Source organism: Centrocercus urophasianus, unplaced genomic scaffold (genome assembly GCF_019232065.1).
Source record: "Centrocercus urophasianus isolate 14NV4802_14NV808 unplaced genomic scaffold, USGS_Curo_1.0 seq_13, whole genome shotgun sequence".
Taxonomy (NCBI): Eukaryota; Metazoa; Chordata; class Aves; order Galliformes; family Phasianidae; genus Centrocercus; species Centrocercus urophasianus.
This window is the reverse complement of record NW_024884475.1, coordinates 22667152-22739240: the sequence shown is the minus strand read 5'-3', so window position 1 is coordinate 22739240 and position 72089 is coordinate 22667152. Positions and strand designations below refer to the sequence as shown.

The following is a 72089-nucleotide window of genomic DNA, read 5'->3' as shown; positions in this document are numbered from 1 at the left end:
TGAAGCACTGTGATAGGCAATTGTCTAGCATAATCTGACATTATTTCAGGAAGATTTTTCCTTCTGGTTTGGAAGTAATGTGTAGGATGAAAATTACATATTTCTTAAAGGATGTGCTTTTTTTTTTTAACTATTTCAAATATGTACATTTTGTTCATGCTCTATAATAGATGAATGTAGAAGTCTTTTTCGCTTGTTTGAAATTCATGGAAAAAGTCTATACTATTTCCTCTGATAACATAAAGAAATTATGCCCCAGAAATATATTGAAAAGTGACATGTAATAGATTCTGTTGTAAAAGAGAAATAATAGATATATCCCAGTTGAGTTCCTGGACTCTATTAATTTTCATTTACTTTCATCTGTTCAATCTTTTGCAGTGCTCTGTGGCATCTCATATAATACATCAGGGAAATTACAGCTGATTTCTAAAGCCTATTTAAAGAAAATGTTGAATGAAATTAAAAGACTCAGCACAGAAGTTATAGGGAGAGATGGCTTTCCTGCTCCCACAAATTTAAGGGATGTACTGAAAATCACTGTAAAGATCGAGGGAGGTGATCCTGCCCCTCTGCTCTTCACTGGCAAGGCCTCACCTGCAGTACTATGTCCAAATGTGGAATTCTCAGTACAGAGAGACATAGACCTGTTGGAGAGCATCCAGAGGATGGCCACAGAAATAATCCAAGGGAACACCTCTTATGAGGCCAGGCTGAAAGAGCTGGGGCTGCTTAGCCTGAAGAAGAAGAAATGGCTCCGAGGTGAACTGATAGTGACCTTCTAATATCAAAAAGGGAGCTCTGGGAAAGAAGGGAACAGACTCTTTAGAAGGGTCTGTGGTGATAGAACTAGGGGAAATAGCTTCATGATTAAAGAGAGGAGATTTAGATTGGATATAAGGAAAAACATTAACACTAAGAGTGGTGAGGCACTACAACAGGTTGCCCAGAGATGTGGTAGACAGTTTGTTAGTTCTTGACTAATTTCTGTAGCATAGTTTAACAGATCCTTGCACCACTACTACAGGATTTATGTGCTTAGAAAACAAGAATGAATGCTCCACTTCGTAAGAGAAACAAAATACATACAGTCTGGGGGATAAAATCTCTCTTTTAAGACTTTAACATTTCATATTTTCTCGGTCAGATTAACTGAAGATTGAGGTTTCTCTGGTGACAGTTAATTGATTTCAAAAGTGCAATTGTACAGAATTTTTAGCGTTACTATTTCTTAAAGCAGTAGATTATTAATATAACACCATAAATTGCATAATTTGGCTTATAGGATACAAAGAGCAAAAAAAAGTATTAATATGATCCTTTCCATTGACATGTCTTGAAAGGTCTACCTCTAGTTTCCAGCTTAGATGGTTTCCCATACTTTTTTTTGCATGGATACTGACTTGTCACTGTTTCCAAATTTCTTATTGTTTTTGACAAAATTATTTCAGTCTGGATTAATTTCTCTAACACATAGAAGGGCCAACAAGAATTCCAACTTTTAAACTGATTCCATATTTCATGGGAGTACTGACAGAGATGAACTCGTACACTAAAGAAAAGATTTATCAACAGCAATTTTTTTTTTTTTTTCCCCAGATGATTTGAACCAGGCTTATTTACTTCTATTTTACTTGTTTTTCTCTTCTGAATTTACAGCTACAGCCACAGCTCAAATTCTTAAACTTTTCAATAGCTAAAAATTTTTATTGTAGCTAGGGTCAAGTTATGTTTTCCTTATGATGTTAACAGTTTAAACAATGCAAGAAAATGGTGTTGTCTTCTAATTACTCTATACCAGTAAAACAGTTCTAGATGATTGTTATGACAAGCAAAATACATACCCTGCATGTATCTGTGAAACACATGTCTTAATCCAAAGGGTAGAAACTGAGATCAGAATGTATGAATTATAATTTTGCAGTCAGTATTCAGATTCTCTTCAGTAGAATGGATATTTTCAGCTTTTTTTTTTTTTTTTTTTTAAATCACACTTATGCTTAATAGATTAACTGGAGGAAAAAAAAAAAAAAAGATTGCTTTCCATGGAAAGCTACAGGGCCTTCCTCAAATCTCAGGCAGCAGCAGGCTGTGGTGCTGCTTTTTAACACCATCTGTTCTTTGAGTTTTAAATGTTTCATGGGAATTGAAGTGTTCGGGTTTTCCTGTTGACAGCTCAAGTTTAGCAATATGCTCTCAGGCAGCAATGAAAATCTAAGCAAATACATATCTCAAAATTTTACATGTTTGAAAAGGTTATGCCATACAGTGAATATAGAACATATATCAATAAATCTAGTGAATATCAATATTTATTTATTTTTCAATAAATAAATGAATATAGACGATATATCAATAAATTTCTATTCAACACAGTATATAAATATACTGGGGGGATAAAGCTAGTAGAGTGATTCTGCCCTACTAGTAATTCCAGATACATATTTCAAGTATTTAAGTGCTCTTAAAACAAACAAACAAACAAACAATGTAGCCATTAATGAAAGAACCAAAATAGTTCAATATTAAAAGTATGTCCGCCACTGCAGGAAATCAAATTTTAAAAACATCTGTATGGAGAAAGAATTCAGTGAGTGGAAGAACATGCAAAATGCTTGGAGGATACCATATGCATTTGTAAGAACATCTAGTTTGCAAGAGATAATAATCTGGCATAGGTTGATTCTTTACTTCCCCTGCATTGATAGAAATCTATCTTTCAGTAAAAAAATCCTGTTTATCTTCTGTGGTGGATATTAAATATATACTCCCATTTTACCTCACTGTGAACTTGCTACCAACGAGAGATAATTTTAAACTATGAAGGTCTCTTTTCTTACATTAAAATTCTGAATGCTTATTCAGAGCATACACTCTAATGAGAATGTGTCTCTTCATAACATTTTTTTATATAGTGACAGATGATGTTCCTATTTCCAAAGCACCATCAGATGTAACAGCTTGGTTCCATGTAATCATCTGTGGGATTTTGTTTCATTTCACATGAAACTGTGATAGCATATTGGGGGGGGGGGGGGAAATTGTAAAAGTCTGATCTGATGTACAAGTGAAAAGCAAATATTTACTGAAGAAACACCTGAACATTATACGTAATAATTATATGCAACACTGCTTTTATCGGCCGCCCCATGGATTACTGTTTTCACTTCCTATTTATTGCATTTCCATTTTATCTGGATCTGATGTAGGAGATTGAAAATATAGCAGAAGAATATTTTCTCACCCTCCCCAGTTTAATTCTTCCACAGCTTCCATACTGATCCTTTCTAGATGACTACATAAGACGTATTATTTTATTTCTGGAAAAAATTGTAGTAACAAGAACTTACGGCATAAGGAATAAAATGAATAGAAAAAAAAAAAAAAACCCATGAAATTCCTTTCTTGTTGTGAGGAAATTTAAATGTTAGTATTGAAATATAATCTGCAACATCTTCAAATATTTGGTGCCAACTTTATGCAAACTAGGAATGCAGAAGAGAATCTGCATAACAAGACAGCAATGCAACAATACAGTAAAACTTCAGAAATAAAAGATAGATATGAGGGAATGGGCTTTAGATCTAGTTCTGACTTCAAGCTGGATTTAACATGGTTCATCTCAAATTGCTCAGCTCATTCTGTCAACATTCAAGAAATGCCTGTTTCACTGACATTTCCGGTTGCTGCGATCTAACCACAATAGAAATCAAATAGCAGGTGTTAGGAGTAACAGTGATCTTAAAAGCATACTGCTTAGATACACTGTTACTTATTAAGCTTTCATACATCTTCAACAAACTGTAAGAATAAGGCCTTCAAGAGCTTTAATGTTCTGAGATCAGAATGAGCAAATTGCACTTCATGAAATCAGCATAACAGTTTTCATAAATTACCATCCAAATCAGCTCTACTTGGGTGTGGAACTCAGATGGAGATGCTGCTCAACTGAGTAAACAAAGTACATTTTCTGGAGAGCTTGTGAGAGGACACTAACAAAAAGTAGAATTCCTGGAGTAGAATTCCTGGTCTAAAAATATAATGACTACTGCTTTTATTGTATTTCTTTTAAGAGTCTTAATGTCTAAAACCAGCAAAGCATTTCTGTCAGTAATTTCTGGCTAGTTTTACTTCATGGACAAAGAAGAAATTTGTGATGGATACCTCAATGGTATCCTCATTTATATATTTTTCCTTTTCTCAGTAATAACGAGTTAACTTTGTGTAAGAGCTCCACCAGGACTCTGTCTTACTGGTTTTCTACTTCAGCGAACTCAGATGACTCTCTTTGATTCTAGGAAATAATTTTGCCAGAGAATTGCTTCTCTTAATTCCATTAAGACTGCAAGCTGAACAAGATGCAGATCATAGAATCACCAACAATGTCCCTTAAATACAACATCTATATGTTTACTGAACACCCCCAGCAATGATGACTTAACCATCTCCCCGAGCCGTGCCTGACCGCTCTTTTGGAGAAGAAATTTTTCCTAATATCCATTCCTTTCCAATATGAACTTCCCCTGGAAGCGACTTGAGGCCATTCACTCTAGTCTTATCACTAAATGACCCCTTTCAGAAATGCAAGAAATTTTGTACTACAGAAAAATGCAAAAGGAGAGACTGCCTAAAATCAAAGAACACAGAACTAGGCAAGAGGCAAAATAATTGGGATTCAATGCCAGCAGTAAGAAGTCAGAGCTTAGAAGCACAAACAGCATGACTTTCATGTTCTCTCCCCAGAGGCTGTGGCTGGAACATCAAAATTCTGACCATGAACTGCTAGAATATGAACAAGATGTGTGCTGAACTGTGGGATGGCATGCCAGCATGTCCCAGGGGTTGCTGTGCAGTCAGCTGCCCTTTTAGCTGTTCTGCATTTCAACCTTCATTGCTACACAGTCCTACTTTTTAAAAACAGAAATTAAATTATTCCATTTACCATTTTTTAAATGTAGCAGAAGACTTTCTGCTTTGAGACAAAAGCAGGAAAAAAAAAAAAAATCAGTGGGGAATATTGTTACCTCAACATAAAGAAATGCCAGAGCAGAGCAGAATTCAGGGTTCTGATGTGCACTTAAATCTTAGTGTAATCACTGGCAGTATCTGGCAGTGCTGGCAGCATCTGGAGGGCAGAAAAGGCAGCAAGTGCGATCATATGATCATGACATTGGGCTTTGGTTGTGAGAATGAAAATATGGTTAACGGGCAGGACACAAGATCAAAGGGGAGTTATGTGGTAGAGTTCTCCTTACACAAGCCCAAGCCCCAGTCCTTGATTCCAATGAGGTGAGGGGAATGCGCACTTACCTGTCTAGATGTGATGCCTCTCTGTCTGTATAGGAGTCATTTGCTTTCAAACGCATGAGGAAACATTGACTGTTGGAAAGGTTTATTACAGACATTCACTCTTGCCTGGTGAGTCAATTTCTAAGTGGCCAGCAGACCAGCAACAAGGCATTTGGGTGTCACTAAAATGGGTTTTAAGTTAGAGAACTTGTAGTGACAGCTATTCTCTGTGATATTTGCAGTAGTGATATTTCACTGAACAGGAAATAAACAATATGCTTTGTAAATGGATGTATTTATCCCACATCTAAGATGATGGAATCAGATGAGCAAAAGAGGGATGGGACTTTCCTATGACCTGCTAGAGGGAAGAGATGCCATTCAGAGGGTCCTGGACAGGCTTGAGAAGTGGGCCCATGCCAACCTCATGAAGTTCAGCAAGGCCAAATAAAAGGTACTTCACCTGGGTCCGGGCAATTCCAAGCACAAATACAGTCTGGGTGGTGAATAGCTTGAGAGCAGTAGCCCCAATGAGAAGGATTTGTGGGTGTCACTTGATGAAAGAGTCAACATGAGCCAGTGAAGTGTGCTTGCAGGCCAGAAGGCCAACTAAATGCTGGGTTGCATCAAGAGAAACATGACCAGCAGGTCAAGGGAGGTGATTCTGCCCCTCTACTCTGCTCTCATCAGACCCCACCTGTAATACCACATCCAGTTGTGGAGTCCCAACACAAGAAGGATATTGAGCTATTGGAGTGGATCCAGAGGACAGTCGTGTAAACGCCGGAGGGGTTGGAGGACCTCCCTGTGGGGGCAGGCTGAGAGAGTAGGGTGTCTTCAGACCAGAGAAGACTTCAGGGGGAACCTTACAGCAGCCTTCCAGTACCTGAAGGGGACTTATGGAAAAGCTAGGAAAGCACTTTTTATAAGGAAATGTAGTAATAGGATGAGGGGAAATGGCTTTAAACTGGCAGAGGGTAGATTTAGACTAGAGATTGCAGTGAATTATTATTTTTTTTTTTTCCTGTGAGGACGGTAAGACACTGTAGCACATTGACCAGAGAGGCTGTGGTTGCCACCACCCTAAAAGTTAAGACTGGGCTGGATGCAGCTTTGAGTATCCTGGTCCAGGAGGAGGTATCCTTGCCTATAGCAGGAAGGTAAGAGCTAAATAATCTTAAAGGTCTCTTCCAACCAAAACCACGACTTCTATGACTTACCTCTCTCAAACCCCTGTTATTTCTTTCAATCCATTATGTATGAAAGCTTCCCTCCTGACCAAAAAAAAAAGTGTTCAGCTAACATTTGTGGATGAGTTTTCTCTCATGTAGAGGACTCTGAAGAACTCCTTAGAGGCTTACACTGTTCTAGCTTTATCCTGGGGACTCATTTGAATAGTTATAGCTGAAGTATGTCATTTTACTTAGCATAAAGGAAGAAAAACAAAGAAACAAGATAGAGCTGCATGCATGTCTCACAAGAATGCTCACACACAACTGAAAGATTAATTAAGTTGATAAATATAGAAAGTATAACTTCAATAGTGCATAGATAGTCTAGAGGCCCACAGTCAAAGTATCTAATGACACTTCCCTGGAAACATTTTTATACTGTGGCCAGAAGTAAACCTAGAAGTTCTGCTATACTTTTTCTCTGGGTTCCAATGAGGCAGATAAGATTTTTATTTATTTATTTATTTAAAGATTCACGGAGGAACTCCGTGCACTTGTCTACATTACATACTACACTAATCACAGAGGAGTATTCATCTGATAGAAAGGCATACATCGCCATTCTGTACTCAATGACTAATGATGAGCACCTGCTGCAGATTAATGCAAACCCACAAAGCAAAGCAGGGCTCCTTGTCTTTGGGCTCGTATGCTGACTGCCAAAATCCTGCTCCTCCAGGCAGAGCTGGCCACTGCTACTCACTGTTCAGTTTTCTGGCCATTCCAATACATGTAAACCATTAGCTGGACGGTGAGTTTTGGAAAGACAGTCCATGGCTAATTCTATGTATTCCTGGAGGTTTTTTTGTTTGTTTGTTTTTTGTTTTTGTTTTTGTTTTTTTTACATACAGATTTATGTATGTTTTAGGATCCCAATTATTAATCTGCTCACCCAAGTATTTGCTGAGGTAATGTGACATTGGCTAAGATGGATGTGAAAAAAAAAAAATGCTGCATCAATTAACAGAAGACAGACAATAAGCTTTAAGAAAAACACAGTCTGAGTTGATACAGCACATCTTTGAAGCACTGAATGAAGTCAATAACTTCATTAAGAACAAGTGGGTGAAGAACTTCATTAAGGACAAGTAAGGTAGTAAAGATCAGTATTTCACCATTTCCCTTGGCTTCTCCTACTCAACAGAGCTCTATCTGTTGCCTAGAGTCAGAACTGAAGTAAATAGTAGAGCAGAGATTAGAAACCTGGTTTTCCAGTTCTTAGAACATATTTACTTAATATATTCTGGAAGTACGCTTTACTCTGTCCACAAGACCTGAAGGTCTAAGGAATCAGTAAATCCAGAGAAAAGGTGTCAAAGTAAAGGTTCAAAGTGGGGTGAGTTAAGCTGCTTTTTTCACTGATTTAGATATATTATTTTCCTGCAAAGTGAAATCTGTTTCTGAAAATCTTATCCAGTGTACTACCAAGAAAAACTCAGCCTTTGTATGATGCTTCGAAGGGTAAATATCTTTAGAAATTTAAGAACAGGAATAATAAAAGTTTGATTTTTAATGAAATAGAAGTCTTCTCCATATGTGATCTAAATGTGAAGTGATTTTGAACTTCCAAACATCTGCCTGAAAACACTATGTTCTGCCCTATTTATTCTGTCTCTAACAGCTGCTAACCTATTAAACTAGCTGCTAAGCTATTACACTAAGAACATTTTCTTTGTTAAAGGATGACACATGGGAGGTTTTAAATTATTCCTTATAACAACTTTCACTGAAGTAAATAGAATGGGCTGCAATCATATTTAGCATTGATCACCAATTCTGAAGATATTAAATGAAGTAACTTTGCATTATCTTAGTGAATGTATATAATATCAGAAATGCTGTTAAAACGTTACTGCATCAATTCTACTTATTTCATAGATTCAGTACTATTTTGAAAGCCACATAGCACATACTTAGAGTCAGTAATCCAGGAATATTTATTCATTAACATTTCTATTCTGGTGGTAGTTCAGTGAATGCTGCTTCTTACTCATTTAGTAGCCTAACAGCTGTCACAAAATATTGCCTTTTTTTTTCTTTTCCCCTCCACATGCCAAATGATTTTTTCCTCCCTCCAAAACTATCATTAGTGTTATTCCTATAGGAAATTACTTACAGCTTCAGAATATTTGAAATTTTAGAGCTTTTAATCCAACCTTCACAATCCAATGTTCTAGTGATTTACATATTTCAAACACGATTTATAAAACAAATATATGCTATTCTTATCTGCAGGGAGAACATGTTGCAATTCATTTTTATGCCTTTTTTTTTTTTTTTTTTTTTTTTTCCCCTGACAACCTAAGCCTTGATTACTCAGTATAAATTCTAATTATTAGGGAAAGATGACAGATTCAGGATGGAGAACAGAAGGAAGAGGCCAAAAGCAAAAGGCTATTTCCAGGATAAAGAAGCCATCAAAATGCTAATAAGCCCCATTCCAAAAGGGTAACATTATTTCTTTGTTCAGCTTTATTTATAAACACACAGATCTGCAGCAATGGTTGCAGACTAAAAAGCTCTGTGTCCAAAATGCACGTTGTTCCAGAACCTACAGAGAATAAAAACCCTGCTCAGTTATAAAGTCTTCAGAACAAGCACTGGAATGAAAAATGACAAAACTCTCCAGAAATCTGAAGTTTGATACGAAAGGCCTTCCTTGTACAGAGATTATTCTGAATCAACTAGACAGAAGATAACTGAAAATTTGTTCTCATCTTGGTCTGGTGAGACTCTTCTGAAGGTAAGCAATAACTCAGCACCAGCCTTTACATTCTCCTAGAAGGAAAGAAAACCATCTGACTTATCTGATTACCTGATGAACAGGCTAGGTCATATTTTAAGAAAGTGAAAATTCTATGCAAGTTCTTGACATACCATCACAGCATCTCAAAAATTAGAAGGGAAGCGGGAGAAAAGAAATTGACTGAATGGGAGATGGGGGGAAGAGAGCAGTAGAAAACCAGTAAAAGATTCTATAGAGTACAGAAAAATTGAAAGAGTATTTCTAACTTTTCTTTTTTCTCCCTCTTTTTTTGGGGAGAAGGTCACGCGGGGGGGGGGGAAGGGAAGCCTACATAGGCACATATTTTTAAAAGAATGACTAATGAGAAATGTTTCTTGCACATTTGTGTGCTAGGAAGTTTGTATAGGTGTTCTTAATAAGACAAGAAAAATTCAATATCCCCTTTGCGAAACATGTTTTTTTCCCTCAAATGCTAAGGGCTTTTAAATTTTTCTTTTTTTATCATTTATTTTGGGATAGTTAACTGGAACATACAACCAAAATATTGAGAATAGGCTTAGGCACGCAGGTTTACATATGCATTACACCAATCTTAGGTAAACAGCTTAAAGAATCTTTGAGTCTCCTTGAAAGAGACAGACACTTAGTTGAAGTAAACTAAACATGCAGTAGACATCATGTGCTCTAAAGACTAATTAACACAACAAAATATACAAGCAGATTATTGTTATAGTCAGAAAGATTAGCACAGCGGAAAGGCAATACTGAAGTGGAATAGCAAAAAGACAAACAAAAAAGGAATGCTCACTTGTCTCCAAGGATCCAGGCTCACAAGAAAAAACCCCACAAGGGAGGGACCTCTAATCGGAGATCCTCCCTTAGTGACAGTCAGTCCTTTAATGGGGTCTAAGAGAGGTGCATCTAAGCTCCACCCCTTCTGGTCACACATGTGAATTGCCTTCACCTGTGCTCCCAGGGCTGACTGGATCTTTTTCCCAGGTGATCAATCAGTGGTTCAGGCGATGACTCAACAGTTCCCATACAACTATAAACAAACAACCTGTTTATAACAGTGCTAGTTTGTGTTTGAAAAAGTGTCTGAGGGGGAAGAATGAGAGATTTAACTGCTTAAAGCAGCAGTCCAGGAGTGCTTCAAGAAGCTGATGTTAGCCATGGAAAAAAAAAGGAAAAAACAAAAAGGCAAAGGAAACAATGAACAACAGAATTTTGACCTTACAAAAAAATGCAAGGCTTATCAATACTTCTACCTCTTCCTTTAATTAAAGTCACTAGATCACATCATGTCTTAGATATGCATAAGCACATACATCTCTTTTAATTGTCTTTATATTCACCTGGTATTTCCTTTAAGAGACATTAAAGCTAAATGGGCGAGTTTGATATGTGGTCCTCTATAGGTAAACAATGTTACAGCACAGAACAGGAAACCAGATGAAAATCCTGAAGACACGACAGAAAGAACTGCTAACTGTGTGTATGGCAACTGTTGAGTCACAGCCTGAACCACTGATTGAACACTTAGGCAAAGGACCCAGTCAGCACTGGGAGCACAGGTGAAGGTAATTCAATTGTGTGACCAGAAGGGGTGGAATCTGGCTGCACCTCTCTTAGACCTCATTTAAGGCTGACTGCCAGTGGGGAAGGATCTCTGGTTGGAGATCCTTTTTTTGTGGAGTCTTTCCTGTAAGACTAGATCCTTGGAGGTAGCTGAATACTTTTTCTTTACAACACCATTCCATTTATGCTAGTCTCTTTGTTACTGCACACCTGTGTTGTCCTTTCACCATGTTAATCTTTCTGACTGTAACACAGAGCTGCTGCACCTGCCTCTTGGTCCACATCAGGCCTGGTCTCATCTGCATCCACATGTCATGTCCTGATGCTGGCATGTCACAACACAGAAGAAATACCAGAAGTCTTCTGCATTCATTTTGCACCCCTGTATCCACACCAATCTCAGCCTTGGCCAAAATGAGGAATGCAGATGTGGATTCTGTAGAATTTTATGCAACTCTCACTGTTAGATTGCAGCTACGCTGTTTGGCTTGCACTGCAGAAGTAGTTCCTATGTTAGGACAAAAGGGGAAAACTGAAGTTCTGTCTCCAGGTGCTAATGTGTTATTATCAGAACCATTAGCAATATGGTTATTTCTAATGTGGCATGGTTTGTGTTTGTATGCTGCATGAAGTTCATTGAATCCATACATATACATCAGACTGTCTCAGAATAGTGTTTTGGGAAGACAGATGTTCATTTCACTTTAACATTCACATTTGTGAGGCTACATTGCCTATTACATTTTCTTCACAGTTATTAACTTCAGCCAGTGACAGTAGTAGATACAGAATTCGAACTGAAGTTCTATATTTCAGCAGCCTTCACTTGAAATGGACACAACTAAACTTTCTAGAATATTCTTGGTTGACATAAAAAAAAAAAAAATTAAGAAATTGTCCCCACTAAGCTCCAAATCAGATCACCCTTGAGCACTTCCAAATCAAATTCTGATTCAAAAAATAGAGTTAACATTTCCAAATATCTATCTATACTATCCATCCTAATATCTACTTTATTCAGATTTAAAAAATCACACACAAATAGAAATGTCATTTTTGAACAGTGGAAGCACTTCTTTGTTCCACAAATTTACAGGCGGATTGTTTTCTGCATATTCCTCTCTGTGCTTTTACTGGTGATGCAGTTATTGCACAATGAAAGTTATCCTGAAGTGTTTGATTGCTGCTGCGGATCACATACTGGTGAATGGCAAATCAGTAGCTCACTTGCATGCAATGGTGATTTTTCTTGTTTTTAATACAGAACACTCATTTAAATTAAAAATCTGCTTTTTTTCCTAAGCGTTAAATTAAAATCAAAAGCATGCCAAAAATACTTCCAATTTCTCTTAATGTTCCTGCTCGTTACTGTAGTATTATCAGTGACACCAATTTATAGTCCTATTTCCACCAGTAACAGACTCAGAAAACCAAAGAATTTAATTTTCATTTCACCAGCCTTGAATACATAATCAAAGCTTCTACCTGTGACAACTTTCAGAATACAGAACGAGAAAAGGTTGGCATGGTTCTTTTGAACGATCTACCAGGTAGACAAATACTAAAAAGCTATTTCTCCTGTTGTGGGCTCATACCAGTAGGGAATATTGTTGTCTGGATCCGCCACTTAGCTGGGATTTTCAGCAACTTCTCTGCTTTTGCGCTCCTTTACATGAGGGTTTATGAAGTTATTCTAACGAGGGAAGTGAGAGGCAAATCAGATCAATGCAAAGAGTTAAGTGAAGTAGTTGCTAATACTAGTTGGAAGGAAAGGCCCAATAAGTGAAAAGCATAACTTTACTAGAAAGTTACTAGAAAGTTTAGCCACAGTAAGGAGAAACCCTTTGGAGTATATGCATAGATATCTCTAGAGGAAAAGATATATATATATATGCATAAAATCTGTCCTAAAACTTTTTGCTACAGTTTATTGAAATTCCATTTGCCCGAAGAAAAAAAGCAAATATCCCCAAATCAACAAACACACACAATTGTCTATGTCTAACCAAGAACCTGAACTTTGTTTCCATTCTCATCTGAAGTAGGTACAGAGCAGCTAGAGTGTCCAAGATACTCTGGAACACACATTATTTGTCTCAGGGTTCTCACCTTGTTCTCAGTGCAGTCATAGTATTGAGATTTTCCTTCAGCTTTATCTATAAGTGTGGGTATATTACTTCAGTGTATTGCTCTGCTATGAAGTGCTGACATACAAAGAGCATCACTTGCATGCTTTGCAGGTCCAGAAGTGTGGCAAATCCCAGGTCTTAATAAATTCAGACATATCAGGATGTCCTCCTGCCCATTTTCAGCAAACAACACACCTACCTTTAGTGGCCTTAAGCAAGCATGGGAAGACATTTCTGCCTCTTGCGAGGCATTCTGAAAGCTGCATTGCATTTGGCAGTTGAAAAATAAGTCCCTGGCCTTAGGTGTCTGTGAATCTCTTTGACATGCTGGGATACATTTCTGGTCCTGTCTTGTCTCAAACCCTTCTTATTTTAACCTACAATGTAACAATGTTACATAGAGTTCTAAAGCCAAAGCAACAAAAAAATACTACATGAAATATCAGTCTAGTTCAAGCCTATGTTTCCTTGAGGAGCTGTTCCCATCAACCTAATTTAATCTTGCCATTAACATTTCCACGAGACAGCTTTTCTTTACATCCCTTCTGCTGGAAGGTATCTGCGGAGGTAGCATTTTTATACTGCCTTTAACCTCTCTTCTTCCTCTTCTAAAAACCAAAAAAACCACAACAACAACCAAGCAACTGCTTAAATTAAAAAATAAAAAAAAAAATTAAAAAAAAATTAAAAAAAAAAGAAAACCTATTTAGATACATTTTTAACTATGGTAAGTAAGGAATTCTTTTGTATCACTTTTGCTACAGATGTAAAGAGATTACTTTTTAGTGCTATAGATTTTGGTAATCTGCTAAAGTATGCATGTTCAGCTACCGCACTTTTACAATTGCAGCTTTGTAACTTCAACATTAATAACTTTCATAATTACTTAAAAATCTAATCTAGACAGAGAAAATGAAAATTCAACATTCAATACTCAAAATGAATACAAAATGACCATATTTATTTCAGAGAACATGACTGCACTCAACCAGCCACAGGAACATTATTTCTTCAAAACATTTAAAACAGTGCTGTTTTTCCTATTTCCATCATATGCTGTGTACCTTTCTCCTGCAGTTTGCTTCTCAGTTATATGAGGAACAATATCTATATGCAGGGGCTGTCACACACACAGCTGCTTCTCCTAGCTTAGGAAAATTTCTTACTGTGGCTTGCAATGAAACCAGCAGATCCAACTCAAACCACCTTACATTCTCTAAAGAGCAAGAGCAATGAAATCGACTGCTCTCAAGTATCTTACTTTTGCGCTTTGAGATGTGAAATACATGCTTTTCTTCAAACCACAAATGTTGAGATTCTGGATGACTCTTTAACTTGAAAACTGTTCAGGCCAGAGAGTAGTAATTCAGGATCCTTGAAAAAAAGAGCAGATAAGGCTGACCACAAATATCTCTAGAGTGTAACAGTTCCTCTAACACCTTCATTTTATACACACTATAAAGAACAGACTTTCCCTCCTTATATGCAGAAGTCCTTCCCTGCTGTTATCCAAAGATATTTCTATAAATATCATTTCAGTCAGTTTAATGACATTCAGTTGATCTTTCTTAATAGTAAGCAGTGTAAGTTTTCTTACCCTTTCCCACACCTTCCTAATACCAGTAGCAGATTTAGCATGTCTGTGAGAATGATTCTGGGGAGAAGGCAGTGAACCAATAATAAATAGAAAAAGTTGGGAGAGCCATGTAAGAGTTCCTATTCTCTTTGCTTGTTTGTTTTACATTAAAATTGACTGACGATTTGGGTAGACACAAACTGTTGAACAAGGTCAATCAAGGGTCATATCTCAGAAGTGATGATAGGGAAGATTTTGAAGTTTCTTCAACTTGATTGGCCACTGAAAGAGTAGGAATATGAAACCGCAGTTTCTTTTATCTCTGTAAAAATAAATAGAAACTGCACCTCAGACAAAAGACATGGATAGAACTGAATGTAATTTATATTCATAGGTTTTTATTGTGTCCCTGTAGATGTGTCAGTCACTCACTGATCCCTGTAAATTAAGTTTCAAAGAGCAGTTGGGCATGCAAATAAGATCTCTGAGGGGAGTTAGTAGCACAGCTTACAGATGGCACTAGGTGAAGCAAGAAAAAAGAAAAAGTCACTTTTCAACTGCAGTATTTTCCATCTCTACATATGAAGATAATGTAGATTGTTGTGACTGAGAGCAGCATAACATGGAGAAAAAACTCAATAAGCAACAACTAAAACCATGAAAGGAATAATACTCTGAATAGTTGTCATTTTGAGGTTTCCATGCAGCTGGATGATGTTTTCTTGCTTTTCTGGGGGGAGTATATTCAAGTTGTACTGTGTGTACTACAAAATTAACCTGAATGATCATATTAAAAGAACAAACTAAAATGCATTTATTGCTTTCTAAAGGTAAGCATTACAAATATACTGGAGCAGAATTGCTCTTCTGCATATCACAAAATTCAGCTACCTTAAATTAGGCAGCTGGAGCTGGTTTGAACACATTACTGCTACTGTTAGCACCTGTATGCACTAAGAAGCTCTGATTCATCCAGACTGTATATAACAATGTTTTGTTAAATAACCCTGGTCAAGGAGACTGGTAATATCTCAGAAGTGATGATGGGAAAGAGAAAGCATTATGTCTAATCTGTGATGAACAATTCCTCTGACTTTGCTGTTTTCAGGCTATTATTTTTAGGTAGGCCCAGACTACCGTGAGGTTAACAAAAGAACTCACAAACAAACTTCTGGATGAGGCACAGCAACACCCAGCATGCATTGTAAAAGCAAGAGCTTCACACAGCAATTACTCTAACAGACCTCATTACACAGCAAGTTGCTCTCTAAGGGTCCTTCATAATGCAGAATATTTGTACGCAGCATTCTTGATCAGAATGTGAACGAACAGTGTAGAAATGTAGAATGAGATGTGTTGTACTCTGGTGCCTTGTGTCTGTCTCATAAAAAAATAGAAAGAATGAAATATGAAGAAGAGAACCACAATAATGCTTCAATAATTGTACTGAAGCTTCCAACTAAATAATATGCAATTGGATCTACAATATGGTCTCTTCAGCAGATTAGTGTTAGTTAGCAATGCCTAAAGGAAAGATTATACTGAATGACCATGAACAGTGTTTCTAAATGCTACCTGAACTCAGCAACGAGAACACTTGTCAAGCAAGAAAAGAAGGCCAAACAGCAGCTGTAAGACTTTCTTTTAAGCATCTCACTTGTAATCAGTATTCATTAGTTTAAAAAAAAAAAAATAATAAAAATCATTAATGCTTTGGTACACATAGAACTTTGTAACTTTTTCCTTTCTTGAACCATTCCAAGAACTTCACTAATAAAATGGTAGGATAAACGCACATTGAACTAGAAGTTGATTTAGTGCAGTGCTTTCTGTTCCTATTGTAAGGTCACAATTGGGTTTTATTAGAGACTAAGAATAAAGCTACTGGCATACTGTCATTGTTCTGTTCCTATTTAAACTTTTCAAGAAAAAATAAAAATTAGCATTTAAAATGCTGAGAAGAGTAAATTAGTAGGCACTAGAGATATTCACCCACCAGGACTCCAGACAGGTCAAGCCCTTCAGCTGTACTAGTTTACTCTAGATTACACTGGTAAGTGCATTACTGATGTATCATGCAGTGGGGATTTTTTCAGACAAGTTTATTGATGTCAGCAGCTGACTGGTGTGCAGTAAAATTGGATTCTAAGGATGGAGCACTGAATCATTAGCAGCAGAATATTGGATTAATCCTAAAATCATTCCAGAAGAAATCTCTGTGCAACACATCAGTACAACCCCATAGAAAGAGTTGATTACACACCACTGCTGAATCTTCCCCTGACTTAAGGAGCTTTGAATTTGCTTTTTCTTTTAAGAATGTGCTGATTTAAGTCAGGCTTGAAGTTTCTACTGCATCCTTATGTTATTCCACTGATTTAAAATACAGGAATAACACTAAATAGCATTCTCTTATTTTCTATACTTGAAGTCTTTTCCTCTATAATAGAAAGGTGAAGCTATAGTTTATAGCTATTTGTAGCAGTAAATAAAAACCTCTTACCAGTCTTCCCAAAACAGGAGTCTGGAGGATTAAGATCAATCAGACCATTGGTCTCAGTAACAGCACCACCCCGAGCTGTTCAAGGTCTACAAAGTAGACAAAAGAGGAGAAGACAACAAAGCTGACTTTTCCTAATTCTCAAGAGAATGAACAAATTGAAAGAGAGCTTTTGATAGAGAAATGCGAGTCAGTAGTTGGGTGACTCTCAGCACAAAAATAACTGTCAGTCTCTTAGGTAGAAGTGTGCACAGTGTGCATCTAGCTACTGACATGTATTGCACTGCTGGATGTAAAGTCATGGAAACAGTTATCCTCTTAGGAAGTTTAACATTGATTATTTCACTTAGTGAAATGTAACTGTGATTTCCTGTCTGCTGTTCAGTCAGTATAATATTCTTAGTCTTAATGTTGGATTTTTAAAATAACTTTTCAACAGAAATATTATATGTAACTGAAGTGCATGCAGCAGAAGGAAGACAAGTTTTATACAATGCATTCTGCATGCATTAATCACTTCTAGAAAAATGTATTATTAACTCCTTAATTTAGAAGTTAAGCAAGACAAGTGGAAAGGAAGACTTCTTAGAGGATGTAGTACATATTCTTTTTGGTAAACGTCAGTGGTCTGAACGTTTCACATTTTTGTCCAATCCTCTGATTCTCCAGTATCTATGGATACTTTAAGTTTTCGGATTTTGATGATGATTGTTTTATTTCTACTGATATACCAGACATAATTTGTTTATTTCTAAACATCAAACATTTCAGTGCATTTTCTGTTAGTAACGAATTTAAAAAAAAAAAAAAAAAAAAAAGGCAAAATCTTCCATTAGGAATCACAATTGTCTAAGCTTCAGATCAGGATGTGATGTAGAGGCACTCTTTCATACATTGCTGTAAAAATAAAATAGTTGTCCCACTTTTCCAGTACTCTACCATGGCCATCTTCATATTCATTGCTAGTGAACTGAAAAGGCCTTGAAATGGGTTCTACTTCCTCCTTGACTGTGCAGATGAGTTATTTGTTCTTATCTAAACATCACCTATTGCTTTCCCTAGCTTTACAGCTATATTGAATCATCTCCTATTCCATGCTTTCATCAACATTAAAGAAATTGAAATACTTTGGGGGATCAAACTTACTTGTACCAATGCTTGGATTAGCAAAGGTTACAAAGACAACTGTGCCATCTATTTGGTACTCCTAAAAAAAATTTATGGCAGGAAGGGATGCTAAGGATTTTTTTTTTTTTTTTTTTTTTTTTTTTTTTGGCTTTGACATACCTTTATTAACTTTGCCAATTTGAAAGGAAGAAAAAACATCAGGCCTTTTCACCAGAAGGTCAGGAGCAGTATTTTTCTCTTATCCTTTATAACAGATCTGCAACTTTGTTCTTTAACCATACCTCTCTAAAAGAAATGTTGCAACAATCAAGAGAAGTTCTCAAAAAAAGAAAAGAAATGAATGGGTATAGTCAGAAGAGAATCATTTAATCACTTCATTCCCGAGGCAAAAGTTACCTCCCTGTGGGACATCCTTTCACCTATTTTTTCCACTTCATATAGAACTTTTTAAATATGAAACTCTAGGTTGAAATCCTGTATGTCCTACTTTTCTTTCCCATAGTTTTGGAGCAGTTTCTGTCTCTATCCTATACAGTTTTTCCTAGTTGGGTAATGGGCCTGGTCAGAAAATTACCCCAAATGGTTAATGAACACTGGAGGTATAGCATGTATTTAATATTCTCAACATGCAGCTAGCAGAGAATTAAGAAAAGAAAGCTGTTTTTCTTCTCTTATGCAGAAGGAAGAAAAAAAAAAACTTTTAACACTGAGACTGAAAGACTGAAATCTGTTTTGTCTAGAGAAGAGAGAACAGAGAGGAAACATCACAGTGGTCTTCAAAAACAACAAAGGACTCTGCCAAGACAAAAGGAATCCTTGATACCATGACCTTTGTGTAATGAGCAAAAGAAAATATATTAAATTAGACAAAGTGAAAATTTGGGTTAGACACCAGACCAGACTTTTCAACAGCAAGGATAACTGAGCACTGAAGGAGACTATGAAATATTCATCTGAGAAGGTTTTAAACAATGGACTAGATAATAATCAGCCTGGAGTGGTAGGGCTACATATGATGCACAGTGATAGACTAAACGGTCTCTTAGAGTCTCTTCCACTTTTTAATGACTTTGTGATTCTATATGCCCCGGATAATTTCCTGGGAGGGAAACAAAAAACCCAAATAATGTAATCTATAACTTATTAAAAAAACACATACACTTTTTTTTTTTTTTTTTTTTTTTTTTTAATCCTGATCAATGGCACAAGTGGGAAACCCCAATATGTGTTTTGTACCTGGAGGTAAATATTGTAGAATTACAAGTACCTTTCCTCCTGTCACTCATCTGCATTTTTTTTTTTTTTATGTGAAAACTTATCTCTATGTTTTCCAGAATATCTTTTGTCTGCACATGGTCCAGTTCTGTCCTTGGTATGGAACACAAGGTAAGCAATGGCAACAGAGTGATCAACAATGTAGCTGCTTAATTAATGAGTATGTGAATGATTTACATTCTCATTATGCATCTGCTCTTATTACTGCATAGTTTCAGTGACATCAGAAGATAAAGGACAGCACTTTTCTATGACAAAATAAGAAAAGAATTTCCTTGAAACAGAAAAGATCTTGATTTCATGTTGGGTTGCTGCTTTCTAAAGGAATCCTTATCATATTACAAGTTACATAATTAGCACTAGCAGCAAAAAACAGTGGGCTAAAAAAGCACTCTCAAAGAGAGCTCTACAGCTTCTGTACATTGAATTTGCAGAAAGAGTTCAGAGAGAGAAATAAATAAATAGGCAGAAAAATATTTAGAGAGAACACAAACTAGTAGGTTAACAAGAACAACCTCTGTTTTTATAGTCACAGCTCTTGAGAACCGCAGAGCACAGCTCTAATATCTTATTTTTTTTCCTCCTTGGCCAGAGTTGCTTGCAAACCAAAAAGTCGGCATTCAGAAGCTAAGTCTCCTACATGTTCTTTTTGCTGAACACACATCTGTTTGTGTACTCTTGCATCACTGATGGACACTTGACTGGCATTCACATAGACAGGAAAAGCACAAATGGCCACTTCAGATTTGGCACAAAGAGATTATTTGTGATAAAGGTGGTATTGTTTTACCCAATGTAGAAAGCTGGATATCACTGAGAGACAGTCTCAGAACATGTGTTACTGAGAGGCAGATGTATTTAGGCACAGTTGCTCAAGTTCTGGTTAAAACCTTAAGTTGCTTTGTGCAGACCATTTATGTCTGCATGAACTTGCCATGAGGAAACCTGTATGTAGTTTCACAGAGGTTCTCAGGTCTGTGAAAACAAAGTTGGTTTGTTTTTTTTTTTTTTTAAATACTACTTTTCTTTTAAACTTCAGAAATACTCTTAGAACAATATGAGCACCACTATTTCAGCCAACATGTGTGCCATACTAATATCTTGGTGACTGGCAACCTGTTGAAAATGACAACCTGACAGATGGCAGGACAAACCCTTCCACTGTAGTTCTTTACAGCATCACAAGTTCCACATCTGACACCAGAAAATGTTCAACTTGTGTACAAAAAAAACCACATGCTCTATGAAGCTTTCAGTCTCCAAAAGATATGACAAAGGTCTCAGCTATTTGAAAAAAAAATGATGCGCCCTTCAAGTATTTAACAAAACTTCTCCAATATGATATACTTTACACGGTATATTTCTATCTTAAGAACTAGACAGAAACAAAGTCAAAGGATGTTAAGAAAGAAAACATATTTCAAGGAGAAATTATAAAAAAAATGCTTTCTGTACAATTGCCTGGAAACAGCAGCTTATTAGTATGTAAGACTACAAGAGATAAAAAGGTTTCTCACGGAAAGGCCACCTTCACTTTCTTTCTTCAGATTTTCTTTTTTATCTTCAGTCCACACTACTTTCCTGCAGAATTTACTAGCATCATCTTCTCAGCTGTCTGACAGTTTGTCAGGAAGGCTTCCCATCTGTAGATAAGTTTGCAAGCCAGCAAATTCCATTTTTCATTAGAGCAAAGAACAACTTTCCTGCAACAAAACAAAGATCTATCTAGCCCAGCATGTTGTCTTCACAGTCATAGAATGGCCTGGGTTCAAAAGGATCTTCTAGTTTCAATCCCCCTGCTATGTGCAGTCACCAACCACTAGATCAAACTGCCCAGAGCCACATCCAGCCTGGCCTTGAACACCTCCAGGGTCAGGGTATCCACAACCTCTCTGGGCAAACTGTTCCAGCACATCACCGCCCTGAGTGAAAATCTTCCTCTTTTTATCTAACCAAATCTCCCACCTTAGTTTAAAACCTTCCCTCCTTACCCTATTGCTATCAACCCACATAAGCAGTTGTTCCCCCTCTGATTTATATTCTCCCTTAAAGTACTGGAAGGCCATAATGAGGTCTCCTGAAATCCTTCTCCATAGGGCTATTCTCAAGGAAATCTCTCCCCAGTCTGTGTAAATATCTGGGATTGCCTCAAGTCTTTCACTTGGCCCTGCTGAACCTCATTAGGTTCACATGGGTCCACCTCTCCAGCCTGTCCAGGTCCCTTTGGATGGCTTCCCTTCCCCCCATTGTATCAGCTGCACTGCTCAGCTTAGTGCCACCTGCCAACTTTCTGAAGGGACACCCAATTCCATCATCTGTCACTGATAAGCATGCTGAAGAGAACCCAGTAGGGCAGGTACTGCATATGAGAAAGCGGAAGAACAGCAGGATAATTTTTTACTATTTCCACAACAGAAAAAACAGTACTTTGTACTTGCATTAAAGAGACTCATTTGGATATTTCCTCCATCACATGGTTCAGTTGCTTTTGGAAACCTATACACAGACTATAAGACAAAGCACAGCTCTTAAGCCCTTGTCATCTCACTGAATAGGTCCCTTATGGAGAATATCCCTCATTTAACTCCGTCTCCCCTTTCCTGAGATTCTCTGTGCTAGGTCTTGAAGTTTTCCAGACTTTCCCTGTTCCCTCTATACCCGTATGCATAACAAGTTTCATACAGTTTTTGAGCTTATATAAATCCACTAAAAAGCATTACTTGGCTACAGGATGGCTGAAGAGGACAAAGGCTATAGAGTATGAACAGCCAGAATTTCCAAAAAGCAGTTTATGAAGAAAAAAGTTGAATTGGAGAACAAAATCCTTTGTGAAAGGACTAATTCCTATGTACAGAAATAGAACAGGGGGATTTGACTACCTCAGCAGCCCATGAGAGACATCTTAACTTGAGCTACTAGGAAGGCGGCATTCGGAGGGAAAAGGAATTTAGCATTGTGTGCCATCTGTATTGGAATTGGAAACAGCTGAAAAGATGAAAATAACTGTCCCTTATTCTTCATTACTACAGTTGACACATCTTCAAAACTACAAGAAAAGGCCTTCATTTAGCGTAAGAGGTTGTCTGTATGTAAGTTATATGATTCTTAGTATTCTCTTACCATAGGTCAGTGAATCAGTTAAGAGATGACTCTTTCCATCCGTTTCTATCTTCTAAAGTCACTTGTTTATGGATTCACGCCTTGCCTAAATTGAAATCAGCAGGAACATCTACTCCTAGACATATTCTGGCTGTGTTAGTTGCCAACAGCAATTACAGAAACTCATGGGGAACATTGGCTGCAAGTTACTGAAACAGATGTCAGTTGTAGCAACACAGGCATGAGACTGAATATCTGAACACAAGGAGCCCTACACGCCATACGCAAGTTACAACAGCTGAAGCCACAAACTAGACCAACAGCTAAAAATCACACTTTGTAACCATCATTCATATTCAGAACACTCCCTACTTTTATTTACCTTGTGTAATCGTATGTCTCAGTACGAAAATGAATTTTTATTTCCTCTGCTGGAAACCTTACCAGAGATAGGTAAAACAGAGAGGTAGATGTGACAATAGGCAATTAGACATACAGGCTCACTCCTGCCACAGGAGGGCAGTCATTTTAGCAACAAAGCTAATAAAATTTTGACATCAGTCATAAAAGCAGTTTTTTTACTTTTTGGATCTATTATTTTAAAGCACATGGCAAGAAACATTTCTACAAGTTTTGTGTTTTCCTCACTCACAAATATGCACCCTTTTAAATTCAAATAATGGAAAATAGGAAAACATTTTGAAAACTGCTGAATACATTAATCCACAAAGACAAGACTATCTTATTTTAAGATCTGATAGGAATGTACCCCATTTTGCTTCTATTCACAGTTCTACTGCCACAAGCCCAGTCTTCAGGCCTTCTAAGGTAAAAGCACTGACGTGAGAACAGGATCAACATAAAGTATTTTAACACTGTTCTGTATGCAGTAGAAGTGAGGCTTTCTACCTAAAACTCTTCAGATACTTTACAAGTCTGCAGGTCATCCAAACCTCTGAGTATGTCCTCTGATCCCCTGATGTGCCCCTCAGAGAAAGCTGTGGGAGGTAACACGCAGCCTGCTTTCTGTATTATCAAAACATCCTGAAAGAGTGCTAGAGCAACCTGAAGATACTACTCTGGGTATTATCAGACAAACTGCCAAACATAGGCAAACCTGAAACTTCTGAAGAGTTCAGCACAAAGCATAAGTTCTCCACTAACAAGAAAATCATTGATATCACTGATGAAACACAGCATAAACAAAGTGGGTCACTGTCATATACATTGCCTAGCATGATGAAAATATCCTGATTTTAAGGAGGCTGAAATGACAATCAGCATCAGTATGGCAGCTCCAAAAAAACTGGGAGCTGTTTTATGTGGAGTTTGAGAAATTAATTGCTGAAAACTACCTTCAGCAGTTGCCTAAGCAGTTCAAACTGACATCAGGAAAGTTCTATCCTTCCTAACAGAGGACCTCAAGCATGGGAAAGCCACATAAGAGCAAAAGAATGAAAGGAATGCGAAATGAAGATGAGTATGCTCTTCAAGCATGACACAATGATAATGGAGAGATATACACATATATTCCATACAGCCTTAACCAAAGATTTGTGACATACCATAACTCCCTATTTGTGCGAGTTGTTTGGATGTGACCAAATCACTTTCTTCTCGCATCCACAGACAGATCTTTTCTCCAGGAACTGAGTGCTCAGCAAACAGTAGCATTTGCCTGCATCACCTGCTTCTCCTAGCTAGCGACTGTGATTTGACTGCCTACACTGCTAGAAGATACAGATGTTGGAGTGATGGATTATTTCCACATGCTATGCCTACTGTAGTCACTCCTGACATGGCTTCAAGCCTCTCTGATTGCCCACTAAAAATAATGTTTAAAGTAAAAAGATCGTGTAAACCATACATTTATTATCCTTCCCAAAACTGCACTATCCTTAAGGTGAATTAAAATTTGCACTTTTTCATATTCTGTCTTCTGGGACAACGCTATCTGAGCTGTTAATATGAATACATGCTATGGGCTTCGATATAAATTGGTTACATTCTATACATTTTTAGATCTTCAAAAAATAATACATATTTGGAAAGCCTGGCTTTACAAGGACTTTGTTAAAGAAATAAAGGATGCAGTACCAGAGAGTCAGGGTCAATTCTGGCCTCAGGTATTTCCACTTATCTGCTTGCAGATCAGCATCCCTTTAGCTTGAGAGGTAGCAACAGAAATCAGATAAGTCAATCAAATATGCTAAAACTGTTCATTATAATAAAATACCTTCTGGAGGGTTTGTCACCCAAATATCCTCTCTTACCCCATGGGCTTGTTCAGCTTGGAAAAGAAGGCTGCAGGAAGAAATCACCACAGCCTCCTAATATTTAAATGTTGTTTATAAACATGAGGGAAATAAACTTTTTACATGGGTAGATATTGATATGACAAGGGTGAATATTATCAAACTAAATGAAGGGAAACGTATAGATTAGATGTCAGAGGAAGTTTCTTACTGAGTGATGAGGTGGTGAAACAGGTTGTCCACAGAGGATGCCCTGTCTCTAGAAGTGTTTAAGGCCAGGTTGGATGGGGCCCGGGCAATCTGATCTAATACTCAATCTAGCAGTTGGCAATCCTACCTGTGGCAGGGGCTTAGAACTTGGTGATCCTTGAGGTCCCTTCCTACCCAAGGCATTCTATGATGTTTCATCACATGATCAGTAAAAAACAGACAGGCTACAGTATGTTTATGACATACAAATAAATTTCTTCAGCACTTTCCTAACATTGCATACATAACAATTTATACCTCTCAAAATTCCAAATAATGCAAACCAACTCATGAGAGCAATCGTACCTTTTAGACATTACAATCTGATGGATGTTTTGACTGGCTTCAGGTTGGGAATAAGAAGAATAGAATCTACCCCAGGCACATGGCTGAATTTCCAAAGGAGACATCCTGATCCTCATACCAGAATAAGTAGCCCAGGGGGGTGGAAAGATTATGCATTTAAAGAAAAAAGTTCACAGTCAGGGCTCAGCTATAGACTGCTGTTTTATCTCTAGAATTGAAGTAGGCATGTACACAACCACAGATGTATGTAAACATACAGTCAGCAGAGAACAGCTCAGCCTCAGGGGACAAACAGTCCCCAGTGTCTGGAGAAATTAAAAAAGAATTCTCCTGGGAGAAGAATTTGCTTAAGTTTCCTCTGTTCTCACAGTTTATCTTTAATATCCCCAGGTGGAACAAAAGCCCTTATCTTCTCTTTCAGGAAAATATTGACCTAGGTAGTTCAGAAACTGCAGGAAAATCATTTTCTAAGGTACACTTGACAATAGGTTGTAAATCTAGGTGCTGAGTGGATTCAGAAAGCTTCTGGTTAGGATTATGTTGCAGTAAATACCAAGTTAATTCAGATAAACGCCCACCAGTAGTTTGCTGCAAACTAGGTGCAAACATACGTCCATGCTACTGCTTCAGTCTGGCCTGACTGAATGATCAATGCCACAAAGGATACCACTAGAATTAAAAAAAAAAATAAAAATACTACACATTGGAAGAAATTAGCTAGATATGTCATATATGGATTTCATTTTTTCATTCGATAATATCTTGCTTTATAACTATTTAGGTTTTATTATATAGCGTTTTATAAATACCATTGAGTTTTTCTGTTATTTGTTTTTTGAGTGGAGTAGACGTCTGGTGATTACTGCTCTGTACCAATTGCTTAAGGAAAGAAACAAAGTAGGACATAAAAACTTTTAAGAACAGCGGATGTTTAACATTGAGTATTTCAGGAACTAATTATCTATGGCTCTGAATGCAGAGTTAAAAAGGCCATTAAAAAAAAGAAAAAACTGGGAAGGTCCCAGCGATTTGGAGAGAGTGGAGAAGCCTCGGCTGCTCCGTGTGACCATGGCGCCCCCTGCCGGAAGTAAAAAACACAGCACCTCCCGCACAGCAGCAGCCTTCTGACGATTACAGCATCTTCGGAAAAAAAATATTAAAAACCACACCAAACTACCAAAAAAACTAGAAAAAAAAAAAATCCAAGGATAACATTAGAAAGGATTATTAATGAGGACAAACTGTAATAAACCTGAACTACGTTTCTTTAAGCTATTCTAAAATTTTAGTTAAAGAAAGTTAACAAAAAAGAAAGACAAATATAAATACACATAAAGAAAAAACTGGAGTATAACATTCTTGTCTCTACAAGCATTGATCAAAGACACTGAAGCATGATTTTCTAGCTTTCTTCTATTATATGCCAGAAAACACACATGGTGTTTTAAATTGTTATTTGTTTTCTATGCCAGCAGTATTAAATGCTTCCATTAGCACTAGGGACTCACATGTCTCTCAGTACTTATAAGTGACATTTCTGCAGAAGTGTTCTCAAATCAACTGAGCTGACTCACACAGGACCACCTATGCATACCAGCTAGTAAAAAAAAGTTCTCTAGCAAAAGTACTCTAGCCCATTTCACGCATGCACAACTAGAAGAAAACGCAAAATTAACTATAGCCTTAAAACACAATAAAAAGTGCAGCAATAACAGCAGAGCAGCAAGATCCTAGGCCACAGCAAGCAACAGTTTGCTCAAACACAACAGCTATAGGAAAAAAAAAGGAGAAAAAGCTGCTTACTTTCAGGAAGCCTCAGATACCAGAGAGAGACCTTCACATCCACTGCCAACCCTAAAATGATGTCTGGGAAGGGGTGGATCCTGGCTCCATTGCTTCCAGTCACTCAGGTGCACTGCATGCACCTGAGCTCCCCTGAGTTGGCCCCGCCTTCCCACCAGGTGCTCAATCACTGTTTCAAGCCCTGACTTAGCAATTCTGCTACAATCCTACAGACTTTTGTGCTCAGTCTTCTGCATTTTTCTGCAGAAACTTACTACTGCTTTCTCACTGGCCTTGTGCAGCATAATGGTATTATGTTTACACCTTGCAAGAAAATGATTTTCCCATCATGTCCACAGTTAAAATGGAAAGTCTACTCATGTAGAAACTGAAATGACTGATGCTAACAACGTATTGGTACACTGCCACCTGGACTGCAATTCATCCGACTACGTATTCATATATTTACTTCATATAAACACCTATACTCAGGCTATTTACATTTTCCTGAAAACGTTTAAGGTCAGTAAGAATTCAGCCACACAGGACAGATGCCTTATTCTCACTCTAACACTCAGCAGATTGCATTTTCAGGAGTTAGATGTGATAATCCTTTTAGGTTCCCTCCAACTCAGGATATTCTATGATTCTAGAAGAGCAGGCTTGCAGACCATCCATTCTTTCATCAGGCTGCACAGTAGGGCAGACAAGAGACAGAATGCTGAGCAAACACCCATATTCAAATCCCTTGTCCTTCACTCTTGCTCCTTAACAACTGTCACTATACCTCTTGCAAAAAGACCTTTAAAAAAAAAAAAAATGTGATAGCACTTGAAGCAGGGACACAACTTTCATCTTAACTCTGCAAAGGACAATTATACATGACATCTTTTATTTCTACCTTTAGAAAGAGCTTCAGTTCATGAAAGACCCTGGGAAAGTCAGGTGGACTACAGACCGCAAGCGTTCCAACCTAGCTATATCCTTGGAAGGGCCAGAAAGGCTCAGTCATTCAAACCACAAAAGAAACAGATTAGGAGAGAAGAGAGAGATGAGAAAGGACAGAGATGGAGACCATCTAAAGTATGCACTCTGAAGGGAATAAACTTGAAGTACACCTGAGATCACTGATTGGAATTTCATTCAGCAACATCCTTGAGTACTTCAGAAATATTCCACATGTAGGGGAACTGTCAAGTCGTGGCTTGAACTGGTGACAGAGCACCTGGTGAAGGGACGTGGTTGTCCTAGGAGAACAGGAAATTGTTTGCGCCTGTGCTCCTCACATGACTAGAAGGGGTGGACTCAGGGTGGAGCCACCCTGGGCTCATATAAGAGCCAGCTACAAACAGCAGAGCATCTCCTGGATCTGGGCTCCTTTCTGTAGAGGAGTGCTGTCTATAGCTAGGTGATGTCCTCCATCAGCTGGGTGAGTTCAGCTCTTCTTTCTGTATGTGACTGTGGGCCTGTCTGCAAATACTTTATCTGGCATCACTAAAGATCTGTCAGAAGTAATTCTGCTTCCTTGCGAGCAGAATGCCTGTGGTATAGTAGCACAGTCAGCTATAGAATCATGCACTTATCCCTATATGGCAGCTGATACTTCTAACAATAAGTTAGACCTGATGACTTTCAAGGTGAGGCTGGATGAGGCTCTGGGCAACCTGATCTAGTTGTGGTGTCCCTGTTCATTGCAGGGGAGTTGGGCTAGATGGCTTTCAGAGGTCCCTTCCAGCTGTAGGGGTTCTATGATTCTAAATGGTTAAGAGCAAGTGCCACTCTTCATAATCTAGTGAACTTTTGAGAAAAGTGTTATAGGAAGAAAAGGTGTGAAAGAAATCAGGTCAGCAACAAGTAATGATATTTTAAAGTTAAACTTCAAAAATCTGTATTTTATTTCATTTTAAATTACAGATTTCATCTATCCTTTTGTCTCTATGTGTATCTGCAAGATCCAAAGACTACACTAAGGCTTATTTCTGTTGTAAGGTGGCTAATACATCTTCTAAGCTTTGAGCAAGTTGTTACTCATCTTTCTGTGTACTTTCATGCAAGTAGTTCTAGTGAAATGACCAGCAGACATGCTGCTCTCATACACGTGGGTTGTGATTTCAAGTTTCTCCCCACTTCCATCAACTCCCCTCACTTTAATCACGGGGGTTTATGGGCGCTCTAAGGAGAGGCCTTACCCCAAGGCCCCACCGCAACTTAGGAGGAAACGCTGAACCTCCTACAGGAGTCCGTGCGCCCTCCAAGCGCCGAGCAGAGCCCCGCACCTACGAGAAGCCCTCCACGTTCCCCTACAGCACCCTCCAGAGGCCGCTGCCCCCCGCGCATGCGCGGAGCCGCCCGCAGCACGGCGACGTCCGCTCCTCGCCAGGTGCTTCCGGATCGCGTCCGTGCGGGGCGGCGGCTCGGCGGCTGCTGCGGGCGCTCGGCGGTGCTGAGGGGTCTGCCGGGGGTGAGCGGTTCGGCGGTGGGGTGGGCCTAGGGGCGTGGCGGTACCCGCAGGCCCCACGGGGAGGGGGAGGCCGCGGGGCCCGCGCCGGGTCTGCGGAGTGGGGCGGTTCGCCTTTGGCTTCTTCCTGTCTCCAAGTGCGGCCACCGCAGCCTGGAGAAAGCACAGTCGCCCGTCCTCGGGTCGCTCGTCAGTCCCTTGGCATCGCGGTGCCTTCTGGGTACGCACGGGGATGTAGCGCGGTCTGCCTAAAGTGCCTCCGCCTCGCCGGCAGCTCGTTATCTTTCTCTGCCAAACAGAGCCGTGGCGAACTGTTTTGTTTGAATGCGGGCGGCTGCCACGTGTTGTATCCGCCAACCCTACACGCTTTAGGTGTTCTGTTAGTATAGCTGTACTTAAAGCCTCTAAAGAATTAATTGCTCCAGTTTGTTTCATGTTGGGTTGTAAAGAAAAATCTTACCTCACTTATGTATTTCCATGACATGTTGAGATTTTAAGTCTGCAACACGTGCATTTTTTGTTTCTGAAGTTAATAGCCTTTCTGAAGTATTCTTAGAATAGTAGCAAAAGGAACTTTGTTTATTTCCAGTTTTCTGAATGTGGGAACGTGGGGTTATTCTGGGTCTTAGTTTCGAAATCTTTGACACTCAGCTGGCTGCAGAAAACAAGATCTAATCTTAGTGTTTATTCTGCTTGAAGGACAAAGCAAACGTACTTCTCATTTCTAACAATTACTAATTGGGAAGACTGATGTTCAAGATAGCTCACTTCCATTTTGTCTGAGCTTTATGGGTTTCATATTAAATTAATAATTAAAATGAGTGTTTTAGTAAGTATTTTAACAGGAATGTATCATGTGGATTCTGTGACTTGTTTCTTGATTGTCTGACAGTCCAGTTTGAAATAGAACTGCAAAATTGCAGCATGTTTATGCAATGAAAATAACTCCTATACTGATTAAGTATATTACTAAATAATAAAAGGTGAACCTTACTGCTTTGAGTTTTACAGCTACTGATGTGATACTTACATTAAAAAAAAATTGTTTTCTCCAGGTTTATTTTATTGTACAAGCTCTTTGCTGCCATAATGAGGCTTGTCATTCTTGAAGACTATGATCAGGCAAGTGAATGGGCAGCCAAATACATCTGCAATCGTATTATCCAGTTCAAGCCCACTCAAGGGAGGTACTTCACACTTGGCCTACCGACAGGCAAGTTTTATTCAACGCCTAATAAGTGACTAAACCTAAACTGTGTTTACATCATTGCTAACAAATGCCATATTTAAAATACTGCATTTGCTGAATATACTTCTAGTAATGCTTGTATTTCTCTTGTAGCGTGAAGATGTTAATCTGCTTTGAAAAGATTTGAGAAACTGGAAAGTAGATGGGGAAATAACAAATTTCTTTTAATTATATTGAAAAGCATTTTAGTAACATCTGCTTATAAAGAGATTTAAATATATTGAAAATGTGTGTGGATATATAGTATAGTAGAAAAACTTTGTTTAACAGGAAGTACACCTTTGGGATGCTACAAAAAGCTGATAGAATATCACAAGAACGGAGATCTCTCTTTCAAATATGTGAAGACTTTCAACATGGATGAATACGTAGGTAAGCTTTAGTGCTTATTTTTTTTGAGAATGCAGCGTATACTTACTTTTTTTTTTCCCTTATTAACTGTTAAAGTGTTTTAACAAAGCACAAGATTAGTAGAAATTCCTGAGATTCCGTTAGACTAATGTACCTGGGTGTCTTAAGCATATGTTTCTTTCTAGCCATTAGAATGCGAGTAATTAGAGTGAATCCTTGGCTAAATTAAGTGCTTGAAAACTGTTATGTAGCATTTTGACTACATTTGTTAAAGACTTTTCATATATTTGTAGTGATATTTTGTATCACTAAGAGTATATAGTGAATGTAAACATGTATGGCAACAGAAGTCTTCTCAGTATGAGTACTGCTTCAAGTAGACTTCATACTACTCAAGAAAGATTTGTCTTAGATTTAAAGCTGAATAAGTCTTTTAATATGTGAATTTGCATCTTAAATGATTTCAGGACTTCCCAGGAATCATCCAGAGAGTTATCATTCATATATGTGGAATAACTTCTTTAAACATATTGACATAGATCCAAATAATGCTCATATTCTTGATGGGAACGCTCCAGACTTACAGGTGGAATGTGATGCATTTGAAAAGAAAATTGAAGAAGCAGGAGGGATTGATCTGTTTGTTGGAGGTATGAGAAAATGCTTTATGGTTAGTTATGATTGAAATAAATATAATGACTCTTCAGTTGTGATTTTTCAGAACATAGTTAAAATCACTTTTTTCTGTTATAGTCTAAGAAAGTTCTGTGGCTAGCGAAGAATTGGTGCAAATACCAGAACAGAATGCGTGGTGTCCAAATTTCTAATAATAATGTAGTTTAAGTTTTGAATGCTTTTTTTGTTTGTTTGTTTGCGTGTTGAAATGGGGAACCAAGACAAAAGAATGAATCATAAATTTTTCTTTTTATTCTTTTGCAATGTTTGAGGATATTTGTTGACTCGCAGGTCTGGAATGATTTGCTTTCTTTAACTTTGAAAAGGCATTGGTCCAGATGGCCACATTGCATTCAATGAACCCGGATCGAGTTTGTCTTCAAGAACAAGATTAAAGACTTTAGCAATGGACACCATTTTGGCAAATGCTAAATACTTTGATGGAGACTTATCTAAAGTACCAACTATGGCGCTAACGGTTGGTGTGGGTACAGTGATGGATGCTAGAGAAGTAAGAACTTATTTAGTTCTAGTTGCATGTATCTGTTTTCAAGACTAGTTTGTGGTGTTATGGGGACTGAAGGTAAAAAGGCTTCTGTTTTGCAGGTGATGATTCTTATAACAGGTGCACATAAAGCTTTTGCATTATACAAAGCTATTGAAGAAGGTGTCAATCATATGTGGACAGTTTCTGCTTTCCAGCAGCACCCTCGTACTATCTTCGTGTGTGATGAAGATGCTACTTTAGAACTAAGAGTTAAAACTGTGAAGTACTTCAAAGGTGAGCACTGAATCAGAAGTTATCTCTATTTAAAAATAACAATTGTATGAAGTCTCCTGGCACATCATACAGCTAACATATATTCAGGACACTAAATGTTAACTTCTACATTGTGAGTGGGAAAGTGCTGGGAGATGTAACTTGTGTTCCTTGCATATGAAAATACAGTGTCATTTGATAAATACTTTATTCAAAAGAGATTTTTTTTCAAGTAATTCCTCTATTTCCCATTTGAAATGATAGTATATAAACTTGCAATTATAACAAATTTTATTTCAACCCTGGTATATTTCATGCTGATTTTATCTTATAATATACTGTCAGTAAGCTTCAACTATGTGAGGCAGACTTGGATGTGAACAGAGGACACTCTTCATAAAGTGCAATGGCAATCTATTGAGAGTTTAATGCATTGCACAAACTATGCTTTTCAGATTTGTAGTAGGTGTATTGAGGCAAGCTCCGAGTCTGGATTTCTTATAGTAACTTAGCGTTTCTGGATGTTAATTATATTTAAATAAGACTGTAGAAGCTCAGCAAAATAGTTTTCTCCCAGCTGTATTAGCATAGCACATGTTGTATGTATTAGCCACCTTTCTTACTGTGTGAATTTTTGTAGTAGTTGAGGCACGTAGCAGCAAGGCTGTCATTAGTGATATAATGCTCTAAAAATAGTCTGTAGGTAATAGTAAAGTCTGGTGTTAATGTGACTTTATACTGATTTCATTTATAATTCTCACTTTAGATTTTTTCAGTATGTTCTTTGGTACATATCAGGGAGAGGGGGCACTCTTCACACATCACACTGCTAGATAGTACTTAGTATTGTCAAAGATAAACCTCTTAAACTGCTTGGATGGGTGCTAAACACTATCCTTTATCCAAATAAACAAAAGCTCTTTTTAGGGAGTATACAAACTACTCTAATAAAATTATTAGGTATGAATGACACTGATAGTGAACATATCTTCACAGAAAACTAAGGGCTACAGTGTATGAATACGTACTATTTCACCTATTTAATTACCCTATAATGCATACAAAGCAATAGAGTTCTCAGATTGTTTTGCCTGGCGTAATTTTCCCTATTCATGTGTTAGTGAAGTTTACTTAGTTGTTTTTCTTTTTTTTAGATGGAGAAATCAGTATTAGTAAAACCTGGGATTATTTCTGAATCTTGATCTCCAGGTTGGATGACTTAGTTCTTAGGAAGCTGGATGGTTCTTGATGACTGCTAATTCTGGTAGCTAGTTACTACAGCTTTTTACCATTTAAGGAAAATCTCAAGGTATCACATGAAACTTCAAGCAGTTTTTGATAACAAATTGCCACTCTATCAGAAAGTTAGAATAACTTTTTACCCCCCCCCCGCCCTTTTTTTTCTAACTTTCTGAAACAATTAAGAGAAATGATCCTCTTAAGTGTTCTTTTTGCAAAATGGGAGGAAGGTCACCTTTTCCTTTCATTCCTTTATCACAGAAGAGGGCAGAAAAATATCTTCGAATTTACTAGTCTCCAGGAAAGTTAATCTGGGAGTTCTTTTTTACTTCTGCATGCTCTTGTTTAAAACATTTATTTAACCTGATTTGAGTTGACTGGGCTGGAAGATTTTTATGTGAAATAATTGCTTTTTGCAGTTATTTCTATCTAGTAAGAGACTTTGCATGTCATCATTTAAATAAGCTTTGTTTCTAACTGTACTTCCAAAACCACTAAAAGGATTTAAGTATAACTTTTTCCATATGGCAGTGAGAATACTCTGTAAGCATTTCCACGCCTCCAGGAAGTAAGTGGGTAATTCTCCTTTTCATTTCCTGTTTTTCTAAAACAGAACAGAAAAACAGGAAATGGAATGCTTAAACTTCAGTACATGGTGTAGCTGTTTTTCTTTGAATAAAAATGCCTTTTGTATCAAATCCACATTTGGTGTTTTCCTGCTTACTGCCAAACTCATGAGAAACATTACTGACTCTATCTTTCCAATATACATGATCAATAGTTATCCTTTAAGATCTAAGAAACTTTTCTTTTGTGCTTTAGTCATGTTGATTTCATAAGTTTTTCTTCTCGTGGTTGGATTTTTTTTTAAATTATTTATTTACAAAGGTCTGCAGTTCAGTCATTACCTCCAGAAACAAAAACAAGCTGGGTTCTTCAGTCTTTTCTTGATGCTTTGGCTTTCTGGTATGGCTGTAAGGTCCACCTAGTGGAGAAAAGAATAGCAAACTTGTAAAATACATCAGAGATGAAAATAAAAATAGACTTAATGATTCAGACTTTGAGGTTAGTTTGCCTGCAGGGATGCAGTGTTTGGTGCCAGATACATAATGCAGCAAGGGTATTTATACTGCAGCAAAGAATATGCTGTTGAAATGTGCACTTACTGTCAGATATCTTTTATGGCTTTTGAGAATCTCTGCTTTTAACATTGCCTATTTCTGAAATTTGTAGTAGTTGAAGCAAATCTTCTGTAGGGTTCTAAACTAGGCTCTTTACAGATTGAGAACGTTGACCAGAAACTGTTACCAGTTTGTAAGGTTAAAAAAATGTACCAGTGACTGGATACCATACCTTGGTAACACTTTGTAGGTAACACTTTTACTAAGTTGTAACAAAGTAAACAACATGATTTTTTTTTTTTTTTTTGTTTTAAATTGATCTTCCCAGCACTTTCCAGAGTTTTCCACAGGAGAATGGGAGAGAGGTTCTATATAGTCATTAACAGTCTCTGCTTGTCTCAAGTTTTGCTTGTCTAGGACCTGAAGGACGCTTAGTTACAAAGATACCACTGTGCTAGAACATTATAAATCAAGCTGTAAAATTATTAGTATGTGTAAATCTGATTGTTACAACAAATTCTTGTATGTGTTGCTGTTAAGCATTTATTAAAAAAGAGAGATGTGTATCTCTCATGAGGTGTTTAATTGATGTGGAATATTTTCATATCTTTTTAACTGGTCTGTTGTCATTGCTGTCTCATTTCTGTTTAGTTTATATGAAGATGGCAATAATATTTAAGTGATACAGGGAAAAATACGTAACTAGCATATATATAGTTTTAATTACTTTTGATTTTTTTAAACTACTTTGAATAGCCATAATCTGTCTTTTCAGTGAACTGTATAAAATGTGTACTTTGAAGTTAGCTCCAAATGTGTGGATAGAAGGACATGTTGGAAAAAGTATATTAAAAATGATGTAAAGCTGGCATTGTTGCTTTCCCCTCAAGGTTTAATGCATGTGCACAATAAACTCGTGGACCCTCTGTACAGTATGAAAGAAAACTGAAAGAAGAATTGAAGAAGAACTGCATGTGGGTCAACAGCAACAGTTTTAGGTAGCAGATGAGTTCACTGCTATGCAATATACTGAAAACTGTTTAAAATGGGAATCCTAGGTACTGTATTTTTTTTTTTTTTTAAAAAGGTCCAATATATGTACATTCACATTCCATCTCTATTTGGTGTTGTGCATTTTGCCTTGATATTTATAACTCTGGCTGTTACAGTAACTAAATGGAACAGAACAAATCTGTGGAAGACTGCATGTTATGTAGGGGTGGAGGGGGGTGGGACAGAGCACTTATTTTAGCACAGCAATGCATTGCATCTGCCTGTTAGAGGAAGTGATTGTTTATTTCCAATAATCTGTAATTGTGGTTTCCATTAGTGCAACTACACTTTGCATTTGTATTCCTAGGCAGAATGGTTTTGGCCTTTGTTAAATACTATGGACTTGTAATAGCTGTGCAATTTTTACTATGAAATGTTCTGTTTACATAATGCACACTAAGCTTTTGCACTTGATTGCCTTAAATTTAATCTTATACAAACAGTTTTTGGGCATCTTGAGTCCTGCTGTACAATTCAGGCAAATAAAAATATGAAAAACAGTGCCTAAAACTGCACCCAATTCTTAAAGTGTTATAACTTATTCTGGTTACTTACATTAAATGTTTGCCATAGCACTTTTTCTTCTCATGTGTTTCAAATTACTTTAGGGTTTTTATATTTTTAGTAATTGTGCTTTATATAGAAGGAAAGATCTAAATGTTCCTTTCTGTATATACCTGTTTAATTGTATTGGATGGTGTCATTAAATGCCTAGAATGAGGTTAACTTACAGGAACATGGACTCTCCAAATTCAAATGGTAGTGCATTAAAGTCTGCTGTTAACCACTCTGTAACAATTACCTCTTACTGTATCGCTATAAATACTGAACTGTCACAAGGAATGTTATTTCCCACTTTGAATAAGTAAAACTTAAATCTAAATCTATCTTTTTCCAAATTGTTTTGTTTCTGAGGTAAAGCGGAGAGATCAAGTATTTTGTCATCTTCATGTAAGGAAGAGACTAAGAACCAATTGTGGTTTTTGTAATTTTTGTGATCCACTGACAGAGCCTAATTTGAACTTAAGTTTTTCACTTAAACAATAACTTGTTTTGTTGCGTAGTCTTGTGCTTTTTTTTAAAAAAAAAAAGTAGTTGTCTACAACGTGGTTATGGAAGAGAAGAATTCTTGTTAGTTTAGAACAGACCTTAATCTATGGTATGTATTTGCTGCCTTAAATGATAAAAACAAATTTTGCCACTATCATAAACTAAAATATTTGTTTAAAGTAGGTATAGACTTAACACAAAGTACAATATTATCTGTTGGACCATACTGCTAGTTGAATTTCTGATTTTGGTATGATAACTTCTTGTTTGTAGACATGCAAAACCCAAAGGTAGTTTGCTCTGAGTAGCCTATGCTCTTACCTTTTCAAATAAACATGAGCAGCCAGGTACTACATAACTGTATTCTAGCCTAAGTCTTGGCATGTGAAATCTGGGTAAGATATACTAGGTCACTTAAGTCAAGTTTTGGTACTTACATCTTAACTTAAAGAGTGTCCTTTTGTGTTACTATTACTATAATAGGATGATAAACTTTTCGTAAAGTTTTATGCATAGATTTTCTAGTTTTTTCTAGCTTTTAGCATGTCACTATACACTGAACTTAAGTAGACCAGTATGGAAGACTTGAATTAATCTTACTTGCTGAGAAATGCGTAGTTTGTTTTCCTGTTGTGATTCCCCTCAACATCATTATTTCCTGATGAGAACCTTTAGCAAGTAAAACAGCGTAGCTTGAAACTTTTGTGACTTAAAATTATATTAGTTTAAGGATAGACAAACTGTTTTAATAAACTTTTTGACACAGTTGCTGTTCTCCTGCTCTTAACACATTCAAGCTTTTCTATCTAGCTCATGTGAAGTTACAATGAAAACTTTTAGATGCAGAAAATTCAAATAAAATAGCTTTATTTCCATTATAATGTACAAATATATAATTTAAATACAAAATCTTTTCAATTTATATTCCCATTTAAAATGATATAAACTAAATCAGATGTTCCCTTTCACAGTGATAAATTATACATTAACACATGCATGCTTACTGTCTCTAAGAAGTTAAGACAATCTGCTGCATAATTATAACTTATTTCTCAGGCTGTCTCTTTAAAACACGTATGAAGGCATCTCTTGGTACTTCCACATTGCCAATTTTTCTCATCAGTCTCTTCCCTTCTGCCTGCCTTTTTAAAAGCTTCATTCTTCTTGTAATGTCTCCACCATACTATGAAAAGGAAAAATATTTTATTAAGCCTACAGTACTTAATAAACACAGGCTTAAATGAGGCTAGTTATATTAGAAAATATCACTCTATACTCTCTACCATTATCCCAAGAGAGCAGTAGTTGAATGGGAGCAAGTGAGCACTTTCATTTAGACAACTAAAGGTAGATTAATTCACATTTTATATACTAAATATTCTTAGATAAGCCTGGATGACATTAGGATAGCAGGATAGAACTGTAGCATACTATGGGCTATTCAAATCCTTGTGGAACAGCAACTGTGTCAGCTTTGATACACTATAGCATCTTGGCTACCACAAGGTGATTACATCCAAATTCATCAACCCTTACATTGTCTGATGGGATGTCATCCAACCTACGTTCCAATTGGAAGAATTCTTAATAGCTGTGAGAAAAGGATACTTGTTTAATCTCTTCAATTTGTTAAGTTCAGCTATGGCATAGTTTTCCTATAGCATTATTCAGCCTTGTTTATCATCAACTATTGATATTTAAGGCCTCCTCTTACTTTCTTACTGAAAACTGAAGTGAAAATCTAATTGCAATCAGTCTATAAAGTGCTTTACTATACTTAAATAATCTAAGAAAAAAAACTAGGAAATTATGAAGTTACATAAGTGCATGCATATTCTTATTTCTTCAAGTATTATGAGATACTGAGTAGACACATGGAAGAAGTCATTACTGTTTCTAATCTACTGCAAGCACCAAGTGAAGGCTGCACAAGCTGAATTTAAAAGAAAAAGTTTAAGAGTGTCTGTTAACATTCCACTGACGTTTTGAAGCACAAGCAAAATATGTCCTCATGGGGTTTCTAAGGAAAGATAGACAGGTACATCACAGTTATAAGACTCTTAGGTTTACATGCATTGGAATAAAAAATACTTACACATTTTGCCACAACATTTTTCCTGTAAGCTTTCAATCTGTAAAAAAGAATACCATAAATATTAACACAGCGGAGCAACTCCAGTAGTGAAACTAAACAGCAAGTTGTCAAAATGCTGAGCATCATTTTTATGCTACATTTTTAAAAAGCAACAGAATTATGCCATTTTCACGTGTAGACAGAAGATAATGCTTTAAACATGTCAAAAACATTTTAAAGATGTTGATTTACTGTTCTTAATTTGAGAAATATGTCTTAAGGCAAGTAATAGACAATACTGTAGCTTTTATGTTTTACCTGCCTGTAATGCTCTATGCTTCATAGATGCTTTTACAACCCACATGCAAACAAATTCCTATCCAATTTTTGCTTGTATAGCCACTTCTGATTACCACAATTTAAATGTAATTTAAAACAGCAACAGCCAAAACATGACATGAAATACAACCAAGGAAAAAGTTTGCTTTAAAAGAAGTGTGTGCTCCTAAGAAATAGCTGTACTTGCTCAGCTTGCACATTTCCTTTGCAGTAGCACAGTTCAAATAGTTTCTTTTTGTTTGTTTGTTTGTTTTTGTGGCAGTGATGCATTATTGTGGGGTTTTTTTTTTTTTTTTTTTTTTTTTTTTTATGACTGCCAAGGAAAGCTACTTCACATCCAGGAAATCATATTCAACAATAAAAAACACCTTTTTCAGTACCAAGCAAGTACGTATCAGTGTGACAAGTTATACACTGCCGAATAAGTGTAATGCTGACCCCAGGCAATTTAAAATAAAAGGATTATTTTCAATTAATTTTTAATAATTAAGTCCTTATTCATGGTCACAGCTTGAAAGCATAGTGTTTGGGTTTTTTTGTAGGCACCTGGGAGTACATACAGAAAAACAGTATTTTGTGGTAGATTTGAAGTATTGTAACATGTAGAACCAGGGATGACATTAAAGTTCATATTTAAAATAGCTTAAATAAAGAAGAGGAAAAGAACAGTTTCACTTACGTTTCCCTTGCAATTATTTTCTTGCCAATAGCAGCCTGGATGGCTATTTCAAATAACTGTCTTGGTATTGTATCTTTTAAACGCTCACACAGGAATTTACCAGTAGCATAGGCTTTATCACTGGAAAAGAAAGTTTTGAGAAGTTAATTCTTTCAGAAACAGTCATGCAATCCCAAAATATATCCAAATGTCAGAGGAAAAATATTAAAAGTATTTATCTTTTTATATTCTTAAACTTACCAGATAACTTTACAACGCGGACTTTAATGACCGGTCTCTGTACATTACTCATTTCACACAAACAAGAGATAAGACTACGCTAACAGGAGGTTTTCATAAAAATGTTAAATGATGTTTGTAATAAATATTCTGATAATCTATCACACTGAAGCTTTATTGAAGAATTTCACAGCTTCAAATGCTATTTTTTTTTTTAAACTAGAAGCTCAAGGGGGCATTTTATTGATTTCAGACATGAAAGGTCAAAGATCTACATATCACTGAAGCATTCTCAAAATATCTTTTTATACAACAATGAAATTCTTTTTTAATCTACTCTAGCAGTCTGTAATAAAAAAAAGTTATCCAATTACATTCAGCATCTGCATATACTGCAGATTTTGGAGAAAAAAAGAAGTGACAAAAGGTCAAAAGAAGCTATAAAATTGATACTTTCATAAACCACTGAGAACAAGTGACTCTTTTCTCTAAAATGTTCTCACTTAATGTTAAAGCAATCATTCTACAAGGTTGGCCACTCCATTTTGCATCTTTCCAATTTGCTGAATATATATTTATTACATTGCTAAACTGCATACTTACTAAAAACACATAAATCAAATATACAGTAGAGATTCATTCTCCTCTTGCACAGTTATTTTTCTCAAGAAGGTAAGAGTTTCATTTTCCTACTCCAACCTTTAATTCTGAAATTCTGCAATTTAGTTAAAGTATACATAAATACATTAGATAATATACTAATTTATTTATTTTTACAATTACAAGATAGTGTTTGAATAAGGACCAAAAAAAAAAAAAAAAAAAAATTAATATCAGGATTACTAAGGAGATTGTGAAGTTATTTAATGGAGACTAACACAGACTTCATAAGAAAAAACCAAGGGGAGAGACTGGAAGATAGAAAGGCATTATTTTCACCAGCAAATGAGTAGTTCCTGAGAAACTCATGGAAACTGAATCATTTTAGCAAACAGTTTCTGAGACTATTACAGTCAATAAATATTTACATTTTCCTGGTACTCTAGCTAAAGACAAGATAACAGAAAGCTTGTACAGAATAGGGATTATTGGAGGCATAAAAATAAAACTTACCCAGTTTTTTAGTAGTATACACTGTAAACAATTCATAGCACATCTCCCGGACTGGTTAGTCCTTAATTTTTTTCCAACACCTTAAAAGGCTGCCAGTTCGCATTTATATGTGCATCTCCTCCTTGCACATTAACACGGGAACATTATATTTAGCACTTAGCTTTCCTACTATAAAATGCCTTTCTCTTTCAGATCTTCTCTGGAAGTTGGTCACTTGGTGAAATCTCAATGCTAATTTCCACATGCATTCATCATTCATATTTATTCACAATGAAAACATGCTTAAGTTTTAGTCCTTTGGAATAGAGAATCCAGTCAACCTACTTGTGTGTGATAGTTGCCAGTTCTTCAATTGGATTTCCATTTATAAGAATATCCATTTTGATAAGATCTGCTGCCTGGTAACCTGCATCTTCATAATCAAAACTAAACAAAGCAATTTAGAAGTCAGTGACTATGGTATTCTGCATTCATTGTTCCATAAATCTTAAGCTTTGTAAACAATTAACAGAACACTTGAACTTCATATTAAAATAGGAGCACAGTTTTGTAAAATCTCTCAGTATGACACCATTATTCAAAACTGGGTTCAACATTTCTGTAAATTTTGTCTCCAAGTAAGCAGGACACATCATCAGCTGCTGAGCAAGGAAAATCAGATATCCACATATTTACTGCACTCTCTTAAGAAGTTTATTCAAATACTTGTAAATGCAACTTGGAAGTTCCTCAAAGTTCCCTTTAACAAAGGGATGAGCATCCTGTCAAGAATGTCAAAGGAGTGGAACACTAATACTGCAGCACTATCATAAAGGAATATCCTTTTTTTGTGCCCTTCCATACTTTCTTCTCAGATATTTTTTCATTACTTCCCCTCATGGGAAGGGGGAATAAGAAGAAAGAAAGAGAATGTATTTACCTTGCATAGCCAGAAGACAGAGACTTAAGGGCATCATAAAAATCCACCACGATTTCATTCAATGGAAAAAGGTATTTTAGCATAACCCTATGTTCATCAATATACAACATTTCTTTCTGGACTGCCCTACGATCCTAGACAAATAAAAATTGTTTCAGTTCCTCTTGAAAAATATTTTCTATAAATAACACACAAAGCAGATCTTACAGTCTTGCTGCAGATTCCTTTCCTTCGAGAAAAGAAATCTAGTTATGAACTCTTCTAGTACACAGTGCTAAAGCAGGTACTTTACTGTCACTGAGCCAGAACACTAACTTTCAGTGTAAGGACTGTGTAGCTCGGGAGTAATTTTGCATTTATTTTAAACACACAATTTGAAATATTTACTTTCTTTTAAAAATATTATGAATTATTGTCAACCATCATCTATTATACTATTATCTAGTATCTTCCGAGGTATGACAAGTAGAGTTTAAAAATGCAAGTGACAAAAACTAAAACAGGATACCACAGTATACTAACCTGACACAAAATAATTATTTTCCTAATATATTCCTGAGGTGTTACAATAGTGCCAAGAACAGTTGGCTCCAGATATTCAGACACTGAATGTTTATCAGGAAATTGAGCAGGGTTGATAATAGTAATCTCTGAATTACCATACTCCTGAAAAAAAGAAAAAAAAAAAAATCCAACATTTTTCCTCTAGTCGCTCTGTAAGCATTTTATCCAATGAATTTCCATCTGTCTCTTGTCTGTTGGGCAAGGATATTCCCTATTACTTTATCCTGATAAGGCTTCTCCATCTCCTTACATATATCCTTACCCTTATATAAGGCACAGCTTCAACACAAAACCTGTTCCAATTATTCTGTAGCTTGATGATGTCGAGGGTATTTTTCTGTAAGCAGCACTTCAGGTTCAATCTCCTTTACAAGTCAAAATGGATTCTGAAGTTTTTGATTCCTTTGCAAGTGTTCCCATCACCTACCTTTTCCAGTCTAACATTCCTTCAGGGGCAGGAGCTGCCATTCTGGAGTAAAGATGCAAGGAAAGTCATGTTTCTTACTGTATGCATACAGTATCTCTGCACTTCAAAGCAAGTGATTATTTTACTTCCACTAGCAAGGCAGTGTTTCTGAACAAGGACCCAACATCGTGCACTGTTTGAAAACCTGAAAACTTGGTTCTGGTGTCTCAGATCAGCAATCTAGAATCATTTATGCCACAGAGGTGCCTTATTTCATAGCAGGCATGCTGCCTAAGGAAGAAACCACAATAACTGTAAAGGAAAAAAAAAAAAGGTCTGCATCTCATATCTCGTAGGTAATGCAACTTCTCTTGCACAAAGTTGGAATGTCCAAGCTTTCTACAGTGTTTAGAAAAACATGTTAAGTAATGAGTCTGCCTATTTCCAGCCTCCTTTGTCCAGCTTTCTCTCAAACTCAAAACACAGGAATTTTAACTGCAATCAGTTCAATAAGGTTTACAAATGGCTGTTTCACCAACAGTTTTGTTCAAAACCAGTTCGTTTTTATCAAAAAGTAACAAATCTTCACTAATCCCCATCAGTCTACAGTAGCATTACATTCTATTCCTAAAAGCATATATTTTCTGACAGATAAAGTTTGGAAGATGCCATGGTTTAAATCCAGCAGGCAGTTAAGTACTACATAGCTCTTTGCTGAGGAATGGGGGAGAGAATCAGCAAAAAAACACAAATCAGGACTCATGGGTTGAGATAAAAGCTATTTACTAAGATAGAAAAGGAAGAGGTATTTTACATAGTGTCCTTTATTCCCATTATCAAGGACAAGGGCAAGATATTAAAAAAAAAATCCAAAACAAAAGCGAGCGCTTAAAGTGGAAAGCAGAAAGAAAGTCAGTATTCTTAGCAAAAAAAAAAATAAAAAAAATAAAAAAAAAAAAATCCACAAATGAAATAAGTTTCAAGTTGCATATCAGTAATTCTAACGTTTATCATAAAATACTGTACCATTCTACATTTCTGAACTGTAGATGTTTTTAAAGTAGGCTTTTAAGTTGCTGTTTACATACCTTTATCAATTTTGCTGAGGAAAGAACAGCTTTATATGGAACAGTAGGTGCAGTCAAAATAACAGATGTGTTATATTCTTGCTCCAAACGTTGATTAAAAACTTCCATATGCAAAAGACCAAGAAAACCCAACCTGGGAAAAAAAGAATCATATTGGTCAAATATTTGTTGGTCACTCCAGTATGTTTATACTGTTAGTCTGGCATTATCAGACACAGCAAAGAACCTCTAAAAGCCAAAAAATACCATCACAACAAATCGCAGAATATATGTGAATGTAAAACAAAAGAAAATAGACTACTTTTCGTCTTTACCTATCATTAAGTTGAATTACGGCTCCTAATCTTGAAATAATTTCAATTTTCGATTGACATATGAAAATAACACAAAAGCCTCACCTCCATCCAGCTCCTAAAGCAAGGCTACTGTCACGATGAACAGTGACACTGGAATCATTCAATGTCAGCCTTTCCAAAGCACTTTTAAGATTATTATATTCTGTTTGATCTACAGGATACATTCCTGTCAAAACATATGACAGAGAGATTCTGTGATAGAGCTTGATCTACTACGTACTTATCTTTATAGTACAAGCAGTAATAAACAGTAACAATAACAAAACCAAAAATAGCTTGCTTTCTGTTAATTTGACTCTTTCAATCTGATTTTTTTTTTCCCCTAAAACCTTATTAAGGTAACATTCAATTAAAAAAAAAAAAAAGAAATAGAAAAAAACAGAAATTAACATTCAAACCATAACTGTAGGCATACTGTACTCATCTACTTCTTCACAGCTGTGGAAGATGAGTATACTAGTGAGTATAACCATTTTCTTGTAGGTGTACAGTGTAGCTATATAACTTAAGCATTAATAAATAAGCAAACGTCACTGAGACGCTCCTTCAGCAGGTAAGAATACACAGGTAGAAGAAAAAAAAAGTGCCATAACAACATTGCTAATTTTTTTTTTTTTTTTTTTTTTTTTAAGTGAATAGAATAAATGAATAAAAACAGTTGTCAGTGTAATTACTACTTGAAATAGGTTCCACTTTTCACATCACTGTGCTCCGATAATGCACAGGAAGCAGCACACATGCACACACACAGAAAAAATCCACACTGTTTACAGGATTACACTTTCCCCTCCCACATTCACTGGCAGCATAATATCCATGACAAAAATAAAGTTTTCTCAAAACTGATCAGGAAACTGAATAACAGAATTTCTTTCTAAAGCCATCTTCCGTAGCATGTGTAGTAGTTCACTAAAGGTGGCACCAACAGTCTAACAGAACTAATGATTAATAAGGACTTCATTTTCGAAAATATTAATCCTTCTTTTCCGGATACAAAGAAGGAAAAGCACTGGAAGAATATTAGGAGCTAGAAACATACCTTAGTATTGCAGTCATCTAAAGCCAGTCTGCAAGAATCTTGCCTGCTAAGTCGTAAAGAGCTATATAAATGGCATGTGTCTCTCTAGCTTAATTTCAGTGAAATTCTAATCCTCACAACTCTAAAATACATCTTAGAAGCTCTAATAGTTCTCCTGCTCTTGCTACCGGAAAAAAAATGATTCCTTTTTAGTTAGTTTTCTCCTCACCTGCAAAAACCATTGGCTTCACTGACTTAAAGCCAGGCAAAGGCTCCACTGGCTGTTTATACATAAACAGCGTGTCTCCTATTTGGGCTTCTGTTACTTCTTTCATTCCAGCAATCAGGTAGCCCACTTGTCCAGCATATCTGAATAGAATTGGTATTATACAGACACTTCTTGGCATTATGAATATTTCCACTGTTTTTCCCCACTTCACTCAGCCCAGTTGGAAATTCAAATAAATTACCCCCACGAGCCCATAAACAGTCCAAAAAGCCACATTTAAACTGTTGCAAATTTTCAGAGTTGCAAATTTTGTCTCAAGGGACGAACCATCTGTTGACTCACATAACTGTAGTTTTGTTAAACAGACACAGTCAGCTCTGGATTTTTAATACTGTGCTACTCTCAGTTTGAGAGCAGAAGAAAGAACTTGAGGATCTATGACAGAAGATAGAATGATTCTCAGCTACCAACACAGCAACTTTCACATGTTAAATGGGAGAAACAACAAAGACAAATAACCTCTACCAGTATATTATGCTGTTAGGAGAGGAACCCGTGATAGATGGAAAGAGTGTACTAGTTTTGGCTGGGATGGAGTTAATGTGCTTAACAGCAGCCTCATATAAAAGCCATGTTTTGGACTCATAACAAAAATGGTGTTAATACCGCACCAGTTTCTAAGCTGAATAGTGCTTGCAAAGCATGAAGGCTTTTTCCATTTTTCACTCTACCCCTCCCAGCAAAGAAGCTACAGGCTGGCAGCTATCACAGTCATGTCAGCAGACCCAAACTGACCAAAGGCATATTTCATACCATATAATATCACTCTCAGCAATAAGAAGTGTGTCATCTCTTCAAGGTAGCTGCTGTTCATAGACTGCCTGGATACCAAGCTGCTAGCACATGTTGGTGGATGAATGGCTTTGCATCAAATTTTTTTTCCCCTTTTTTTTCTTTTTTTCTTCACTTGTTAAACAGTCTTGATCTCGACCCACGAGTTTTTCCTTACTTTTGTTTTTCCAGTTCTCTCCCACACTCCACTGATGCTAGAGGAGTAAGCTAGTGGCTGTCTAAGTATTTAGCTTCCAGCTGGATTCAACCCACCACACACACAATAATGTAGTCCCTCATTTAAGAGCTTCCCAAAAATGTCATTAAAAAGTACTTGGATGCTAACTGATAATGCCTCTTCACTAATTCTGGCATACCTGATTTTCTTCCCACTGCTGCCATGACGAGATAGTTTATGGAAGCTGTTGCATTCATGGACTTAAAAGTTTTCCACCCTCAAAATATGCTGCAGCAATAACTAAGATGAAGCCCTATTCCCTTCCACTCTCAAACAAGGTAGTTCCTAGAAACAAACTGGACAGCTGAATATCAAAAGCTAGTCTTAAGAACTAGCTGTCCAGATGTTTCATACGCTAAGTATACATCAATAAAAATGACTCCCTCCCACCAGCTGTGCCCAAAAAGCAGTCCCCTAAAGTTTCTGACTCAGGATGACATTGAGCACTTAATTACAAATAATCATTACAATCCAAAAAAATAAAACAGCCTCTACCACTCAATCAAAACAGTAAATAAGTAAATGAACAGAAACAGATTTGATATCTTACATCAACTTACGATTTGTTCAATTGAAAGAAACATTTTACTTACAGTTTGTGTGTTGGCTGTTCATTTGGAGTCAGAATTCCTACTTCATTAACTTCATATCTTTTATTTGTATGCGCAGACACAATTTTATGCCCTTTCTGAATCTCCCCACCAAAAATTGCAATGTTAGCTATGACACCTCGGTAGTGGTCAAAGGTGGAGTCGAATACTAAGGCTTTCAAGGGATCAGTAGTATTAAATTGAGGTCTATCACAAAAGATTTAAAACAATTATTAAAACAATAAGAAGACCGTTTTCCATTCAATATCAAATGAATGAGCACCCCCCACCCTTTGTGTCTAAGTAGAAGCTATATGCTTACAAAAATATCACTCCAGTAGCTCACCTCTCTTTTTCCATTTCAGACTGAATTCATTTTCCTTCCCTGTTTCTTAAGAACAAACAATTCTTCTCTACTGATACTCATTACTGTTTTAAGAATTTCAGCAGATATACACTGATTTATTTTAAAGATCTCAAACCTGAAGGATCATTTTGTCTGATTTGCAATTCAAAGCTAACTTTTTCAGCTCAGAAACAAGATTTACCCCACATCTACTACCGAGATACTGTATAAATGCAACTTATGGTCTCCTAGACATCCTTACAAGACATCATAAGTAAAATAAATAACTTACGGTGGAATCTTTTCAATGACCTTCTCAAGAACTTTTTCAATATTTGTCCCTTGTTTAGCAGAAATCTAAAACAAGCCCAACAACAATTTTATAAGACATGTGTCTTAGACTCATTCACTATCTATTAAAGTGTCACCTTCTCTTGTAAGTAATTTTGGTGGCAGGAGAGAACATTATTCATATAAATACTCACTATTATGAAATACACATTTGATTATAAATACCCGTTACATGATTTCTCCACCTGAATGGGAATTATTGTTACGGTAAAAATGAAAATAATTTAGAGGATCCACAAGCAAAAAAAATTTTATATGATGCCATTCATCATCACACATTACAATTTTTAACTGAGAATTATTTTTCAGGAGACAAGATCTAAAGAAATTCATACAGCACATCATATGAAAACAGACAGACAACACCCTGCTGAATTATTATGTAGCTAATGAAAGATTAGCATACAAAGTAGATACAGGTATACAATCGGACACTATAAATCTTGAAGAGATCTTACCCTTATACATTCATTAACAGGGATATCAAACAGCTTCTCAATTTGTTTTTCAACTCTCTCAGGGTCTGCATTCTTTAAGTCAATCTGAAAAACAACAAACAACTAAATGTACAGGCCATGACATCTTACATACAATCAAGAATTGTAGCTCTCCAATGTGCAAGTGAAGGATTCCTTACGTCTTTACTCAAATACTAAAGATTTTCAGGAAAAGATACATATCAAGAATTTTTCAGTACTACGTCTTGGTGCAAATAATTTATAGAAAATTGGACATGAAAGGCTACTTTGCAAGTCTAAAGTAAGTTCAGCTACTAAGTGGAAACAAATTGATAAATTAAATTACAGGCTATTACTATAAAGTTCCAATTAATCATTTTAGAAAAAGTCGTCCTTGCTTGATTAGAGGAAGGATCCCTACTGCAATTATTTTTTGTTAAGAACTTTTATCCAAGAGCTGGTAAAATCTTTACTTTACAAAGTATTTTTAAAGCACAAATGCTACTTATGCTGTTTATGGTAGAAAACTAAGTACAATATATTAACTACATTCAAACTAAGTAATTTTGTTATTCCAGTCACACAGATTACAAAAACTGTAAAAAACAATGTATTTGGGTTTTTTTTTTTGTAATTAAGTTTACACTTTTTATATTGAGCTGCTACTCCTGTGTGTTATCATTAACACATGGAAGAATACAACAATCATCCTTGCAAGAACTTCTGTAAAGTTACTTTTGTAAAAACCCACTTGAATATTCCCCAGAATAAAAACTAAAAAGGAAGATGACAAATGGTTCAGATATCAATATATTTTACACAATGCTTCTTAACTCTATTCACCAAACAGATTCCATAAATAATTTTTCATTGTTACTTACAAAAATGCTAGTACATGTATTTTATGAAAAGTAGGAATTCCCAGCAATCATTAAAATATTAAGAGACAACATGTTGTTGCTACATACTTATTAATTTTTCATTTTATGCTCCTATTTGAAGACTACTAAGAAAGTTATCTTCTATATATTTATACAACTCAACTGTTTAATTTGAAACACTACAATTTCATTACCTTGTTTACGACAGGAATTATTGCAAGTTGTGCTTCAAAAGCAAGATAGAAGTTTGCCACTGTCTGAGCCTGAATACCCTAGAAAACACACATCAAAGAAATCAACATGGAATCTCTTGTTTCTTTTTAGGCATATTACACATGCCATAGAGAAAGTTACCATCTAAGCACTCCGTGAGAATGTATCCTTATTTAAAATCCTGATTCTATGATCCTCATATTACACTGCAGTAACTGACTCGTCAAAATGTTTTAGCAGCATAAAAGTACAACAGATCTTTGATTTCAAAACCCTCTTAGTACACAATAAGTTTATGAAATTTGCATGGATATCATTTTATGAACATTTTACTCCTGAAATATCAGTCAAGAAATTATTGATCTACTGATTTTAAAACTTGTGAATAAATTCAAAAATTCAGAAAACATCACATTTGGCTTAGAGTTTTAGTAATTTTTAATTTGGCCAATACTTTAATGTTGCCATATACATATTACAGTCAACTAGCTAAATCAAGTGTGCATGAATGAATCATCACACTCCAACAAGAAAATGAAGGTAATCAAAAGCATACAGTGAAACAGCTGTAAGCTCTCCAGATTGCCACTTGTAAAGTTCATGCAACGTAGAAAGCATCACCTGATTCTCCATTACTTCAGTGCTTCTGTTTCTATGGTATGGCACCACAGCACCTATTAAAAGGCAAGTATTCATCTGTGGCTTTTTTTTTTTTTTTAAAAAAAAAAAAAAACAAACTCCCATTAGTCTTCTGGAACACTAATACTTTTATGGAGCTAGACTACTGCAAAAATACTAATGGAAAGGTTAAAACATACTGAACTCCTCTCTAGCTTATTTAAAGAAATTGCTGAAATTCCAAAGGGAAAACAAAAATTAAGAACTGCACCTCATTGGCATCTACTACAAGTAGGACACCTTGGCAGGCAGATAGTGACCGTGCAACTTCATAGTTGAAATCTACGTGGCCCTGTGGAGAAAATTAATATTCATAATTTCATATATTTCTGGAGTCCTTTGCAAAGATATCTACATTATGATGGTTTTGTTTGTGTACCTGTTCATCCAAAACATAATTCTTACCAAAATAAATAAAAGGAAAAAACACACTGAATAAACACAAGAAGTCAGAAATCTGCTAAGTCCAATTTATAAATATAAAGACATGCAGCTCTGTGTGAATGAAACACCCCCTTTGCACTTATTGGTTATTATTTTTTTAATTAACTTACTGGTGTGTCAATAAGATTTAAGAGGTAGTTTACTCCTTTGTAATTGTAAAAGAGAGATGCAGACTGCGCTTTAACTGTAATTCCCCTTTCACGTTCCACTTGCAGTTTATCCAGTACTTGTTTGTTACGGTCAGTTTTAGCAATTGTTCCTAAGATCAAAAAAACAGTTTTATTATCTCATTTAGAATATTAGCTCTCCGAATCAGCAATTGCTGAAAATAGTACTAGCAGGCAGAAAATGCGACTTGCAGCAGCAAATCTAGTTCTTCCACTTGATTAAGGTAAATTTTCATTTGAAAATAAATTTATGCTTCAACTCCTTAAAATTTGTTAAATGGGCTTTTATCTATGAAGTTACAGAAAACACTTTCCTGAATAAGTATAATACAAAGCACTACGCAAGTCTAAATTAATGGTCCAGAAGTTCTTAAATAATTCTGACATTTAAAGAAACTTCAACCCTTATCATGGGAGAACAGCTCCATGGTTCCAACCAACACCAATCTCAAAGGCAAAAGGAGTATTATCATGGAGTTTGACAGACCTGAATTCAAAATTCCATTCTATCACAGGCATCAGGTAAAACTGCCCACAGTTAAACACAGAAGGCAATAACAAAGAACAACTTTGATCAAAAGCTTCTCACCAGGTTTTGTTTTGTTAACTCCTGTAAAGAGAAAAACAAAACTCTTCCAAAAGGTATTTCTGAGTAGTTAAGCTCTGCTCTGAAATTGGCCTCCACTTGGAAGACGCAGAAGTTGCTTTACAACTTACCACAGAGAGCTCACTAAGGTAATCTATGTCTCCCTCTTCCAATTTGAAATTGAAGCCTAATTTTCCCAGTCAGCTGTAGTTTTGAAGACTCTCTAGCATTTCTGCATCACTTTTACTTAAAACTTTTACTTATTCTCAGCAACACAAAAATTAAAACACTGAAGACAAAGATCTAGAGGATGACAAATACCTCTGAAGTAGAAAATAACACAACTTTGCTAACATTTTAGGATAAAACAAAGAGTAAATCCACAGAGCAACTGAGAATCCATAAAACTCACACTAGCAGTTATTTTACCTACTAAATCAAAATAGAGCTGAAGATTTCTAAAATTTACTATGCAGCACTATATCAGATTCAGTAATAGCAAGTTTCACCACCAAGAAAGGCAGTTCTATATAGCTTGCTCAGAAGAGAAGGATAACCTGTTACCTCCTTATAAGTAAAAATAGTTGAAGTTCTTTCATTCCTATCACACTTTTGGAAAGTATTCCATCCAGAATTTCTAGGTCATGACAGTCCTTCTGTCCATACCAGAAACTGGCAGTAAGCCTCAAAAACACGTTCTCTTTGGTTTATTTCCAAAATACATTCCTTTATTGAGGGAATTACACAGTTTCTTAACTCTACTTACTGACAGATTTCAACATGAATAAGAAAACATATTAACATCTGTAGCACTGCACAACTGGAAGCCTAGAAGCAACCTGACAGCAAATGAGCAAAGAGATTAGAAAGTTTAGGAATAAAGCTACTGAAATCTACACATCAATAGAAGGTAGTAAAGATGAAAAGAGAACACTTACCTGTAATTTCCAGCAATCTGTCTGCTAGTGTGCTTTTGCCATGATCTACATGAGCTATAATACTGAAGTTTCTTATGCTTTCAGCAGGATATGCTGACATATCTATTTTCTCCTGAAAAACAGAAAGTTTCTTTTCACAAACCACAGATACAATCTCTGTGTACAGTCTGACTAAGCCTTTTAAAGACAAATTATTCGTTTCTCTAGAAGAGGCATAGTTAGAAGACCCTAAATGGTTGCCAGTGTTCAAAATGCTAGTATTTTCTTTCAGCCATGGATACACATATACTTGTTACAACCCAAAATCAGTACGAAGCAAAGCATTGTGAAAGTTACTACATTCTTATGAACACAGGCAGTTGGAAAACTTAACACAGTTTAGGTCTGTTAAACTACTTAAGACAACTTGATCTGGGGGACTATAAAGCTAAAGACATCATTCCTCCCAAGCAAGAACTCTGTGGCATTACCTGGCTTTCAGGCAGCAGTGCCAATTACATAATAAGGAGCACTCAAGACTTCACAGAAAAGGAAGCAGTCTGTTTTGACTAAATTAAAAAAAAAAAACAAAAACAAAAACAAAAACACGCAGAAAACACCTGACTTCCTAAGATCACATGCAGAAAGGTCCAGCACTAACTTCTCCTTGTGTTATTCACTCAAAAAATTTTGAAGAAAGGTGGCTTTGCCAGGAACCACAAGACTCCCAGTAACAATAACACCCTGCTGAAAAACTCTGACTCCTAATTTTAAAGACACACAGCTCCTCTCCCACCATATTATGCTTGCAACTTTGGGCCTGGCAGAGAAAAGAGAAAGCCCCAAAATCTTTGCAAGCATCAAAGCACTGATTAAACCGACTGATTAAACCCCGACAATGCCTCGGCTTGGAAGAGCAAGTTCTCCCACTACCAGAGGAACGCAAATGCTCCCACAGGAGAAAACCACTGCTCGTGAACATCTGTCTGCAAGGCCTTCCTCCTATACACATGGCCACCGAAGTCGAGGGCCGCAGCAGCAAGCACTCCCCGAGATGGCTAAGCGCCTCTGCGGACTGCACGATTCAGAATTAGGGACACGCAAAGCGGAGTCACCTTGTCGCGGGAGCTGTAGAACCGCTGGCAGGCCTCAAGCCCCGTGGGCAGCCAGACCGGAGGTCCCCGAGGGACGGCCACAGGGCAGGGCCAGAGCAGCCGGACCCACCACGAGACCGTCCTGCCGGTGAGAGCCATAGCGCCGGGACTGGATTCACCCCCTCAAAGCGCGAGCCTCAGTCCCATCGCAGCCCGCTGCCGCTCCCCTCACCGTTCTCTCCGCGTTCTATTTCACGCGGTGCCCCGGGACGGTGCTCCGGTCATTCCATGCGCCGGAAGCGCCTCCAAGCGGCGCCGGAAGCGGTCAGAACAGCTCCCCAACAGCGCCCCCTGCTGCTCCTCCCTTCTGCCCGCATCACACTCGCGGGTGCAGTGCAACGTTCGGCCGTGAGGTGGCTGGCGGGCTGCCTCGTACCTCTGCGGCAGTGCCTTGGGTGCTCGCCGCGGTCCAGCTGCAGGGAGATTTGAATGCTCGCTGAAATCTCCGCAGTCTTTTTCCCTTTGCTGTTTTTTCCCTTGGCTGTTAAAAACAAAACAGAAAAAAATAGCGCAGTAGTTTGTTCAATCTGCAGCTCCGTATAGATTCACAGAACATCCCCAGTTAGAAGGGATCACAAGGATCACCGAATCCAGCTCCCACCCACCCAAAATGCAAACCCACTGTCCAAACACTTCTTGAACTCCAACAGCTCAGGGCTGTGAACACTGCCCTGGGGAGACTGTTCCATGCCAGAGTACCCTCTGGAGGAGAAACATTTCCTGATACCCAACCTGTCTTTATTCAGTGAATCTTCAGTCCTTCTAGATTTGAGATTTTATCACTGACTGTTTCAACTATTCCCCTGAATTTAATACCATTCACAAATTTGCTGAGCACATTGTTTCTCTTGATCTTAATGTGGACTAGTGGTTTTCTTCACTTCCTGTTGCCCACCAGCTGCATGTGTCAGCACAGCTAAATTTCAAACTAACAGTCAGTCTTTGTAGTTTATACTTCTTCAGTTTTCAAATGAGATTGCTCTGGAGGATGGTGTCAACAGCCTTGATAAAGACAAGGTGTATTACTCGCTTAGCTCACAGCCTCATCCACATAGCCAGTCATTTCATTATGGAAAGCAAACAGATTAGACAAATAAGATTCACTGGTGCTAAATTTGTGCTGACCATTCTGCTTTACTACAATGTTCTTCAGAGTTTGGGGGCAGTTTCCAAGAGGACTTGTGATTTTATCACTCATTCATCACATCTATAATACACAGTATTCTGTGTATATATCTGATATATATATCTGATAGCCCATCACCAAGAGAGACCCACTGATTGAAAGTCTTATTCTGATTGCTATCTAGTATTCTTTTTGTATCAGTGGCATTACAACCACTGTATGTATTTTTTTCCTTCTTTTGCCTGTCTGTTCCACACACCTGATTCATCCACTCTCTTTTCTTGGAATTTTGTTTGTTTTTATGTTTGTGGTTGGGTTTTTGTTTGTTATTTCATCTTATGAGTTTGGGAATTTTGTTTTCCTTTCCCTTGGTACCAGGGGATTACTTGTCAGAGCTGTTTGGTTTCCAATTGCAACATCTTAGTACTGCTGCAAGGCACAGAACAGTTTTTTTCTACAATACTTATTTACAGGTATACAGAGGAATCTGTTGCTTTGTGTAGTTTCTGCTTTGCCAGCCTACAACTTTCTGGTCTTCTCAGCTGTTCTTCATAAAATTCTAGGAATATACTCAGAGCTGCTTTCCATGCATTGGACTTTAGTACATTCTTCTTCAGCTAATGTGGTCTATTCCAGACATTTTTATGGTCTATTTTTTTCTGAGCTTAGCTTCTATTATTACCTACATGTTCTGTTGTTTTCATACTTGAAAATTTTGCGTAAAGTTTGGGAAGAAATGCTCAGACCTATGGTGACTGGCTTTATCTTTCGCAGCTACACAATCTAATCAAGATTTGAGATGTAGCTAAATACAGTATTTCAAAACTGCCAATAGGTCACTCAGCTAAGAAAACTGCAAATATGTTTGTCAGATTCATAATCTAGAGATATGCCAAATAAAGCAAGATGCAGTATGTTTTGACGTTAAAACAATTTAAAGATGATTTAATAATAGGAGGATGTAAATATAAAATTCCTAATTGATTCTAACTTACAATTATTTGGCCTAAAATGGCTGCATAAAATTATCTGTGAGTGCAGACGGTACAAAAGTTCTACATATACCAGCTTGGGAGCATGCAGTAGTAAATTTGCAAGCATAGTTCATTATGCTGTTCTGATCACATTGAACTTGGATAGTAACAGGATAAAGAGAGACCTTCAGCAGATTCATGAAAATGTATGGAGAAAGAGAAGCATGTTCTTGAATAGAAAATGAGTGTAACAAGAGCCATGAATCCAAAGCTGTAATCCATAGCATACAAATGAATATAGCAATCATTTTTGGAGGAAAACATAGTTCTTGTAGATTGTCTGTAGACTGTCTGTAGATTGTTTGTCTTGTAGATGCACCGTAGACATTGGCTTACTCGTGTAGTAACAGAGAACCTAAATAAAATGCATAGCAATCCCATAATTGCTAAATGGATGCTGTCTTCAACATTGACAAGGATACTAGCAAATCTAAGAAGGCTCTTTGTTAGTGGAAATTAAACTGCACTTTACAGAATATCACCACTGTAGAGCAATATAGACAGATACAAAGATAAAAAGAATTAAAAACAAACAAACAAGACATCTTTAGAAGTGGCTGCTCTATCTGTTCAGAGTAGCAACACACATTTTTTATTCTGTGTAATGACCTGCACAAAGTAGTGTAGTCACAAAAATATCTGCTGAGGCAGAAGTTATTGCAAACCAAATGGAATGACTAAAGATCGCACTTGCACTTCACATCTGCTGCTTAGAGAACCAAAACTCTTCCACCTGCACACCTGGCTGACTGAACTAGCAGTGATCCAAGGAAGAATGCTGGAGAAGTTGCCAAATGAGCTGATGCACCGTGCCTTTGTTCTGGCACTCACTCTTGTCTTGTTCATGTGGTTTGAACAGTTATGGAGTGAATGCCAGTCCATGCAGAGTGAGATCGGTCCTTTATGCTGAGCCATTGGCGCATGTATTTTTTAAATAAATGAAGACAATCAGGAATAGAGCTACTTTTCACATATGACTTCTAGTCATGTCCACATAATACATTAAGCAAGTTTAAATTGATGGTCTTTCATTAGGATAGAGCACAGCGAAAAACACAGAGAAAGTCATTTATATTTACCTTCACTTTTCAGCATGTATAGATATACTCAGAAAAAAATAAGATTTTTCATCAGTGTGCATTGAACTCCATATGCAACAGAGCATATTTACTAGAACACTTATGGAAAACTGTACAGTTCAGCAGAAGAATAAATGTTAAAGTGTTTGCAGGACAGCAAATTAGTAGCATAAGCATGAACTTTCAAGTGATCCATTTATGTGTCAAAATGTGATGAATGGACATACACAATTAACATTTCCTGTACTCCGAAAGCCATTAGTTACAATGAAAATAAATGGAATGTACATATCATTAGCTGTATTGACTAACATTGAAGCCAACCACACCGAATGATGAATTCCAATATTTACAGACTTATGATGGAAAATATGGAAAGGAAAAAAAAAAAGAGAGAGAGAAATAAACATAATTTTTTTGCCTAATTCTCAAGGAATGTATTTCTCTGTAGCTGTAAATGGATGCAGCATTGAATATCTTCTAAGTAATTATTTCAGTTGAACTGCAAAAGATAGTTCTGTTATAATTTCAGATCTGTAAGTGTTATGTGTTATATGTGTAAAGTGTTATTTATTGGCAAGCGCATTCTGTAGAAGCAAATGTGTTCCCCAAATGGCATGGTGTCATAGTCTTAGTTTTGATAGGGTTTATATGTTTTCCTGAAAGGTGACAAAATTGCATTTACACATTCAATGATCTTATCACCTGCTAAACTTTCTTAAATGTGGTGGGTACACAGAATGACATAGAGTTCTACAATGCAGTGAATAATTTACCATGAGCTGAGAAAATGTAGCCTAGATTTCTTGGCATAAATGCAAGCAGAAGATTGGTGTCTATGGAAAGCACACCCTTTTCTATTCATCTGAGAACATGCCTCATTTGGAAGCAATCTTTGGTAGCATTGGGGAACTGTGGAAGTGTGGAAATGAAAACAGATCACATCATGTTAGTTAAAAAGAAAAAAAGGGGAGGGGATAAGGATTTCTGCATGTCATTTGTAAGGATTTATGTAAAAAAGCATCACTAATACAAATTAAATATTTCTATTGTCCATTTGTAGTTAACTCCACATGGAATAGTTCTACCAAGTACATTTTCTGTCACTATGAGCAGACAATAAAATGGAGTGACTTCCTTACTGGTAACATCTGTAGAAATGTACTCTTTTTGTAGATGTATGCCTCTATGCCAAATTCAGGCTTTCAACTGCACAGTATTGGAACTTGGAACTTTAAAAATTAAACTGGAGAAGAGAAGGCTCTGAGGAGACCTTAGAGCCGACTTCCTGTACCAGAAGGGTGCCTACAGGAAATCTGGAGAGGGACTTTTTATAAGGGCAGGTAGTAACAGGACGAGGTTTTAAACTGGAAAAGGGTGAATTTAGATATCAGGAAGGAATTCTTTACTGATGATGAGACGCTGGAAAATGGTACCCAGAGAAGTTGTGGATGCCTCCTCCCTGGAAGCATTCAAGGTCACTCTGGATGAGGGTTTGAGCAACCTGTCTAGATGGAGGTGTCCCTGCCTATAGCAAAGGGGTTGAAATAGATGACCTTAAAGGTCCCTTCCAACCCCAAACATTCCATGATTCTATGAAAGACTATATATGACTGGATAAAAACTAGAAAATCCTCTTTTTTTCCTCCTTTTTTCTCTTGCAGGAAAAAAAATATCAAGTGCAATGTCCACATTGTACATGCCGTTATATCTACAGTATGCCTTTCTGAGCAGAAGTTATGGTGAAGGGAGAATGGCACAAATTGATGGCAGTGGCTGGAGTAAGAATTTTATTTCTTCAGACTGACAGTGAATTTCTGTTTTGGAGAATTCGTTGACATTAACTTGTCACGTTACCACGTCAAGTTGGTCTCAATTTGCACTTGAAAATGCGGCTGTAACTTCAATCTCTCAGCACTTTGCGGTAGAACAGACAAACAGTTCTGTTCTAGTCAAGCTGACAGAAGTAGAAAACGTAAAGGTGTTTCTTGCCTTAAAAATAAAATAGCAAAGGCTGTTGAAATCTTAACATCTAGACTTAAAAGGACATAGCAGACAGCAGGTGAAATAATGGTGATTAAGTATATGAAAGTAAACACTTCAGATTATTGTAATCTGTCTAACAAAATAAAAAAAAAAAAAACAGAATGCTTCTTTTTTTTTTTTTTTCTATAAGTCATATTGAATTTCATTTTTTGGGCCATAGCCTACAAAGAAAAAAGACTATAGGGAAATTTGTAATCTAATGGAATAACTGTTTTTCTTTCTATTGGAAAGGTTTGTCATTTAAGACATTCATCTCCTACACTCTACTTGCTGGGAAGAAATGACTTTGGAATTGTATTCTACATACTTCCCTGAGTTTGTAATTCCAGTGCATTTTACTGAGCAATGGTGATGAATGTTTCTTCTGCTTACACTCCATATACTAAGTTATTAAAATACAGGCTGTGAATTGCAGCTTTGCATCAGCCTACTAGTCTAATAGAGGACTGCTGATATTAAGATTTTCTTGAGTAGAGCTAATGAGTGTTAGATGGGTTTCTATACGCTTGATTTGTGTTTACAAAGTAATTCAAATGCTTAATAAGTTGCATCATTTTAACAAACTGCATATTGAGAAAAAATATGTGAATGATAAGGATTACTTATACAAGAAATTCTATTTCTAATGAAACCTCTTTAATGTAGTGATGTGGAATTTTAAAGTGGATTTTCACTCTTCTGTCATACATTTGATTTTACAGGAATGTCCTGTGTCTTAGAGAATACCCAAGCTGAGTTCCTTGAATTTTTGAACCAAGCTACATTTCCAAGTTACATTTCTCCTACTGTTTTTCTTTCATTTCTAATTAATTAATTTTCCTATCATGTTTGGATCTCCACTAATTATTTTTTTAATGAGAAAAGGCTGGTAGCATACGATCCCCTTTATTCTTCATCTATTTATATGCTCAAGAGTAATTTTTTTGCCGCAAAGTTTCTGAAGATAAAGCTACCATCAGAAAGCAAAGCCTGTGTAGCTTTTCTTTTGACATCATCTGAATACCTGTGCTAATTGTGACTGCCTAATGGTACAGTTCAGACTGCTTTGCATCCGTGACTTGCCTTTCTGATTAGTATGATCATCCTTAATCTTTGTGTTATTTTTAAGACCATTAGAAACGACTTTGTTTCCTAGAGCTAACAGACACAATTGTTCAAGTCTGCACAACAAAGTGAAAACTTCTGGATTTCTACTGGAAGCAAAAGTGCTTGGTGCTCATTTCCTCTCTCCATACACCGAGACCTTACAAGCAGACTAATCAATTTAATGTGCACTGCAAAAGTTGATTTGTTGCAGTTTCTTAATCAAAAATTGTGTGTTATCAAAATCACATACCATGTACAATCTACATTTTTTTAAATTGAGATTGTTATCCTTCAACCCAACTTGTAACCCATTTTAAAAAGAAATCTAGTGACTTTGATGGGATATATTTTTCACAAATCCAACTTGATTGGCATTATGGTATCCTGCTTTAGTTCTTAATTACAATCCTGTAGCATCTATTCCATTATTTTTCATATGATTGACATTAAGCTGACAGATCTATAATTGCTTTCTTTAAAAGCTGAAACACATTTGCTGTCCACCAGGAACTGACAGTATTTCAAGAGTTAAGTAATGTTAACAGTGTACAGAAAGCTCTGAGCAGCACTTTTGGGTGTTTTGCATGCAAATTACCTAGATACAGTGATTTTTGAAGTATAATGTTGCAACATTTTCTGATACTGTTACTAGGTTGGAAAGAATAATGCAACATACATACATATACATATCTTCTTGGTTTGATTTGGACAGAAATGAGTTGTTCTTTATAATACATATAATGTTTCATCTAATAAGTGAATAACCTAATGAGTCAATATGATTCAGTATTTTTTGTCCCAAGGAATGGATTTAAAGTCAGCACTTACCACTTTTTAACTCTGATAAATAACTCTCTTATCAAGTGCCTATAGTTGCTACCTCCTTATTTACTTTATTTTCTTTTAAAACAAATTTTATCAACTTAAACTTTCTTTTATTCCTGGATGACTGTTTTCTTTTACCTTCTATTCCCTTCTAAGACTAATTCTTAACCATCTGTCTTTGATGATGGCATTGAGGCTCTGAGCAGCTAACACAGTGCTTATTTGTTACGGATTTCAAAAAGAGCTTTGTACTCTAGGCCCATATTCACATTGTATTATTTTTAATAGGTATTTGAGGCATAGTTTCCTGCAAGGTTACTTCATATTTTAAAATATTTAGAACAGTCTTCTCACAAATAAATCAAATTTATGAAATTGAGATGTCAAAGCTACCCAGCTTTAGTGATGCTCCAATGAAATCCAGTTTCAGGATAATGTGCTGCATTTGTTCACTTACCCATCCACTCCGTAAACATTTATAAAGATTTATAAAGTGTTCATTTATAAAGACTGTTCAAAAAGCCATTTCCCTCATTACCCATTTACAGAGAAAAGTAAGTTGCAGTGACAGAATTCAAGAGGCTAGATTCACCATGCAGGTAAAAAATTATTCAAGAAATTGAATATTTTTCATCTTTTTTTTTCCCCCCATTCATATGCTGTAGAGCAAAATGTTGCGGCTTATTTTGTTCAGAAACCCTTTCTCCTCTTTCACTTTGTTAAAACTGTTCTTTTTCAGATGATGTGTGGTCTTGCTATAATTTATTGAGTATCCTTTCTGAGTTAACACAAATATCAATACTGAAAGACACATTCCATAATTAGGTATGAGCGCAAACTAAGCTATGAGAGGGAACAGATACGCTTGTTAGTATAGAAAACTGATTTTCTATGCTTGGATTCCTAGCTTGCTAGAAGACAAAATGAGTCCTTGTCTATAGCAAACATTTTTATTTTCTTTTTTTCAGCAGTTATTAAATATGTCACTTAAACAGTTTAAAAATTAACAACAAAGTCTTTAAATGTTTTGAGATGTCATATACATAAAAAAAAATTCTCTTTCTCATACTACGTGTTTTCCTTATCTTCCACCAGGATAGCTTCATCTTTTATACAACTTTTTTAGGCTGATTGATACCGCTTTCAGTTTGACCTGTTTTATATATATATATTCAAAGTAGTAGCCCTGATGCCACATTTTCACGGAGATTTTCAATGATGTAAGTCAGTTTTAGCTGACTTTCAGGAAAAAAAAAAAAAAAACAACTGTTCTTTGTTCTTTGTATGAAACAAGCAACTACAATGTTACATTTTTATCATCCCAATGGTTGCCTGGAAAACAGGTGATTCAGTGGTTAGAAGAAAGCAGCAGCAGAAAAAAAAAAAAAAAAAAGGAAAAGAAAAAAAACTTTCTTTTTCAATCAATTCTGTATGTGAAAAAATAATGAACAACTAAATTTATTTAAAAATATTACCTCCATCAGACAAAGAAGGAATAAATGAATAAATCACTGAAGCAGTGACATCTTTTAGCTCCAGATGTCCATGTGAATGAGTACATACTAGCTATAGATATTTTTTCCAGTACAAAACCTGCAACATCAAAGTGATAATAAATTCTACATTTCATATTAAAATGTTTTTTTTCCTCAAGACTACCTTTGTTACAAAAATGTGTCTCTGTGCACACTGTGCTTTTAATTATCTCTGCTTTAGTGAGAACAAACATCACTGCTAACCTGTATCATGCTGTAGGCCATGTCTGTAATATGTGAGGCCTGGAAAAGTATTTTCAGAATGCCAGAGGTCTGCTCAGCAACGCACTGATCAATCCTCTTCACATATTCCTAAAATATCTCTTCCATGTTTCTGAAGGAATAAAATGGTGAAATACGAGAGTCAGCAGAGGAGATAGTTTATTTGCAGTAATGTATGTATTTGAGTACTCACTGAAGATGATTAGGTCTTTTTGGGTAAGGACAGGCCTTAGAGGGAGAAGGGGAAGATTTGATAACCACTTACTATGATAATCAGATTTAAATTAATTTTAATTATTTAACTTAATAAGTTAAAAAAAATAAAATAAAATAAAATAAAAAACATATGGGATAGATTAATTGTGAAAATTATGTCAAACCATAGAGGAAGTTTAGCCTGAAGAATGCAGGAAAAAAGAAAATCAAAAGATTCAACTTTAGCAGGGTTGTTCACAATCCCAGATTCTTAAAGGAAGTTGCAGCTACAATATCAAAACCAACAAAAATTCCCAAACTTACACCTGAAGACAGATGGGGAGCTAATATCAACGGCCGTCCTGTTAAGGACTGCTGGTCCATCTTCACTTTCAAAACGTAATTTCTGAGCTAATACAGCCTATTGAGTTTTTGGTGTCTTTTCAATTTCTCTGAGGCATTGGCCTTTCAGCCCAATTTGCAGTTGAAGTCTTTGCGTCTCCTCTGTTGCTAAGCTCCCCAGGGCAATTGGTATTTCTTTTGGCATTGCTGTAAATAAGTCAGTCGCTGTCTGCTGCAGCAGCTAGTTCATTAGTCTTCTTTCAAAGGCACACGTCTGCTTTCTGTCCTCATTTCACAGATTGCTCAGCTGCAGTTTGGGAATAAATGCTATGCATGCCACTTAGAGTGTGGCTTGTGGTATCGTGTTGTCATATCCCCATTTCTCCCCATCCCGAGGTCTTCCATCTTCTAGTTGGATACATTCTACCTGCTGCCCAACTGCAACCTGAAGTTAACTCTTCCTTAGCACTGACTTGTTATAAAAAGAGCTGGAGTCACATTTGTATTAACTGCAAATACTGTAGGAATGTGATAGCGCAGTCAATTTTCTTCCTTCAGTATGGATCTCTTAAAGACTCACTACCTCCACATGACAGGCCTAGAAACAAAGTAGTGCTTTCTCAAAGGCGATGTTCAGTTTGGGTGCTCAGTTTCAAAAAGGTAGGAACTAAAGAAATTTACTTTGCTAAACTGTTAAAAGAATGAGTTTAGATTCTTCTAGAAATGTAAAAGCTGGTTAGCTATGATAACTTGAACATAGGAGTTCATGTAGTTCCTTCTTGTTACCTCAGCTATCCTCACAACTGTTGGGCATTTCAGTGCTGTAGTGAAGCAGCAGCTCCTAGATTTTTCTCTCAAAAAAGCATTGGTCAAATCTTAAGCCTAAAGCATATTCTGTAGATACAGCAGGGAGTTTGAGACTGATAGACACATTAGCATTACTTAATGTCAAGAAAATTAAAAAGGATACATATGGGTTAATATAGCTTACTTAATTATCCACAAAAATATAGTCTCACTTTAATTTCTACATATGTCTGATAGAGCAAGACCTTAAATATCTTGATAGGCTTAAATCATGCCTATCTTTCCATTATTTAAGGTAATTCACCACAGTGGTTGAACAGAGTGAGATAAACCTCATTGGTTGAGATGAATGGTTTGCCTAGTCCAATATGTTTTTTCAGCAGCAGTACCCTTGTACTGGGAGCATCAAGCTTGGCCGTTGCTTTCTGTTTGGCCTGTACCTTGTCCCTCTCTTCCTTCTCTCCAGCATGAAGATTCCTATCCTATTTAGGCTCCATGCCTTTAATCATTTTTGTTGCCATTCCTTTCTAACTCTAGTGCATCACCACCTCTGCTTAAGGTCCTATTTTCCTGAGGCAGAAAACACAATTTAGCAGTTCACTGTTTAAACATGAAGTCCCTTTATACGGAACAGTCATGAGGATGACAGCAGTAATTCAGCAGGGCATATGAGCCATATCTGGAGGAACAAAATCCATGTCCCTTGCTAATTCTATTCAATTTCCTCCAGACATAGATCAGGCCAAGGTCATTAATCTCTATTTTAATTGCTTTTCTTTCTCATTAACTCGTCTATGTTAGAAAGCTTGATTCATCCAGCTGCAGAGAAGGGACAATTAAAATCTTTTTGATGGTTATTACCTAAAATCCAATCACAAGTAAAAAAAAAGTTTTTGAGCAGAAGAGGAAGGATTGGTCACATTAGACATTAATGTTAAGAGTATTCCAAAAGAACAGCTTTCAGTTTTTGATTTTTAAAACTTGATATCTAGTGAATGAGAGTTTTGTATCTAACATTTTTAACAATAGAAGGATGCATGTCTTCTGTACCATTATGCTTATATGTTTTAGGCTGTGTTTCCCATAAGCTAGCAATATCTACATCGTATGATTTGACCAGCCAGATAAACGAATGTCCCTTTTTGAAATGGACATGATATATTTCTGGGTATTTCTTCAGTCTGTTACAATAAATAAGAGCTAGTTAATAATGTCATTCATTACAGACTTTTCTTTTTTACTTTTCAGAAAGGAGATTTAGAAGGAATAAACCAATATGCAGCAAGCATTCTAGTAAACCTTGCCATGAAACTTCTACATTTTTTTCTGTCCTAGTTATACTAGCGAAAGTATTATTTTTTTTTCCTCTCTGTTTTGTTTAATGCTAAAACACAGCTAATGATGAACTGTGATCATTTTAATAATTACTTCCAAATGTACTTCCTTACATTAGAATATTGGCCCTGGTATTTGTATATCTGTAGTTGTATTTCTATTTCGCTATGCATCTTTTCTATGTTAATAAGAAAAAATTCCTTGGTGTCATGTTCCTTGAACTTTTGCTTTCAGGTCTACACCATTAAATTTATCTTCTTTCTTTATCCACCTCTTATGGTGGTTACAGTGATGTAAAGAGTAACAACACAAGAAAGCTGTGCTGAACAAATGCAGGCTGTAAGTTCAGGTACTGAAAAATCTGGAAGTGTTGGGAGTAAGTTTCTCTGTAGAAATACGATTTAAATTATTTTTTTCTAATATATTTTCATACTTATTTCATCAAATATCAAATGATCAAATCAAAGAAAATTTTTTTTTCATAATCCATATTTTATTTTTCTTGAAGTAATTCTCAGAAAATAGTGAGAACTTTTGCACTCAATTTTCTTTGCCTTGAAAATATAAGTAATAGCGCATGCAAGCTCAAACACTTAAGATTTTACAATTTTATAAGCAATGAGGTCTTTATATAAGATCTTTAATTACAACACAGGCTACAGCACTAATCTGCTGCTTGGATTACGACTGAGTGCACACTATGTCACGACAAGCATGTACCCTGGATGACCTTAGCCTGAATGAATGCTAAACTCACAGATTACTTTTGCTACAATTTGGCATCCAGCATTGTGTCAGTGTATAGAATTTGCTTCTGAAGAAATACATCTTGTATGTATCTTTCCTTTCCAAATTGTGCAAGGTCCAGGAAAGCCTCATGAGTGATGACATTTTTCCGCACACAGGTGTGTGCTTTGTGTCACACTCCATTAGACACTGTAGATAGTATGTTCTGTCTCTCAGATCTTTGGCAAGGTCAAAACATACTCAACTAAAGAGAAATTCATTAGGAGGACCAGATTAATCATTAGTAAAGGCCTTCTCTGGTGACTTAGGTTTATTTCAAAGATTTGGATTGATTTCCTCTTCCATTTTCTTCCCTCCTGTGGAGCAAAATAATGACAATTAACAGATGCATATTCTTTTCTCTTAGCTTGATATTTCCATCTTTTGCAATGCCTATACACACACAATAACATGAACAAAGCAGCATACATCTCCAGAGGTCCCTGGCCTGTTTTACAAATCACCAATACCATTTTTTTTCCTGCTTATAGTATGACTGAGCCTGGCCACACTCCTCTGTATTTGATTACTTAAGAACAGAAAGGAAACTGAAATTTTGTTGGAGAAGTCCTTTAACATATCTGCATGTTTTCAAAAAAAACAAAGCTCACTTTCTGAAGTTAATGTTCCCTTTAGGCAACTTGTGATGCATAGATTATAGATCTATTCATTTAATGCTTTGTAACCTCCACGCAGAAGAAACTTTCTGCGGAAATGTTACCACTTCTCTTGTTCACTGTACACTTTTGGAAGAATCATTATGATTATGTAGCATGCAATGTTACAGTTTTGCTGCCACACTAAGAGCTCTGTGGAAGGTATCTGGTGTTCATTAAACAATATCATATTTTGTTTTTATACTTGTCCATGGTCTCAAAGAAAAACTGCCACAAAACCAACCTATCTGTGAACAGTAGAAAAATGCTGCCTTTGATATCAGAAGCTTCAAATTCAGTTCCCAACGATACTTTTAGCTGAGTAAGTATTAAAAGATCAGCTAAACTCCCTTTTAAATAATAAAATAGCAACAACACTGACATCACGCATAAAACACTTCATGATCTATTGAGCAGAGGCCCTAAAAAAATTAAAATAAAATAAAAAAAAACAAAAACAGAAACACAATGAAATTTTTTTGTGTGTGTTAGCTACTGCTTTAGTATACCTGAAAATATGTGCTCTATTCATTTAATGCAAGGGCAAGTCAATAACATTAGATACCTGCATTTCATATATATCTTCAGAAATAAGCTTTTTCTGCCTCCTCTTTAATTGTAATTTATTTTTATTTCAAATTATACTCTCCTGGAGTGTAAGTATATATTGTACTTAGCATACCTCTTTGTTTTGGTCTTTCCATGAGAATATTTAAAAGAAAGTGCACTTGACTGTGACACAATAAAGAGTATGTGGAGAAAAAAAAAACCAAAATTTGCATAAAAACAATTACAATATCATTGGCATTTCTATAACATAGAAGTCTTGACTACTGTACAGTACTGCTTATCTACCTGTTCTGGCATTCTCCACAATAACTTTCATAACTGTTGGCTAGGTTTCAATATGCTTAAAAGAGAGACGTGGCCCTTAATGCAAATCAAGTTTGTACAAATTTCATGAGGTAGACTATTAATTAGGAGGTAAAAAATCTTGTTCGCAAAACAATAAAACAAATCTCAAGCTTTTTAGACACCCAAAAATCAACTTGAGAACAAGCTAAGTGTGTTCCAACCACAGAAAAATCCTCAGCTGAGGATTTCTGCAGGTGGATATTAGATATTAAAAGTGTTCAGCCACAAGATATAAATCTATTGTCAATCTGGCTGTTCTAGCTCCCATACCATGAAAATAATTTTTCCCTCAAAAAACATATTCTAAGAAGCACCATTGATATAAGCAGGTTTGTAATGCGTTTTGGCATATCCTTGGCCAGGCAGTTTCTCCAAGGAACAGAAACTGACCTCTTCAAGGTATTTTTTATGAAAAGTGAAGAAATAAGGAGACTACCTGTTTTGGATGGAGCAAGCAGTCCTAGGACAGAAATGTTATACGGGAAACAAATTTTTCAAATTGGGATGCTCTGGAAATATCAAGAACAGTTCCTTTCAGTTTTTGGGAGACATTAATCTGAGCAGAACATTTAACTGGATTTAATATTCTTGTTGCTGCTTCTAGTACATTGACTTGTGGTGGAAACCCAGAAGGGATAATAAACGTTATGAGTCAGAAGTTGAAAGAGGCTAAGGCAGAACAGATTCTATCACAGTTAACAGACCATCCCTACCCATCAGTCCATGCCGTGCGTAATTTTGTTTACCATTGTGCCATATCCCCTCTACCAAATGTTGCTTTTTCCACACCAAGGATTTCTTTCTGAGCTGGTTGTACTTCATGTGTACATCATTCCAATTACACCGTTCGTATCTTTCTCTCAGAGTGAGAAAGAAAGGAGGATGAGACCTGAACTCCATACGAGTTGTCAGTGATTTATATTTTTATTATATATATATATTTATATATGTCAGATTTATATGGTGGTGTAATGATGTTCTCTGTTTTATTGTCTTCTCCTTTCCTAATAATTTCTAACACTGGAACTGTGGTTTTGACTGTTGTGAGTACTGAAGCATAAAACCAATCATGGAGGAACACGTAACTTCTCACTTGTTTTTTCAAATGTAACAAAATATTCCGAATACAAAAGGCAAATACTTCAGATTTTAATTCAGCATTTTTTGCCATTTATGCTCCCTCTGAAGACCTATTAGGGTATTAAAATGGAGGTGTGTGAGCCCTGTTTGTATAAAATTCATTTAATAGATACTTTAAATAATTAATTTGGTTAAAAATTACATTGTAGAATTATTAAATGGTATGTTTCTTTGAGATTATTTTTCCTCTCTTCTTTAGTAACATATTTTAATAACGTCCCACTTATATAATTGTTAATAGAGCCCATAAATGTAAGTAATTAAGCTTAAGAATTACTGAATTATGCCTTAATGTGATTAATTTTTACATTTGAAAAAACTATAGAATAAATGAGTAATTGTTATAATTGATTTGCCATACTCATTAGTTAAGTGTAAGTAATAAATATGGGGTTATGTATCTGATTCTACAGCCAGAATGCTGAAGCCTTTTCTATTCTATGCCATTTAATTCTGTGCTATATGCATATATTTAGAAACATTTTTTTCAGATTTTAAAAATATTTAAATTGCAACATTGTGCCATAAAGACTGAAAACAAAAATGCCATCTTTGAAAACGGGAACATTCCACTGTTTCCTGCTTTTTTTTTTTTTTTTTTTTTTTTTTTTTTTTTTTTTTTAGGTAAAAGAAACCCCAGCAGTGTAGAAAAAAACAATGAGTTTCTTGTAGAAATTTTCAGATTTTTCATGTGCCACATTCAACTTTTTAATACTTGTCAGCTTCTATTCTCTTTTTTATTTTTTTATGGTTAGACCTCATGCAAACAAATTTTTTTCACTAAATTATTAGCATCAATCAAAGCAAGTGTGGTTACATTCACATTCTGTTATAAAGCTTTGAGGCAGAGCAGCTTTCATCTTGACTGTGTCAACCTTTCCCCATTTTAGCAGGTCAGTGGTATCTAATACCTAAAGGAGCATTCAGCTCAAGAATTCCTTAGCTTTGTCTGCTTATTTGTTGTACCAATTAATATTGACTGTGAATTCATTTCATACCAAATTTCAATATTTAGTATTTGCTTTAGCCACCTGTTATGAACCCGAACACATGCAGTGCTGGTAAACTGCTCCTGTGGTTAACTGCTAGTGTCACTGTGAAAGTTTTATAGCTCTTTTACTTTGAGTTTCATTTTACTTTTAACTAATAGCTTCAACTGTCTCTAAATTATTTGCTTTCTGTTATATCCTAACAGATTATGATCAAATCACCTTATAACCATCTCCGGTTTGTATATTTTGCTTCAAGGTGTCTGCTACATTATGTTAACAAAGCTTATGTCCTGTAAGACTCCATTAGAAAGACATCCTTCTCTCAATTACGTTTGAAATGCAACAGATCGCAATTATTTAATCAGTATAATGGCTGTCCCATTAAGCAGCGATGGTTCTATATTTATTGAAGCAAAAACAAATAATATGCCTTGTATAAATACAGGTCATCAGTGGTTACCTTTCCCAAATATTAATCTCGTTAAAACATAAATTAGTTTGAAATTGCGAGTTTCCAAACCCCATGTTGATTGGATACATCGATTCAGTTATTTATTATCTGAGCCCATAATTTGTTGGGATTAATCTTATGTTGATGGGCAAACAATTACTCAGGGTGTCTCATTAGCCTTTTACAAAATGGTATATTTACTTCTGATCTTTTCAACTTTCCCATTGTTTTGTAACTTTGCAGAATTGAAAATTCTTCACCGGTTTTGAAATTTGAATTTTCCTCTCCCTCTCAGGTCTGCCCTGGTGAGGCCCCATCTGGAGTACTGTGTTCAGGTCTGGGGCCCCCAATACAAGGAAGGCAGGAAGCTGTTGGAGAGGATCCAGAGGAGGGCCACAAGGATGATTAGAGGGCTGGAGCACCTCTCCTATGAGGGCAGGCTGAGGGAGCTGGGTTTGTTCAACCTGCAGAAGACTGCAGAGTGACCTCATTGCAGCCTTCCAGTACCTAAAGGGAGCCTATAATCAGGAGGGGAGTCAACTCTTCGAAAGGGAATATAATAGTAGGACAAGGGGAAACAGTTTTAAGTCGAAGGAGGGAAGATTAAGGTTGGATGTCAGGGAGAGAGTGGTGAGGTGCTGGAAGAGGCTGCCCAGAGAGGTTGTGGATGCCCCATCCCTGGAGGTTTTCAAGGCCAGGTTGGATGGGGCCCTGGGCAGCCTGGTCTAGTATTAGATATGGGTGGTGGCCCTGCCTACAGCAGTGGAATTGGAGCCTCATGATACTTGAGGTCCCTTCCAACCCAAGCCATTCTATGATTCTATGAAACTCAGGTACTGTACTTAAGTACAGAATTGTAAGATATGTATCTCAAAACATACGTTTTACATACTTTTTACATGGAGTATATTTAATCATCGTTTGGCATTTCAAATTTATAATGTCTTATTTTCAATTTTATTTCTTCTTGATAGGAGAATGTAGAAGTATAATTCTGTCCATTTATAATAAACTTGGATAGTCTTTGTTTCTAGTGATCACTTTTCCTTCAAATACTTAGCCTTCTTATTTTTTTTTTTTAGTCTACATCATCATTTCTAATATCAGTTTCCATATTTGTATTTTAGATGCACTTTTGTGTTTATATACACAGGGATATTCATGAAGAATAAATGCATGGTTGAAATATATTTAAGGCACATTATATTTTGATTTTATATATGGATAGAAAATATACACATTTCAAGTTTATTTTAATTTCGCAAAGTATGGATTAAAAAAAAAAAAAAATCATGTGCCTTTCTTTTTTCTGACTGGGATATGTTAAGAAACTACAAAATATTCTTTAACCTCTATCTTAATTCTCTATCAATCATTGCAGTTTTTTCCATTTCAATTCTTCCTTAAATTGCCTTGTTTCATAATTATTCCAAGTCATTATCTGACAGCCGTTATGCACATATGTGTGTATGCATATTTTTATTTGTATAATTTTTTCTCATTGAAAGTAGCAAAATAGCCATATCATTTTTGTAGTTAAAATAATCAGGCATTATCTA

At 36.3% G+C, this 72089-nt stretch overlaps 2 protein-coding genes across 7 annotated transcripts; one reads left to right on the top strand and one right to left on the bottom strand.

Moving 5' to 3' along the window:
* The first annotated feature begins 28551 nt into the window (after nucleotides 1-28551).
* On the top strand, nucleotides 28552-36075 carry GNPDA2 (glucosamine-6-phosphate deaminase 2). Of its 3 annotated transcripts, none has more exons than XM_042811655.1 (7): nucleotides 28552-28573; nucleotides 30658-30815; nucleotides 31122-31223; nucleotides 31670-31852; nucleotides 32204-32388; nucleotides 32484-32658; nucleotides 35888-36075. In XM_042811655.1, the coding sequence occupies exons 2-7, from the start codon at nucleotides 30692-30694 to the stop codon at nucleotides 35944-35946; spliced, it is 828 nt and encodes a 275-aa protein (XP_042667589.1). In that variant the 5' UTR covers nucleotides 28552-28573; nucleotides 30658-30691; the 3' UTR covers nucleotides 35947-36075. The 3 variants fall into 3 exon arrangements, with proteins under 3 accessions (XP_042667589.1, XP_042667586.1, XP_042667588.1); XM_042811652.1 differs by lacking the exon at nucleotides 28552-28573 and adding an exon at nucleotides 29550-29605; XM_042811654.1 differs by lacking the exon at nucleotides 28552-28573 and adding an exon at nucleotides 29734-29822.
* On the bottom strand, nucleotides 34058-54202 carry GUF1 (GTP binding elongation factor GUF1). Of its 4 annotated transcripts, XM_042811649.1 has the most exons (19): nucleotides 53920-54202; nucleotides 52826-52937; nucleotides 51245-51393; nucleotides 50902-50982; nucleotides 50634-50714; nucleotides 49994-50071; nucleotides 48919-49002; nucleotides 48402-48466; nucleotides 47767-47970; nucleotides 46105-46244; nucleotides 44900-45023; nucleotides 44502-44634; nucleotides 42966-43109; nucleotides 42444-42577; nucleotides 41849-41950; nucleotides 40193-40312; nucleotides 39196-39232; nucleotides 38105-38283; nucleotides 34058-34861 (listed from the first exon to the last, which is right to left on the bottom strand). In XM_042811649.1, exons 1-18 carry the CDS (start codon nucleotides 54055-54057, stop codon nucleotides 38146-38148), a joined length of 2064 nt encoding a protein of 687 aa, XP_042667583.1. In that variant the 5' UTR covers nucleotides 54058-54202; the 3' UTR covers nucleotides 34058-34861; nucleotides 38105-38145. The 4 variants fall into 4 exon arrangements, with proteins under 4 accessions (XP_042667583.1, XP_042667582.1, XP_042667585.1 ...); XM_042811648.1 differs by lacking the exon at nucleotides 34058-34861 and having other exon boundaries at nucleotides 37957-38283; XM_042811650.1 differs by lacking the exons at nucleotides 34058-34861; nucleotides 50634-50714 and having other exon boundaries at nucleotides 37958-38283.
* Nucleotides 54203-72089: the final 17887 nt, after the last annotated feature.

What these genes read in the sequence shown, in the direction of transcription:
- GNPDA2 (XM_042811655.1), top strand. Translation starts at nt 30,692, where the DNA reads ATGAGGCTTGTCATTCTTGAAGACTATGATCAGGCAAGTGAATGGGCA. An exon ending in CACACTTGGCCTACCGACAG is followed by an intron (nt 30,816 to 31,121) that starts GCAAGTTTTATT and finishes TTTGTTTAACAG; the next exon opens with GAAGTACACCTTTGGGATGC. An exon ending in AACTGTGAAGTACTTCAAAG is followed by an intron (nt 32,659 to 35,887) that starts GTGAGCACTGAA and finishes TTTCCCCTCAAG; the next exon opens with GTTTAATGCATGTGCACAAT.
- GUF1 (XM_042811649.1), bottom strand. Translation starts at nt 54,057, where the DNA reads ATGGCTCTCACCGGCAGGACGGTCTCGTGGTGGGTCCGGCTGCTCTGG. An exon ending in CAGATTGCTGGAAATTACAG is followed by an intron (nt 51,394 to 52,825) that starts GTAAGTGTTCTC and finishes TTTTGATCTTAG; the next exon opens with GAACAATTGCTAAAACTGAC. An exon ending in AAAATAATTGCAAGGGAAAC is followed by an intron (nt 39,233 to 40,192) that starts GTAAGTGAAACT and finishes TCTTTTTTACAG; the next exon opens with ATTGAAAGCTTACAGGAAAA.